This window comes from Orcinus orca, chromosome 3 (assembly GCF_937001465.1).
Source record: "Orcinus orca chromosome 3, mOrcOrc1.1, whole genome shotgun sequence".
Lineage (NCBI taxonomy): Eukaryota > Metazoa > Chordata > Mammalia > Artiodactyla > Delphinidae > Orcinus > Orcinus orca.
In genome coordinates this window covers 13,860,965-13,922,355 of record NC_064561.1, presented here as the reverse complement: position 1 = coordinate 13,922,355, position 61,391 = coordinate 13,860,965, and the positions used below count along the sequence as shown (strand labels likewise).

General features: G+C 44.1%; 2 protein-coding genes across 2 annotated transcripts in view; one reads left to right on the top strand and one right to left on the bottom strand.

Annotated features, from left to right (window-relative positions):
- Nucleotides 1–17,391: 17,391 nt before the first annotated feature.
- Nucleotides 17,392–37,161, bottom strand: SLC1A6 (solute carrier family 1 member 6). Its single transcript, XM_004277635.4, has 10 exons — nucleotides 37,025–37,161; nucleotides 32,206–32,417; nucleotides 31,270–31,407; nucleotides 29,548–29,752; nucleotides 28,751–28,793; nucleotides 27,986–28,329; nucleotides 24,339–24,572; nucleotides 22,819–23,013; nucleotides 18,820–18,954; nucleotides 17,392–17,960 (listed from the first exon to the last, which is right to left on the bottom strand). Exons 2-10 carry the CDS (start codon nucleotides 32,408–32,410, stop codon nucleotides 17,765–17,767), a joined length of 1,695 nt encoding a protein of 564 aa, XP_004277683.2. The 5' UTR covers nucleotides 32,411–32,417; nucleotides 37,025–37,161; the 3' UTR covers nucleotides 17,392–17,764.
- Nucleotides 37,162–56,717: 19,556 nt separating this feature from the next.
- The window catches only part of CCDC105 (coiled-coil domain containing 105), an 8,620-nt gene continuing 3,946 nt past the window's right edge, over nucleotides 56,718–61,391 (top strand). Inside the window, exons 1-2 of the mRNA XM_004277633.2 lie at nucleotides 56,718–57,400; nucleotides 58,610–58,714. Coding sequence (XP_004277681.2) covers nucleotides 56,831–57,400; nucleotides 58,610–58,714 — 675 coding nt within the window. The 5' untranslated portion in view covers nucleotides 56,718–56,830. The remainder of the gene's footprint in view (nucleotides 57,401–58,609; nucleotides 58,715–61,391) is intronic.

The following is a 61,391-nucleotide window of genomic DNA, read 5'->3' as shown; positions in this document are numbered from 1 at the left end:
ACAGCAGAAACTAACACACCGTTGTAAGGCAATTAGACTCCAATAAAAATGTTTAAGAAAAAAAAAGACAGTATGGTACTGACACAAAAACAGAAATACAGACCAATGGAACAGGATAGAAAACCCAGAGATAAACCCACACACATATGGTCACCTTAGTTTTTATAAAGGAGGCAAGAATATACAATGGAGAAAAGACAGCCTCTTCAGTAAGTGGTGCTGGGAAAACTGGACAGCTACATGTAAAAGAATAAAATTAGAACACTCCCTCACACCATACACAAAAATAAATTCAAAATGGATTAAAGACCTAAATGTAAAGCCAGACACTATAAAACTCTTAGAGGAAAACATAGGCAGAACACTCCATGACATAAATCACAGCGAGATTCTTTTTGACCCACCTCCCAGAGAAATGGAAATAAAAACAGAAATAAACAAATGGTACCTAATGAAACTTAAAAGCTTTTGCACAGCAAAGGAAACCATAAACAAGACGAAAAGACAACCCTCAGAGTGGGAGAAAATATTTTCAAATGAAGCAACTCACAGAGGATTAATCTCCACAATATACAAGCAGCTCATGCAGCTCAATATCAAAAAAACAAACAACCCAATCCAAAAATGGGCAGAAGACCTAAATAGACAGTTCTCCAAAGAAGACATACAGGTTGCCAACAAACACATGAAAGACTGCTCAACATCACTAATCATTAGAGAAATGCAAATCAAAACTACAATGAGGTATCACCTCACACCAGTCAGAATGACCGTCATCAAAAAATCTACAAACAATAGATGTTGGAGAGGTGTGAATGTAAATTGATACAGCCACTATGGAGAACAGTATGGAGGTTCCTTAAAAAACTAAAAATAGAACTACCATATGACCCAGCAATCCCACCACTGGGCATATACCCTGAGAAAATCATAATTCAAAAAGTCATGTACCACAATGTTCATTGCAGCTCTATTTACAATAGCCAGGACATGGAAGCAACCTAAGTGTCGATTGATAGATGAATGGATAAAGAAGATGTGTCACATATATTCAATGGAATATTACTCAGCCACAAAAAGAAATGAAATTGAGTTATTTGTAGTGAGGTGGATGGACCTAGAGTCTGTCATACAGAGTGAAGCAAGTCAGAAAGAGAAAAACAAACACTATACGCTAACACATATATATGGAATCTAAAAAAAAAAGGTTCTGAAAAACCTAGGTGCGGGACAGGAATAAAGACGCAGACATAGATAATGGACTTGAGGGCGCGGGGAAGGGGAAGGGGAAGCTGGGACGAAGTGAGAGAGTGGCATGGACATATATACACTCCCAAATGTAAAATAGATAGCTAGTGGGAAGCAGCCGCATATCACAGGGAGATCAGCCCGGTGCTTTGTGACCACCTAGAGGGGTGGGATAGGGAGTGTGGGAGGGAGACACAAGAGGGAGGAGATATGGGGATATATGTATATGTATGGCTGATTCACTTTGTTATAAAGCAGAAACTAACACACCACTGTAAAGCAACTATACTCCAATAAAGATGTTAAAAAAATCATCAGGTTAATACAAATCAAAACCACAATAAGATCTTACCCCACAGAAATGTTATTATTAAAAAGACAAAAAATGACAAGTGTTGGTAAGGATGTGGAGAAAAGGAACCATCGTACACTGTTGTGGGAATGTAAATTGGTGCAGCCAGTATGGAAAACAGTATGGAGGTGCCTCAAAAAATTAAAAATAGAACTACCATATTATCCAGCATTTATACTCCTGGGTATTTATCTAAGGAAAATGAAAACACTAGTTTGAAAAGTTATGTGCACCCTTATATTCATTGCAGCATTATTTACAATCGCCAAGATATGGAAGCACCCAAATCCCCAAGGTCCATCGGTGGATGAATGGATAATGAGAATTTCACACACACACACACACACACAATGGAATATTACTCAGCCATAAAAAGAATAAAATCTGCCATTTGTGTCAACATGGACCTAGAGGATAGTATGCTAAGTGAAATATGTCAGAGAAAGACACACAATATATGATTTAACTTATATGTAGAGTCTAAGAAACAAAACAAATGAACAAACATAACAAAACAGAAACAGAGTTATAGATACAGAGAACAAACAGGTGATTGCCAGAGAGGAAGGGAGTCAGGGGTGAGGGAGATTAAGAGGCACAAACTTCTAATGTAAATGAATCATGGATATGAAATGTACAGAGTGGGGAATATAGTCAATAACTATGTAATACCTTTGTATGGTGACATACTGTAACTAGATTTATCATGGTGATCATTTTGAAATGTATAGCAACACTGAATCACTATGTTGGGTAACAAGAACTAACATAGTGATGTAGGCCAATTATAGTTTAAAAAACAAACAAAAAAACCAAACAAACAAATTCATAGAAAAAGAGATCTTCATTGTGGTTACCAGAGATGGGGGTGTGGTGGGAAGGAGAACTGGATGAAAATAGTCCAAATGTAGAGTTCTCATCATAAGGAAATATATATATTCTATTTCTTTAATCTTGTATCTATATGAGATGATGGTTGTTCATTAAATTTATTGTGATAATTATTTCATAATATCTGTAAGTCAAATCAGTATGCTGTCCACCTTAAACTTATACAGTGCTGTATGTCAATTATATCTCAATAGAACTGGAAGGAAAAACCAACTATTTACCAAATTGAAAAAAGAAATGTGATACACACACACACACACACACACACACACACAAACACAAACACAGGAATACTATTCAGCCATAAAACGAAAGTCCTGCCACTTGCAACAACATGGAGGAGTAATTCTCTTTAACTAGGACATGAGGAAAGAGGGAAATATCTTTAAAATGTTGAAAACAGTGGAATGCACATTATAAGAAAAGGTTCATGGATGATTTGATTGTATTCTCGACATACAAATGTTATTAAGGGTGTAGGGAGATCAGTGGTTTTCCTTGCCATCTGGCTGCTGGGAGAGATAACCTCAAGTTAAAGCAGGTAGTAATGGACTACCTGGGTACCGGACATAGGAAATGACTTAGCTATTGGAGTGCAGTGACCTGGAAATAACCATAACATGCGCCTGTGGAATCTTCAAAGATTGACCACAGTTTGCTCTGCCCAGGAAAACTCCTCTCCCTTCTGTAGGATCATTTCTCCCTTGAGCACTTGTCAGAAGGAGTCATGGGCTCTCCATTACAGGTAAGGGCAGAGCAGGCTGCTGTCTAAGGGGTAGAGAATGTACAGAATTAAGTGTAAAAATGTCAGAGCTACCGTCTGATGTGACTTGTGGGCATGAAACCACGTTCCCAAGGAAACTGAATAGACAGTGGCCTTGGTACTGATAGATGAAAAATAAAGAACTAACAAAACCACTATTTTGACATCAACACCAACATCATTTTGTAGAAGTCGCCCAATATTACCTAGCAATTGCATTCAATAAACCCTTATTGAGTAACTACCACATACCAGGAGCTCTTGTGGGAGTTTGGGACCTTTCTCATGGGGCTCACCATTTGACTTTCTAGCCATACAGTTTGCAACCAGTCTCCCTTGAATTTCCAAAAGGAACTTACATTGCTCAAGGTTAAACATTCCATGGACACTCCCTTGATACATTTTCATGATCCTGGGGAGTATTTCATCATATTTGGTTAAAACAATGTCCAGGCTTAAATTATTGTTGGGATTCTAAGCATCCTGAAAAAGATGTCAAGATATTTCCCACTTTATGTGTCTATAAAATCCCTCAAATATGACGTTAAGTGCAAGCAGAAGGACCTTCTGGTGTAACTGTATAACTCTGAGAGCATTGGCACTCCATAAATCTTCAGTGAGGGAAACCCAATTTTTGGAGGCTTTCCTGAAGAATTCCCTTTTGTTCCCAAGTGTCTGTTACCTAATCTCTGATGACAGCTTCATCCAGTCCTTGCTGAATCGCTTTTATCAAGTTGAGTTGTGTTCAGACAGCGTGTCATCAATACATATTTAAAAATATTGTAAAACTCAAGGCTGTGTTTGCAGTAAGAACTTTGAGACACTTTTAGGAAGACCTAGGGAAACTTTTGCCTCTGGTGTTATTACCAAGAATATTTATGAATCTTTAAAGTCTTTAAACTCATGGACACTGTAGCTTATGTAGCTAATATTGTTTTCTTCCACATTGGAGTCTTGGAATTCAAGAGTTGGATTCAGATCCCATGTCTGCAATAATATTTGGGGACATGTCTTCACTCCTGGGTTTACATCATCCTTTAATCCTGATTCCTAATAGACCAGTTTCCCTTACTGTGAAATAATAATAATAATATCTGCCCCATGTTCCTGGCACAGAGCTCCTAGAACCCTTGTAATTTCATAAGTGATAAGAACATTAGAAACACCTTTTGTTCTAATGTTTGCTCTTTGAACTTGGTTCCTGACATCAAGCACCTAAATCTCTTGGAATTTCCTGGGTATTAGGAATGTCTTTGGTTTAACGAGGTGATTCTTGGTGGGCTCTAGATGGGGCTGGTCAACAAAAAGCCTAGCCAAGAATAGAAGCTTGAAACTTTCAACTCCAACTCCCATTCTTTGGGGGAGGGGTTGGAAATTGAGTTCATGATTGATCATGCCTAGTTCAAGCTTCCATAAAAATCCCAGAACGATGGGGTTCAGAGAGATTCTGAGTTGGTGAACATGTAGAGGTTCTAGGAGAGCAGTGAGCTCTGGAGAACATGCAAGGTCCATGCCCCTTCTCCATACCATGCCCTATGTATCAGTTCCATCTAGATGTTCATCTATATCCTTTATCATAATCTTTTATAATAAACCAGTAAACATAAATAAATGTTCCTCTGAATTCTGTGAGCCATTCTAGCAAATTATCAAACCCTAGGAGAGGGTCATAGAAACCCCAATTTATAGCCTGTGGGTCAGAAGTGTAGGTGACCACTTGAGACTTGTAATTGGCATCTGAAGTGGCAATCTGACGTACTGTAGGACTGAGCCCTTAACCTGTGGGATCTGATGTTGTCTCCAGGTATAGAGTGTCAGAATGATTTAAACAGTAGGACACCCAGCTGATGTCACAGAAAATTTTTTGGTGCAGGGGAAAACCCCACACATCTGTTTTGAGAATTGCTGACTGTGATAGTAGAGTGAAAGTAAAGGAGAAACTTATAGTAAAAGAAGTGAGTTGTTTTTACTCACTTAGTAAAAATTTTATTTTATTTTATGTGCTATTGAAACCATCTAACTTCTTCAAAAGACATTGAGGATATAAAGAAAGTGGAATGGTTTATTCATTCTCTAACCGAAGGTGGGACTAGATATACTGATTCCTTAATTTTTTTTTTTTTTTTTTACTTTTCCAATTCTTAATCTGGAAAGCTACTGCTTAATTGCAAGGTTTATCATCAGAGGAATATTTGAACACAAATAATACATTAAAAAAATCTTTTACATGAGTCTATGTTGGCTGTCTCCAGCTTGAGTGTTTTAAATTCTGAAGAGTTTCTGCCCTGTTGTAGGGGTCACTGTGCTGTTCTATCATTGTTGTCCTAGGCCACAAGGAGGGCACTCAGTTACTGACCCAATAGCAGTGGGAACCTCATTGGAGCAGGTGGCATTTAAAGGCGTGCCCAGGGAGTGGGGAGAGTCAAGTGCACAGAAAACAGATCCAGTTAATGCTGAAGTAAATAGTTTGGTAAGGAGAGGATGTAAGAAACTCACCTTCAGATTAAAGAATGGGGAGGAAACAGCAGTTTCAATTATGCTATTTGAAAAAAATCGTGTCTATCCTCTTTTCTATCTTTTTACTTTAAAAAATATATAATTCATTTACATTTACACAAAAGGGTATACTGGGAAGTACAATTGACCCTTGAACAACTGGGGAGTCAGCGGTGCTGGCCCTCTGCACAGTGGAAATACACATATAACACGGTAGACCCTCTTTATAGGTGGTTCCTCTGTATCTGGGGTTCCAGGACTTGTGGATAAAACAAACAAGGCATCATGTAGTTTTGTAGTATTTACTACTGGAAAAAACCCGTGTATAAGTAGACGACAGCAATTCAAACCTATGTTGTTCAAGGGTCAACTGTATATCCTTTCCTTGTCTGTCTCCCTGGTCTTTCCCTCTGAGAGCAGTTAATGTTGGTAGCTTCTTGGGTATATTTCCAGATACACACACACACACACACACACACACACACACACACACACACACACACACACATATATATACAAAACAATACTTCCAGCCAAACTTTTTATATTTTTAATGTTATCTCCTTTTTAAAAATATTTTTTTTAATTTATTTTTTGGCTGTGTTTGGTCTTTGTTGCTGTGTGCGGACTTTCTCTAGCTGTGGCGAGCAGGGGCTACTCTTTGCTGTGGTGCACGGGCTTCTCATTGCAGTGGCTTCTCTTGTTACAGAGCACCAGCTCTAGGTGCGTGGGCTTCAGTAGTTGTGGCTCGCGTGCTCAGTAGTTGTGGCTTGTGGGCTCAGTTGCTCTTTGCAAACTTTTTTCTTTTTTTTTCTTTTAAATAACATATATGGTAGCAAATTCTACCATTCGGCAAGTTGTTTGGTCACTTAAGATATATTGAAAATATTACATATAAGTTAAAAATATTCTCTTTTTTTTATGGCTGTTTATACTCCAAGTATGGGTGTGCCATAATTTATTTAGCCAATCATTTGGGATGATGAGCATCTAAGTTGTGTCCTGGCTTTGCTATCACAAACAATGTTGCAATAAATCGCTTTGTATATGCATCATTTGTGCACTTGTGAGCATGTCTATCTGTAGGCTGAATTTCTAGAGGTGAAATTACTAATTAAAAGATTTGTCATTCATAATTTTGATGGATATCACAAATTGCTCTCAATAGAGTTTGTTGCAAACTTTATGATCAAACTTTATTTTACAAAACAGTGAAGATGGTGCTGCAGAGAGGATTAAATTTTTATTTATTTTATCATGGGTAAGATTGAGACCTTTTCTTAGTTTTAGAGTTAGTTATATTTCCTTTACTGGCAGCTCACTCTTGGCAACTCAGGTTATGTATAGCTTGTAATTCTCATTTATAGAAGCCTTTTTTTTTTGACATCTTTGTTAGAGTATAATTGCTTTACAAGGGTGTGTCAGTTTCTGCTTTATAACAAAGTGAATCAGTTATACATATACATATGTCTCCATATCTCCTCCCTCTTGCATCTCCCTCCCACCCTCCCTATCCCACCCCTCTAGGTGGTCACAAAGCACCGAGCTGATCTCCCTGTGCTATGCAGCTGCTTCCCACTAGCTATCTATTTTACGTTTGGTAGTGTATATATGTCCATGCCACTCTCTCACTTTGTGAGAGGAACTAGAGAAAGAAGAACAAACAAAAGACAAAGTTAGGAGAAGGAAAGAAAACAATAGGAAAGACCAATGAAACTAAATGCTGGTTCTTGGAAAAGGTAACCAAAATTGATAAACCTTTAGCCAGACTCATCAAGAGAAAAAGGGAGAGGGCCCACTTCAATAAAATCAGACATGAAAAACGAGCCATCCCAAAATCAGTCTAATTTTCAGCAGAACGTTAAGTACTTCTGAACCCCATTCCTGAAATAGAGGAAGGAGTTATAACAGTATTACCTCACAGAAGGAACTTCTCTAAAAATTAAATCAGATCATCCCTATAATGTGTTAAGGTAGGTTATGGTGCTTTAAAATATCTAAATATATCTCATAACTTCAAATATTTTATAATGAGGGGCAAAATGACAGATATAAATATGAAATTCCTAATGGTTTTAGTAAAAGTGTCAGGAAGCCAAAGAGTGCACTGCCCGATGTTTTATATTAGAGGAACAAAGTTGTCCCTCTCAAAAAGTGGGAAATAATAATTTTCTAAGGGTTTTATGGGCTGTGTAGCCATCACAAGTCAATGCTTTAATGATCCAAGGGACCTAGTTAAGACAGTTGCCTTAGTCTCATATGTTGGAGAGAACTTAAATTCAGGGTTAGGATAAGGTTAGGATTAGACCTCTGGAAAGCAAGAGAGTTAATAGAGAAGGATTAATAAACACTGAAATCTCCTGGCTTATAATTGGTGTCCTGGGAACAGAGAATCAGAAGAAAAAGTCCTTTTTGTCCAACCAGGGTCTTGTTATGTAGTAACAAGAGTGGATGTACCTAATGAACAGACATAAAGAGCTGTAAACATCTCCTCTGCTGCAGTCCCTGAGCTTGTATAACCTTGACATGGACAAGACCCAGTTGTTGCTTTTGGAGTCCTAAGTCTGACTAAAGGACCAATGCTTGACCCCTTTCTGATGTCGTCTGGGGACAGAGCTTCAGTCTCCATTATCAACCATCCAGGAATGGATTCAGACTTCCACACGGAGACCTTCCTCTCAGAGTTCCCATGCAGGAGATTCCAAGAGCCCAAAAGACGCTGCAGGAAAAGGTCAGAGAGAATATTTACCAGAGGTCACCTGAGAACCATTTCAGCCTAGCCCAGAGCCCAGAGACCACTATGGTTGTTCGCTTGCTTGATTAAGTATCAATGTATTTTTATGATACTAAAAAGAGAAGTGAACACTGAAGTCAGGAAGGCAATGTTCAGTGATACCAATTAAATGACAAGAATGGAAGCCCAATTAGAAGAGGGATGAAAGGCATAAACTGCTTCCAGTAAAAGTGAAACAGTGTCCTATATCTTATTAATTAACTGGAGTATAAAAATGGGACGTTAGCGATGGAGGATTATAAAACAGAGTGAGAGCATTTCTTTTTAACTTTTATGACAGGGTATATCTGACCATGTTTCCATATTGATGAGAAAGGTACACACCAAGGAATTATTGTGAATGCATCCTTGAAACAGCAGTTGCAAAGGCATACCCTTCACATTATCTTCTGTGAAAAAAATTGAAAAAAAAATTAAGACATGAAGAATGGCGTACTAATGACCTTACTTTGCAATTGTTTCATTACCTCTGAGGCTGAATATGTATGTGGATTTCTTAGCCATTTACTTTCTCTATCTCCTAATATCTGTGTGAATCCTCTTTTGTATAGTAGAATCTGTGAACTTTTATTCCTCTTTTTAAGTGCAATCTCTCAAACAGAGAATTCGAGTTTTTCAAAAATTGGCTGTTTAATTTTAGATTTTTTTAATGTAAGTATAGACGTATTTTGGGGAATTGTGAGTGTATGTAAATTTTGTATAATCACATCTACCAATATCGAACTGTGTTCTCTTCATTGCTTTTCTTTCTTTTTTTTTTTAACGTCTTTATTGGAGTATAATTGCTTTACAATGGTGTGTTAATTTCTGCTTTATAACAAAGTGAATCAGTTATACATATACATATATCCCCATATCTCTTCCCTCTTGCATCTCCCTCCCTCCCACCCTCCTTATCCCACCCCTGTAGGTGGTCACAAAGCACCGAGCTGATCTCCCTGTGCTATGTGGCTGCTTCCCACTAGCTATCTATTTTACATTTGGTAGTGTATATATGTCCATGCCACTGTCTCACTTTGTCACAGCTTACCCTTCCCCCTCCCCGTATCCTCAAGTCCATTCTCTAGTAGGTCTGCGTCTTTATTCCCATCTTGCCCCTAGGTTCTTCATGACCAATTTTTTTGTTTGATTTTTAGATTCTATATATATGTGTTAGCATATGGTCTTTGTTTTTCTCTTTCTGACTTACTTCACTCTGTATGACAGACTCTAGGTCCATCCACCTCACTACAAATAACTCAATTTCCTTTCTTTTTATGGCTGAGTAATATTCCATTGAATATATGTGACACATCTTCTTTATCCATTCACCTGTTGATGGACACTTACGTTGCTTCCATGTCCGGGCTATTGTAAAAAGAGCTGCGATGAACATTGTGGTACATGACTCTTTTTGACTTATGGTTTTCTCAGGGTATATGCCCAGTAGTGGGATTGCTGGGTCATATGGTAGTTCTATTTTTAGTTTTTTAAGGAACCTCCATACTGTTCTCCATACTGGCTGTATCAATTTACATTACCACCAACAGTGCAAGAGGGTTCCCTTTTCTCCACACCCTCTCCAGCATTTACTGTTTGTAGATTTTTTTGATGGTGGCCAATCTGACAGGTGTGAGATGATATCTCATTGTAGTTTTGATTTGCATTTCTCTAATGATTAATGATGGTGAGCATTCTTTCATGTGTTTGTTGGCAATCTGTATATCTTCTTTGGAGAAATGTCTATTTAGGTCTTCTGTCCATTTTTGGATTGGGTTGTTTGTTTTTTTAATATTGAGCCGCATGAGCTGCTTGTAAATTTTGGAGATTAATCCTTTGTCAGTTGCTTCATTTGCAAATATTTTCTCCCATTCTGAGGGTTGTCTTTTCGTCTTATTTATGGTTTCTTTGCTGTGCAAAAGCTTTTAAGTTTCATTAAGTCCCATTTGTTTATTTTCATTTTTATTTCCATTTCTCTAGGAGGTGGGTCAAAAAGGATCTTGCTGTGATTTATGCCATAGAGTGTTCTGCCTCTGTTTTCCTCTAAGAGTTTGATAGTGTCTGGCCTTACATTTAGGTCTTTAATCCATTATGAGTCTATTTTTGTGTATGGTGTTAGGGAGTGTTCTAATTTCATTCCTTTACATGTAGCGGTCCAGTTTTCCCAGCACCACTTATTGAAGAGGCTGTCTTTTCTCCACTGTATATACTTGCCTCCTTTATCAAACATAAGGTGACTATATGTGCGTGGGTTTACCTCTGGGATTTCTATCCTATTCCATTGATCTATATTTCTGTTTTTGTGCCAGTACCATACTGTCTTGATTATTGTAGCTTTGTAGTATAGTCTGAAGTCAGGGAGTCTGATACCTCCAGCTCCATTTTTCTTTCTCAAGATTGCTTTGGCTATTCGGGATCTTTTGTGTTTCCATACAAATTGTGAAATTTTTTGTTCTAGGTCTGTGAAAAATGCCAGTGGTAGTTTGATAGGGATTGCATTGAATCTGTAGATTGCTTTGGGTAGTAGAGTCATTTTCACAATGTTGATTCTTCCAACCCAAGAACATGGTATATCTCTCCATCTGTTTGTATCATCTTTAATTTCTTTCATCAGTGTCATAATTTTCTGCATACAGGTCTTTTGCCTCCTTAGGTAGGTTTATTCCTAGGTATTTTATTCTTTTTGTTGCAGTGGTAAATGGGAGTGTTTCCTTAATTTCTCTTTCAGATTTTTCATTGTTAGTGTATAGGAATGCAAGAGATTTCTGTGCATTAATTTTGTATCCTGCTACTTTACCAAAATTCATTGATTAGCTCTAGTAGTTTTCTGGTAGCATCTTTAGGATTCTCTACGTATAGTATCATGTCATCGGCAAATAGTGACAGCTTTACTTCTTCTTTTCTGATTTGTATTCCTTTTATTTCTTTTTCTTCTCTGATTGCTGTGGCTAAAACTTCCAAAACTATGCTGAATAATAGTGGTGAGAGTGGGCAACCTTCTCTTGTTCCTGATCTTAGTGGGAATGGTTTCAGTTTTTCACCATTGAGGACGATGTTGGTTGTGGGTTTGTCATATATGGCCTTTATTATGTTGAGGTAAGTTCCCTCTATGCCTACTTTCTGGAGGGTTTTTATCATAAATCGGTGTTGAATTTTGTTGAAAGCTCTTTCTGAATCTATTGAGATGATCATATGGTTTTTCTCCTTCAGTTTGTTAATATGGTGTATCACATTGATTGATTTGCGTATATTGAAGAATCCTTGCATTCCTGGAATAAACCCCACTTGATCATGGTGTAAGGATCTTGCTCAAGGTCATACATGTGATGAAGGGAGGCTCAAACCCAGGGCTGTTTAAATCAGATCACTCTCAGGAAACTCTACTCAATACTCTGTAATGGGAAAAGAATCTAAAAAGAGTGGATATCTGTATATAACAGATTCACTTTGCTGTACAACAGAAACTAACACAACATTGTAAATCAACTGTACTCCAATAAAAATTAATTTTAAAAAAAGAGAAAAAAAATCAGACCACTCTCTTAAGCACAGTATTATGTTGTCTCTAGTCAAAGCTTATTTAATAATAGCTCAATTTCCAAGGAAACAGGAACCCTCTAATATAAAAACTCTTATTTCTGGAAGTCAGCTCCCCCACCAGGAAATATTCTGTCTCTGAGGCTGTAGGCTCGGAAATAACTCAAACCCTAGAATAAGATTTATTAAGATTCCCCTAGTATTTTAATCTGACTTCCTCTCATTGTGATCAGGGTGAGCACAGTATCATATATATATATTTACTTGTATCTATTCCTTTTAAATTTTTATTTACATACTTTGATCTTTTATCATCTTAAGGTTTTCTATTCTTATTGGTTTTTTTTTAGTTGAAGTATAGTTGACTTACAATATTATATTAGTTTCAGGTGTACAGCATAGTGATTCAGTATTTTTGCAGATTATACTCCATTATAGATTATTATAAGATAATGGATATAATTCCCTGTGCTATACAGTATATCTTCATTGTTTATCTATTTTATACATAGTGCTTTGTATCTGTTAATCCCATACCCCTAATTTGTCCCTCCCCCCTTCCCTCTCCTCCTTGGTAACCACAGTTTCTCTTCTGTATCTGTGAGTCTTTTTCTATTTTGTGTACACATTCTTTTTTTTTTGGATTCCACATATAAGTGATATCATACAGAATATGTCTTTCTCTGACTTATTTCACTAAGCATAATACTCTGTAGGTCCATCCGTCTTGCTGTAAATAGCAGAATTGCACTCTTTTTATGGCTAAGTAATATTCCATTGTGTGTGTGTATACACACACACCAGTTTATATATATAAACTCCAGCGGCACCAGTTTACATTCCCACCAAGAGTGTACTAGAGTTCCCTTTTCTCTACATCCCTGCCAACATTTGTTATTTGTGGTCTCTCCATGATAGCCATTCTGACAGGTGTGAGGTGATTTCTCATTGTGGTTTTGATTTCCCTTATCTCCAAGACAAGAAGCTCCTTTCCTCAGTCATTTATAAATCGGGGTTTGAGCTTTGTCACTTCAAGGTCTCACCTGCTCTAAGCGGAATGTGACTCCTCAAGAGGTCATCGAGGTACAGCAGCTTTGGAGTCTCAGCCAGAAATACTCATCCTTAGAAGGAACCCTCAGTTTCAGTTTAGTCATAGATATGAGGTCAAATAAAGAAACTTGCCCTACACTCTAAGACAGGGATCAGAGCTTTGTTCTTCCCTCTCCTAATGCTACTAAAATAGCTCCATTACCCCAAAGACAATATTCCTTAAAACTGTGCTGTCCAATACAATATGGTAGCTACTGGCCACATATGGCTGTCTAAGTCTAAAATAATGAAAAATAAATTAAAACTTTAGAAATTTAGTGCCTCAGTCATACTAGCTACATATCAAGTGCTCAATAAGCTATGCACGGCTAGTCCACCACAGTGGACAATATAGATAGAGAACATGTCACAGAGTTCTATCAGAGAGTATGACTGTAGAAGGATGCTGCCTTTTCTTTATAACACTCTACAGGGATGCCCCGTCAAGGGGATCAGGTATGTTGCTAACAAATTTCTCCTATTCCTGTTTTAAAATGTAATTGGCTACATATGGTAGAAACCAGACTACATGGCCTAACCAAAGAAGCTTTCTTCCTCCTGAAACATGAATTCTAGAGCTAAGCAGTTCTAGGCTGGCCCTCAAGTACTCAGGATCCTTCTACTTTTCTGCTCTACCACCTTTAGCATGGGGTTTTCACCCTCATGATCACAAAATAGCTTCTGCCCTTCCAGCCATTGCAACTGCATTCCAGGAAGGTAGGATGGAGAAGCATAATATACAAGATATCCCATCATCATTTTCCATTTTAGTGCATTCTGTCTGGCTTCAAAATTTCACATCTGCATCTTTTGCCTGAAGAACTTCTCTAGTCTTCCCTATCCATGTGCAAAGAGAATTAATGCCCCAGGAATCACTCCTTAACCAAAGACTGACAGGAGCTGGTGTATAACTCACTTGCTTATTGGGTGAGATAAGTCTGAAGCACATATATTACACTGGCTCCAGTCGTTCCCCAGCAGGAATCCCAGTTGACCATGTTGGTAACTGGCTTGATAATCATATCCTTTACGGCTGTTTTCCCTTGCCTGACTCACAACTCCACTGCCTGGGACCATAAAATCTTTGTCTTAAATAGACTGAGCTACATTTCTTGAGCCATACCGTGGTTTGATTGGCAGCGCCACAAAAGATATGCCTACCGAGAGCCTGTGAATGTGACCTTATTTTGAAAAAGTGTCTTCACCAATTTCAGTTAGTTAAGGATCTTGAGATGACATAATTATGGATTACTTAGGTGTGCCCTAAATCCAATGACAATTGTCCTTATAAGATACAGAAGAGGAGAAGACACAAAGAAGAGAAAGCCCTATGATGTAAAGGCAGAAATTGGAGTGATGTGGCCACAAGCCAAGGAACTCCTGGAGCCACCAGAAGCTGGAAGAGGCAAAGAAGTATCCTCCCCTAAAGCCTTTACAGGGCGTGCACCCCTACTGATACCTTGACTTTGGATTTTTGGCCTCCTGAACGGTAAGAAAATTAATTTCTGTTCTTATAAGCCACCCACATTGTGGTAATGTGTAACAGCAGCCACAGGAAACTAATACAGACGATAAGGAAGATTCTTGGAATATTTGGAGGGTTACAGGAAGCAGCTGCCATTTGTGGAAATACACACACACACACACACACACACACACACACACACACACACACACTACTGAAGATCTATTGATTTGCCTCACTGACATGAAGCAACAGATGGAGCTGCAACTGTTCTACATTCTGCTAGATCCTCTTTGAATCTCTCTGCCTCTTGGGCCAAGTGCGTGTGTTTATCTCCATAACAAAGGGCTCTGGGTTCTGCAGAAAACCCTCATCACTGAGGTCAGAAGCAACACAGTTGGTCACAGGCTTTATTCCATCCTCATGAGTTTCCATCTCTTGCTTGCAGCTTCCAGCCTGCCTTTGATCACACCCCACGTTACATCCATCTTCTCTTTTCAGGATAAACCCAGAAAGCAGGTCACATATTTTACAACAGAAAACTTCTGTGGTCAGAGATAAATTTATCTTGTTCTGGCTGGCATGAAGGATTGAAAGAATGAAAAGATTATCTAATCCAATCCACAATTCCCCTCAAAAAATGATCTATATTTCTCTTGTCCCAGGGGATAAAATCAAATCCAAGCCACAATCCCCCCCAACAAAAAAGTGATCTATGTTTCCCTTGCTCCTTTATTCTTTAAAACCCAGACTTATAAAGAAAATAGAGCTGGAGCAGGTTCCAAGGATTGGAGGAGATAAGTCATGCATCCCTTGATGGTATGTCACACCTTGTGTGACAGCCTGAGTTGTGTCCCCCCAAAATTCATATGTTGAAGTCCTAACTCCCCATACCTTGGAATGTGACTGTATTTGGAGAGAGGGTCTTTAAAGAGGTAGTTAAGTTAAAATGAGTTCATTCAGGTGGGCCCTTCTCCAATTTGACTGGTGTCCTGATAAGAAGAGGAGATTAGGACACAGACACACACATGGAGAAGACCATGTGAAGACACAGTGAGAAGACGGCCATCTATAAGCCAAGGAGAGGGGCCTCAGAAGAAACTAACCCGCCTGGCACCTTGATCTCAGACTTCCAACCTCCAAAACAAAAATAAATTTCTGTTGTTTGAGCCACCCAGTCTGTGGTACTTTGTCATGTTAGCCCTAGAAAACTAATATACCCTGCTTCCAGAGGAGCCCTCTGGGGACACAGAACACTGACCATGGGGTGGGTGGGGCTAGAAGCTGAAATTCTGGTTTGAGACTGGGATCTCAAAAAAAGTTACCCATGGTCAAATGTAGAGTAGGATGTTTTATAAGTGCAGGAGCCTTTTGCCTTTTCATGGACTATTTCCAAACTTTGACCATAATTGTCTCCATGGTGACTGAAAATACATTAAAGATTCCTGGAGCTCTTCTCCCAAGTTCTCTCAATTGCTTATGCTCAAGGGTTCTCTTAGGATCCTAAGGAATGGAGGATGGAGCATCTCAAAACATACCCATGCTTTAATTTCCCTCCCCTCTTTGGGAGAGGTAGGTGCTCAAACGAAGCTTAATTTGATTTAGAAAAAATTAATGTCATGTTTCTTGGACAAAAGGATCATGGAGTTGAGTTATATCTATAGCAGCTAGAATCATGTTACCTTCTGTTTACTTGTGTTTTCCCCACACCTTTAGTAAGGTCTCATGTAACGTCCCACTTGGTTCATTAGGCTGTAAGAAAATAACGTTAAAAGTCCAACGTCCACCCTTGTGGAGTAAGGAGACACAGAGCCCCCTGAGACCAGCATGGGGATGTCCAGGCCAATTAGTTCCAGAAGTAAAGAGTCAGGGCTACAAGTCCCAATTACTCATCCCCATGGGAGCTGCTTCCCCTATTCCCAATCATGGGGTGTATGAAGTAAAGGGTTAACTCAGAGGTTAAAGGGTGCTCAAAGCCTGCACATCCCAAATAAAGGACTGGCCCTAGACTGCCTCCTGAAAGATGACCTCTAAGCCCCTGGAATATCCTGCCTGATAAAAGTGTCTTTGTTTACCTGAGGCCTTAATCCATGCCAGGTAGTCTGTGTTGACAGTGTAGCTGATGATGAATGCCTGTTTTTGTTTACCTGGGACCCTAGCAATGCTGTATTAGTTTGACCTCTGGGGGGACTAAAGAGTGAGTTGTGGGGCTTCCCTGGTGGCGCAGTGGTTGAGAGTCTGCCTGCCGATGCAGGGGACACGGGTTCGTGCCCTGGTCTGGGAAGATCCCACATGCCACGGAGTGGCTGGGCCCGTGAGCCATGGCCGCTGAGCCTGTGCGTCTGGAGCCTGTGCTCCACAACAGGAGAGGCCACAACAGTAAGAGGCCTGGGTACCGCAAAAAAAAAAAAAAAAAAAAGAGTGAGTTGTGAAGGTCAGCAGGAACTCCATGCCTACATGAAAGACCCTGATAAAATCTCTGGACACCAAGGCTCAGGTGGGCTTCCATGGTTGGCAGTATTTCATATGTGTTGTCACACATAATTGCTGGGAGAAATAAGTGCTGTCCATGCAATTCCACTGGGACACAACAACTGGAAGCTCGCACCTGGTCTCTCCTGGCCCCTGCCCCCTGCACCTTTTGCCTTTGCTGATTTTAACCTCTGTCCTTTCACTGCAATAAACCATAAATGTGAGCATCAGAGCTTTTTCGAGTTCTGTGAGTCCTTCCGGCAAATCATCAAACCCGAAGGTGGTCATAGGGACTCCCGACACAGAGGCCATGGATATTGTTTTATTAGGAGAAATAGTAGTTTTCCTTTACCTTCTCGAGTTCCACCAGTCCTTGAGAAAACGAGGAACATGAGCTGATCGCTCACCTTGTGGAACCTGAAGCTCCCCTTAGCCCCAATCCCAGGGAAAACATCTCCTCCCCTGCCTTGCCCATCACCCTCCCACAAATTCTCAGCATATGCCCAGAGAGAAACAGAGCCCTTAGACATCTTTCATCCCTGCTCTTTTATCTCAGTTTCCCCCAGACGCGCTGGAAAGAACATGTGTGTTCAGTGCACAGTCACTCATACAGCGGTCTTCCCCAGGAACCCCCTCCCCAGCCCCCTTCCCTCCTCTAGGCGGCAGAGCTGGGGGCTCTCACATGGCACTCTCGTTGCCTCCCCGTCCCCTGGACGCCCCCTTCTCTTGTGCCATGAGAGACTTGTAGGGCTTCCCCAGGCTGGGGAGGGTGAGTTCAGCTTCCTGCAGCTCCAGCTCCCGCTGAGACAAATGCTCAATGACTGCTGCTCCAATAGAGTCCCCCAGCACATTGGTCACGGTGCGAAGTCGATCACTGGAGGGGGTGGGGTCGGGGGGGAGGGAGAGACAAGCCACCATTAATCGAGGTTTGAAGAGCTCCACAGAGAAGAGGGTGCAGCAGCCAGGAGCTCCTTGTGCCTAGAAGTTGGGGTTCACATTCCAGTCTAACACAGGGTGGACTGAGCTCTGATATGCTCACATTTGTTATTAGCAAGGCAAGTCTTTTTTTTAATAAAACGTAAACGTCTGATATAGAAAATTAGGGGTTACGAGCTGAACAGCATACAGGATGAGGAAGGTAACCATTGTGAGTAAACAAGGCCAGACTGAAGACCAACTAAATGAGACTCAGATCCAGGGGACAGCTCCCAAGTGGGGACAAAAGTCCAGATTTTTATATGTAAACCTCCTAGTTTTAAAAGTTGAGGGAATTCCCTGGCGGTCCAGTGGTTAGGACTCGGCGCTTTTACTGCCAAAGGTGCAGGTTCAATCCCTGGTCAGGGAACTATGATCCCTCGAGCCACACAGTGTGGCCAAAAACAAATAAATAATTAATTAAAAAATTAAAGTTGAGGAATTTGTTTTTAAATTTGCAAGTCAGCTCTGCCCCCAGGGATCACCTTTTTGGTGACTTCTACATAAAGCAGGTACAGCAGGGCTTTTCTGGATAATGGGTAAAGACCCCATTGCTTACCTCCTCCCTGCCTTACTTCCCAAGGTTAACTCTATAGAATTTGGGATCCACATGGCTTGGGATATTCCCCCAGGCCACCTTTTCATTCTAAAATTCTAGAACTCTGCCCTTTCTGGAATAAGAGCCCATGTGTTGGGAGTGGTGCAGGGAGACTGGTGGGTTCGAGGACAGATAGTACCAGAGTCTGAAGAGCACTTACAGGAACCAGTCCACAGCTATGATGAGCGTGATATCTTCAGTGGGCAGGCCGACCGAGGTGAGCACAATGACCATGGTGACCAGACCTGCCTGGGGGATGCCAGCAGCCCCAATGCTGGCTGCTGTAGCCGTGATACTGCACGTGGAGAGTGAACACAGCGAGGCAGGAGGAGGGAAGGGAGAGATGAGGCAGTGTCAGAAGAGACACGAAAGAAGGGAAGGGGTCAGTTTCCCAGGGCATCTTAAATCAAATTCCCCAAAATAAAGAGCAAATCCAAAGCAACTTTCATTGAATGCCAATGCAGTTATGTTCTCTCGTCCTTTGTTGGGATCTGGTTAGACGTCCACCCAATGACAGAGGTTTTAAACAATTCATATTGCAGATGCAAGAGTAAGGATTTAACCAGTTGCTTCTGGGGACTGGAACAGGGCAGAAGAATCAACCTGGGCAGCAGCCGTAAAGCAGAAGCTTGAGTTCCCCATGTGCACATATGCTAGAAGTAGGTAGGTCAGTATAGACAGGTCCAGCTGCCAGAAACAGAACTCCGGAAGGTGGGCCAAATTTAGAGTCAAAAGAAGAAATTGTCTATGGTGCTGAGTGAATTTTAAAAATTAGACATTTACACATATAAGGTTTTGGAAAACTAAAAGGTAAAACACATAGAAAATGAAAGAGACAGTGATCCACCATCAAGTAGAGGGTCAGACTGGATCGCAAGCAGGCTAGATTTTAGCTCCTGCATCAATTTGGATGTCTAGCGTGGTGTGCTAAGAAGAATTATAAAACCACGGGGCTTGCCAGGAAAGGTGTTAGGGCCCTGAGGTTGACGCCCCCCCGGCCCGGTGGCTTCTGAAGTCCTTTCCCAAATTCTATAGTCGTGAACATAGAGCTACTCAAGATGCTTAACACAGACAATATCTCTTACAGAACAGTGATTGAGCAAACATTTGGGCTCACGAACAGGGAATGGACTTTGGGGTCCAGCAGATTTTATTCGTCAGCTGTACACCCTGGGACATAAACTCAGAGCCTATATTCCCTCATCTATAGAATGGCAGACATATACCTACCTTGAGGGGTTATTATGATCAGTAAAATAGAACAGTGCTTTGGGAATAGGGCCCCAAGAAGGGTCATTATTACTATTATCCTAAGTGAGAGAGAATATCTCTTCTGAGTGCTGGCCCTGGCATAAACAGTGATCTGTGCATGCCCTTGGGAGGCAGGCATCATGCTCTCAATGGAATGGTAAGATCCAGCTAATTCCACCTGGATCCAATAATCCAACTCAAACTTTGTTTAGATTCAGTCCAAACTAGGAATCCCTAACCATCCAATCACAATCTTCCACTAAATTCTGAAGCAATTACCTGATGGGTCTCAAGCTGGCCATTGCCACCAAGCTCTTTGCATAGATTAGAAGCTAGAAGTGATGCTCAGTTCCCTGATCCATTTAAGAACACCCCTCAAAAGTCCTTACCCTTTTTGATGACTTCTCTACTCCCCAGAATGTGAAAGTTCCCGTGAAAAGTGCTCACTGCAATGTTTGGGAACCTAAGCTAGACAAACAAACAAACCAAAACGTGTTCCTTTGAAATTATCTTCATGTCATCTTCACTGCATCCTTGGTTTCCCCTAGAAAAGGATTCTCATACCACAGCCTTCTGTTGTAAAGGCAAGGAAGATTGTTTGAAGAAAGACTCAGAGGCCTCAGAGGTATAAGATTCAAAGATCTCTGGGTTGTGTGGTAACAAGGTAGCTGGGACTTCCTCTACCCATAGTAGAAGGGACTTCACATGGGCTCAACATCTCACAGGACCTCAAGATGCTATGAGCCATAGCGCCCAGATTTAAGCTGTATCCCTGAATGTCCCTAAGCCATTGGGACCCAAGTTCAGCCTGTTTTCCTTGTCTGCAGAGTGGTCTCTCAGAACCCCTATAAAAAGAGAGAGCACTCCATCCTGCTGCTGACCCCAGTTACCAGTGTTTCCATCCAAGCCAGCTTTGTACTGTACTGCATGACATTGTGGTACCTGCCTTTATTCACAATCCCTATGTAGCCAAGAGGGGCAGAGAGCTGTTAGGGAGGGTAGGATGCTCCAATAAAGAGCATGGGCACTGGAGTCCAGTTTCCCTGAGATCATTAGCATTCTAGGTCTAAGGTCTTTATTTTTATAATATGTGAGAGACATCAGAATGCCTTCATATGCTATAGAGAAAGGTCAAGTAGAGGCAGTGGAGTTGAAAATGCAAGTAAGCAATGGAATCGCTGACAGAGCGAGAAGATAGGAGGGATGAGATTTGGGGAACTGTAGAGGAATGAGTTTTGAATAGAGCGATAGATCCATGTTTAAACTGAGATCAGGGGAGAGAAAGCATGGATGGATGCATACCACAATAAATCCGAGTTGTGGGGGCAGAAAGTTGGGTCCATTCACATCCAGTAACCTCAGTGACACCCCTGAGGTATAAGGCAATATGATCTTTTACGCAGAAGAAAATTGGAGAATGGAGCTGGAAGATAAATAGAGTGAAGATTTGGAGTGAGGGATGGATAATGGTGCCACCATGTACCTGGGTAGTTATCTACCCTGGATGCACAGCAGTATCACCTGGGCAGTTTTCACAAACATACCAATGCCTATACCCTACCCCCACCATAGCAAAGTCAGAGCCTCAGGGAGTAGGCGGTCTTGGGCAATGCTAACGTGTAGCCAAGACTTTGAATCACTGATATAAAGGGATTTCTGAGTGGAAATACACTTAGCTGATAAGGTAATGCGTCGTCTTGTAGTGGTCACTGCAGTAATCACCGCAGTGGGTAGATTTTTCTCTAGCTGGGTTCAGACACCTTGACATAGGAACGGATAAAGTGGTTGATTGAATCCCCAATGTTGAGGATTTGGAAAGACTAAGGGGTAAGGATGTCAAAGACGCTCTCAAGAAAATGAAAGAATGAAGAGCCATACTCTCTGGTCTGGAAGCTCAAGTGTGGTCCCTAGACCAGCAGCATCAGCATCACCTCTGAACTTGTTAGAAATGCAGAACCTCAAGCCCCAACCCGGACCCACTGAATCAGAATCTGCTTTTGAACAAGACTCCCAAGTGATTAGTATGCACAGAAAAGTTTGAGAGGCACTGAACTAAAACACATAAAGGGAAAGTGAAACCATAACGGAGGGAATGAGAGGAGTTGAAGAAGCAAAACTTTTCATGGAATTAAAGAAAATATGTAGGGGAAGTAAAGTAAGAGGGTGGAGAGATTGGAGACTGTGGCCATGATGCACATACTCGAGATGTCAGAGCAGGCTAAGCAGAGGCAAAGTCCAGGACATGGCCCCATGGGTAGGTGGCTGGAATTCCAAAGGTCAGCGAACTTTGAAAAGAAGATGATGGAAGAGTCACCTGTTTGGATGTTGAAATTATTTAGGGAGAGGCTAAGAAAATGGAAAGGAAAAGAAAGCTATACAGCATCAGCTGAGTTAGATAACCCTTCTCTGGATTCCCAAAACTCTTACGTTACCCATAATAAGCAGATAATCTTTTTTTTTTAATTTGGCAAGGGCAGTAATGGAACTATGCATAGGACATCATGAGATGTCATTCAAAGAGCCCACGCCTGTAAAATATTTAACGCTGTGTATGACACATAGCAAGTGTTTTATAAATGTTGGCCATCATCATCGTCTCCACTATCACCATCACCACCCTTATCACCCCCATCACTATCACCTCCGTAATCTACATCATCATCACCAACACCGTCATCATCATCATCATCATCCTCATCAGTGCGTCTTTTTCCTTCATTAGACTGGATCTTCCCTGAGTTCAGGAACCATGCCTTATTTTTTCCTGCGTCCCTCAACACATCCCCCTTCTAACACCCAAAGGCTCCCTTTACTTCTTGCTGTGACTCCCTCCCCTCCAACACCCCCAGCCAAGCGAATGACTTCTTAGGTCTCAGCTGTTGGCAGGTCCCACCCAAGGCCAACTCACCTGATAGTTGTGATCTGACCCAGGTTGAGTTCGTAGTTGTTGACTTGAGCGATGAAGATGGCGGCCAGGGCCTCATAGAGGGCAGTGCCATCCATGTTGACGGTGGCCCCCACAGGCAGCACAAACCTGGTGATGCGGCGGTCCACACCCAGGCCCTCCTCCAGACAGCGGAAGGTGATGGGCAGTGTCGCAGAGCTGGGAGAGAGAACCCCAACGGCTGAGAATAAGTGGTGGCAATGGGCCAAGGGAGGGCTCCCCCTGAGAACACTGGAAGGCAAAGTGGGAGCTAGAGCAAGGGGAAGATGGCAGGTGTCTAACATTTCAGAGGCTGATGACTGTGCGTGGGTGAGGGGAACTCCTCATGACACAGAGAGCACACAGCAATGAGGTCCCCCAGGCTGAAGGTCTCTTGACCCACCTAAAGCCAATAGCTGAGGGCTACTTACTAGGCACTAGTTCATGTCACCAGTTCACTCTAACTATCCACTCCCAGAAAGGAGGCAAAGGGCCTTCTGAGCTCCCACACCTCAGGGCTAAGAGAGGGGTATTACAGAAGACTCCTATTCCCCACTTCCCATGTTTATTCAGGGAGTGACCTCAGCTACACTAACCTTCTAGGTCTCTCTCTCCCCACTTGGGCTCAGCTGGTCCATAAAACATGTGCTCTGCCTGGTCAGCTCTATATCATGCAGTGAGAATCCTGGACCCACAAAGGGGATCTTTGGGTGTCCATGCCTGTGGCAACCCGGTGAGTTTAATTCTGGGGTACTATAGCACCAATCCTCCTTGGCCACAGATCAAAAGGCACATTCTCCAATAGGTGTTACAAGCAATAAAAATGATACTTTTCTTCCATCTGGTTGGCTCTAGTGATACATCTCAGATTGTTTTGAATTTGATCGATGGTGGAGAGGGGAGCTCTTTATGAAAACCCTGAAACCATAAAAAGGAAGGAAGCCAAGGGAGCTCCCAGAGGCCATCTCAAGGGGAGATGAGACCCTATGAGGTAGAAAATGACTGAGATCATGAGGCATGTTGGACCCTTTGTCCTAACCTCAAAATTTGCAGCTGGTTGTCCCTCCATATTAAATAGAGAAACACATAGCCCTGGTGGCTAGGATTCCATGCTCCCGATGCAGGGGGCCTGGGTTCGATCCCTAGCCGGGGAACTGAATCCCACATGCCGCAACTAAAAAGATCCCGCATGCTACAACGACGATCCCACACGCGGCAACGAAGATCCTACCTGCTGCAACTAAGATCCAGTGCAGCCAAATAAATAAATATTTTAAAAATAAAGAAATAAATAGAGAAACAGAAAAGGAGGGAAAGGGGTTAGGAGAGCCAGCCCAGGACAAAGATCAGTGCCCAGGTGTTGAGCACCTGGAGACCTTCAAGAGCACCTGACATTACTATACAACCCAGATGAGGTTCTGTAGTGGCAGAGAGGGCAGGACCTGCCTGTGAAAGGCAAAGAGTGAACCTAGGAAGGGTACCAGTGGTGAGGAGCAAGGCCATACCTGGAAGACGTGCCCATGGCAGTGATGAGGGCCTGCAGTATTCCCCCAATGAAGGGGAAAGGATTCCGATGGGTGATGAGGAAGTAGATGAGAGGCAGGATGCCACCGGCATGAAGGAACAAACCCACGATGACGGTCAGGGTGTACATGCCCAGCTGACCCCCAAGGACGGCCATGTCTTCCATCTCTAGGATCTTGCCAGCAATCAGGAACAGGATGCCCACAGGTGCATACCTGGGCCAAGCCAGACACCTGTCAGGCCTCCCTCATGACCTCCCCTACAAGCCTGGAGCTAGCATCCCCCAGGCTTTGCCAACATAGACCCTGGAGCCAGGCAACACACACCATACAGCACCCTACTCCACTCCAACCTTCCCCACACAATAACAAATGGGGCTGGGTCCCACACATAAATCCCACCTTTTCTTCCTGATTACTCACAGCTCGCCCAAAGAGAGCAGAAGAGATCCTACAACTCCAACATATACATTCTTATTAGGTCTCTCCTTCACCCACCCCCCAATTCAAGTCCCCCCAAATAATCACAGTCCTCAGGGCTTTTTCCCTAGACATTGCCCAGACACTCCCTATCTCTGGCCTTCTAACTTCCCTTATTCACTTCCCCCAACTCTTTGCTCTACATTTGTAACCTGTATGCCCCTATTCTCTTTCCTATAAGTACATATTCTCACTCATTCACCAGCCCTAAGTTATTTCACCTGGATTTCCCACAGACATCTTAAACAACCTGTCTTAAATATTATACAATATTGCTTATATGTGGAATGTAAAAAACAATTGTACAAATGAACCTATTTACAAAACAGAAATTGAGTCACAGCTGTAGAAAACAAACTTATGGATACCAAGGGGGAAAGGTGGGGGAGGGATAAACTGGGAGATTGAGATTGACATATACACACTACTATATATAAAATAGATAACTAAGAAGAACCTACTGTATAGCACAGGGAACTCTATTCAATCTTCTATAATGACTTATATGGAATAAAATCTGAAAAGGAGTGGATATATGTATGTATATATAACTGACTCACTTTGCTGTAGAGCAGAAGCTAACACAACATTGTAAATCAACTACACTCCAATAAAAAATTAATTATAAACAGCCTGTCTTATTAAATTACCTGTTCGTTCACTCAACAAATATCCATTGAGCACCTACTATGTTCCAGTCACATGGTCCCTGCCCTCATGGTGCTTACATCCTAATGGGGGAACTATGCAATACACAGAGAAGTATGTCATTAAAAACTTCAGGTAGGGCTTCCCTGGTGGCGCAGTGGTTGAGAGTCCGCCTGCCAAGGCAGGGGACACGGGTTTGTGCCCCGGTCCGGGAGGATCCCACATGCCGCATAGCGGCTGGGCCCGTGAGCCATGGCCGCTAAGCCTGCGCGTCTGGAGCCTGTGCTCCGCAACAGGAGAGGCCAAAACACTGAGAGGCCCGCGTACCGCAAAAAAAAAAAAAAAAACTTCAGGTGGTGATAACTACAAAAGAGAATCAGTGAGTGGGGCTGTAAGAATGAGTGGTCAGGGAGGGCTTCTCTGAAGAGGTGACATTTATGCTGATACCTGAATGATGAAAAGGATTTCCCAAATGCATATTTGAGGGGAAAGCATTGCAGGCACAGTTCAAAGACCGTGAGATGGATGTGAGCTAGAAGTACTGGAGGAGCAGAAAGAAGACCAGTATAGCTGGAGCAGTGAGTGAAAAGAAGAGTAGAGAAGACAGATGAAGCAAGTTCATAGGGGGCTCACCTGTTTTCCACTCAAAACAGCCCATTGCTTAGTTTTGTGAGTTTCTGCCAGTGATGCCATAATTCACCCATCACCAGACTTCCTTTGTTATTTGTCTCTTTAGAAATTGAAGTCTACACTTGGTCATTGTCATGGGGGATGTACTGGAGGAGGTGAGGACCGCTTGGGGAGGCGGTGCAATAGCTTAGGTCAGAAATGATGAGACGCAAGCTGAGGTTGTGGGAATGAGGAGACAGGGGACTCCTCCAGCCACATCCGTATTCCCCAAGCTGGGCTCGAGGTTAGCCCTGGTGGGTGGTTGCTGACTTGTCTCCAACTCCAGACCTACCTCTGTGAACAACCTGTTAACTCCTTTCTCAAATCCCTCACCTCCATCCTTACTTTCTCACACTCTGCAAAATTCCTCAACTCTGGATCAACTGTACATGACTTCTTTCCTCCTATACTCGGCTACCTGGCACATATGGATATTTTCCCAAACGTGCCAAGGACATCACTACAGACTCATGGTGCCCAATTCAGTTGAGCTTTCAATATTCCTTTTCAATCTTCTTGCTCGTCCTTGATAAGCTTTCCCTCCCAATCCCCTCAGCTGCTTTTCCAAGCTCTCAACTTAGCCTCTAGCCCCCCACCCAACTTTCAAATTATTTGGGATGAGGTACAAAGTTTTCCCCAATTTGGGAAGACAGCCTCGTTAACATCTTCCACCACCACTCCCTAGGTAGGCTCCCACCTTCTTGAACTCCTTACCATTCTCCAAACAACTCAGGTTCTTTCGAGCTTTGCATGTTCTATTCCCTCTGCTTGAAGTGCCTCTCCTTTCTTCCTGTCCTGTTGGATTCCCACTCACCTTTCAAGACCCAACTAAGAGGTGGATGTCTCCATGACTTCCTCCTCACCTTCCCAGACAGAGTTCACTTCATATCCCTCATTGGCTGCTTACTTATCTATACTTTTTTAATGTCTCTTGACTCTAGAACCTTCCATCTTGTATTACATTTATCTAATATGTGCCTGTCTCCTCCAAGACTTTGAAAGCTCTTTGAGGACAAGGACTGAATTCAATGTATCTCTGTATTCCAGAGTTCAAAATAAAGTCAGCCTGGGAAAATGTCTGCTGAAAGAATGAAGGGATTTAAAGAATGAATGAATGAATGCGTCAATTAAGGAATAATCAGTGAGCGGATAAATGAGTGAGAAAATGAGCAAATGAGACATGAATGATGGGTGAGTGAATGAATGAGTGGGTTAAGCAAATGGATGAATGAATGCAAGGAATATTTGATTGAGTGAATGAGAGAATAACAAATGTAGAGATGAACAAGTGAGTCAACGAATGAGTCCAAATGAATAGATGACTTGGTGAGTAAATCAATCAATCAATCAAAGAATTAACTAATGCGTGGATGAGTTTGTGAAGGAATTTATGAGTGAATGAATGAGTGACTTAACCAATGCAAAGAAAAATGAATAAATGAATGGGAAAATGAATGAACCAATTCATGGAAGAATGAAGATAAATAAATAAATGAATGGATAATTTGGCCAATCCATAGAAGAATGAGAAGATAGATAAATGATGGAGTGAATGAACAATGCACAGAAGCTTGAGTACAAATGAATAAATGAGTGAATAAATAGATGAACAAGGGAGTGCAAGAGTGAATAAATCATTGCACAAAGGTATGAATGAATGAGTAAGTGAATGAGTGAGGGTGTGAATTAACCAATGCATATATTAATGACTTTGGCCAAGTGGTCCCAACAACCACTTCAGGAGCTGCCCCACAGCCTGACTTCCCAGCCCTGACAACACCCTTCTGTGTGCCACCACCACCACCCCGCCCTTGTCACAGCCCAGCACTCACCAGATAATGATGCCCACCAGCCTCATAATAGCCTCATTGAGGCTGTCGAAGAAATCCCGCAGGACTCGGCCCTTGTGTTTCATGCCACCGATGACCAGCCCAAAGGCCACTGAGAAGACCACAAGGCCCAGGGCGTTGATGCCATTGGCTGAGCCAGGCACAGGCACAGTCTCCTCAAAGCTCAGCACCTCCTGCAAGGTGCCTATGGCCCGTGTGACATTTTCCAAGAGGCTGCTTCCGTTCTCCATTGAGGATAAAGGAGGCATGGAGGTGCCCAGCTCAGATCCATTATCTGTCCTCACAATGGTCCTGGTTACCAACCTCGTGCTGTACTGCGTCTTAAACTGAAATAAGGAGATATTGGGCCATAGACCAATGCATAGTAAATTGAGTGCATAAACAGGTTAATGAGGGAGTGAACAACCAATGAATGGAAGAATGAGTATAGATTCTGCATTTTTCACAAGCTCCCTGGGCAATGCTCAGACAGGTTTTGGGGTCTGTCTCCTCAACTGTCTATGATCAGAAGCCTTGTTTCCTCCTCCATTACCATCCCCAGGCAGCCTTTGACCTAAGTCCTTCTCTCTAACCTTGCCTTGATCACCACACCAATAGAAAGCACATTCTTTCAGACTCTTCCAAAAGCCCCTGGGCAATGCTCTGTCAGGTCCTTCTTCCCATCCCTCACTCCTGGACCATTCACTCAGCAGCGAGCTCCCCCACCCCTCCAAACCTCCTTGATCAGACTATGTACTTCCCCCTGACCTGTTTGAAGCAGGCCTCCACAAGGTTGGGCGGAAACATATTTCTGCAGAAAAACATCAGATGAATGAACGTGGTTAGACCTTAGAAGAGAATCTAGACTGATAACAGTAATAATAATTGCAATGGCAACGATAATAATAGAAGCCAACATCTGAAAACCGATCTAAGTGCCTTACCTATGGGATCTGATTTAAACACCACAATAATCCTAAAAGTGAGTGTTATTGATGTCCCCGTTTTACATACAAAGAAACCAAAGCACAAAGAACTTATGTAAGTTACCCAAAGCCACACAACTCCTAAGGGGTACAGATGGACCTCAAATTCAGGCCTGTCTGAGCCCTTTGGTACGACCCTATGCCACCTCAGGGACTTCAATTCACACACAGTGATGTCTCCAAAAAAAAAAACACGGAAAGCTCCCCCCAAGTCAGTGACTAGGGTAGAACTATGACCAGCCTTGATTCTGGCAGGCAAAATCTTGCTACTTTAAGAGAATCATTCACCTTCTGATGGATCTTGGGAACACCAGGCAAATACCATTTGTCCTGAGCCCATCTCAAGATGCTGCAACTATAGCCTCCCTAGCCTACGGGTCAAAAGATCATACCCTAGGAGTAAGCTGCTCTCAGAGGATTTATGCAAGGCTCCAGGACAGAAAATAGGTACCAAAAAAACTAGGCCCAACTTGGGTGTTGCATTTCCAGGCTGGATTAGCCCGTCCCCTTTGTCTCCCCTTGAGTATAGGTTGTTACATGTAGGGCTGGAATTCCCATCAAAATTAGAAAGGACGTCACCTGACCAGGTCCATGAAGGCATCAGCCGTGGGAACGGTCTCGATCCGGCCCTCTCGGTGCAGCCCCTCCTTGGAGCCCTTCCCAGGATGGATGATGGTGACCATGAGGATGCCGATGAAGACCGCGATGACAGTGGTCACCATGTAGTATACAGCTGCCCGCATCCCCATCCGCCCTGTTGCCTTGTTATCCAAGGACGCCATACCTGGAGGACAGGTGGTGCAGCCCGAGCAGCCCCATCCGCACCCCACCACCCACTCTCCCATCCATTTGCTCCACACTCCCCACACTGCTACAACCATTCCACCAAGCATCCCTCCCCCTTTGCCCCACCCCACATCGCCATCCTCCAACTCCCATTCTATGTTCCAAATACACCTTCCACTCCATCCTTTATCCCAAGCACCACTTCACTAACCTTCCCTCTATTCCAAGCCAGCATTTTCAACCCCCACTCCGTCCTCTATTCACCCCTATTTTGCACCATAAGCTCATCTGCATTGCTCTCTTCATCCTCCTATCCACCCCAAAATCACACCTCCCTCCAACCCAGCTCACTATACACTATCTGTAGTAGATACTTTTGGTCCCCTATCAAGACACCCTTTATCATGCTGATACACCCATCCTTCCACGGCTGAGCCTGTTGGCTGCTAACAGCTCATGCTGCCCCCTTCTCTTGAGGGCTGCCCTCAGCAGAACAGGAGCTTACTCACCCACAAAGTCCCCATGGGAGACCTACAGCCAATGACTGATTGGTACAGGGATTCAAAAGGCCAGCTCCTTTGATTTAGACGGTGGCAGAGTTGTGGAGAATAATTCTGTAGTGTTGCACATTCTCCAGAGCTCCCCGTGGGATCAGGCTGAGAGGCCAACCTTCTTCTGAACCCACATTTCTACTTAGCTTCTTTCCCCATCCCATCCTGCTCACCTCACTTCCTCATAGGTTTCTCTTGAGAGCTACCCCTCAATAAATCACTTGTGCAAATAGCCCCTTCTCAGTCTCTGCTTCTAAGGAAACCCAACCCAAGAAATCATTCTCCCTTCCCTTTATCTTCGTACCCATCCCCAAATCTGGAGATTGGCAATCAACCACCCATGGGCCAAATCTGGCCCGCTGCCTGTTTTTGTAAATAAAGTTTTATTGGAACACTGCCATGCCCATTTGTTTACAAACTAATCTGCTTGCTGCTTTTGCACTACAACAGAATTGAAGGGTTGCAACAGAGACCACATGGTCCTTGAAGCTGAAAATGTTTTCTACCTGTCCCTTTACAGAAAAAGTTTGCCAACCCCTGCATAGGCCATCCATACTTCCACCCCCCCCTCCACCCACCATCCTGTCTCCTGTATCTCAAACATCTTCATCCACGTCCCACCCCATTACCTTCCATGCCACATCCCAGCTACCTTCCCTGGTTGCCCCACAACAGCCTTTCTTTCATCTCTGGATGATACTAAGCCCCTCTCAGGCTGGTATTTTACCTCCAAGGAAAAGTACAGGAAAGCTACTGAGATAAGTATTGCAGGTCATCTGGGTTCTGGAACCCAGGTCTGATTGGGATCAGGGCTTTGGCCAAAGACTCAGAGCTACGTGCATGCTCCATGTTTGAGGTCCTGAGTTGGGGAGGTGGTCCCATGCTTGGAACAGCCGTGGCTCCAGGTTTGAGCTTGGACTCTGGGATGGGTCTTGGAGGCCAACACTGGCCTGGGCTCTCTCACCTGTGACCAGACTGGAGACAATGAGTGGCAGCACCAGCATCTGCAGCATCCTCATGAGAAGCTCTCCAGGGAAAGAGAAGTACTTGACCTGGCGATAGCTGAGCTGGTACGGGCGCAGGGCAAAGGCCAGGCTGACCCCTAGGGCCAAAATGAGGGGTCTGTAGGGTTGAATTTGGTCACTGAATCCCAAGCAGGGGCCATCCATCCATCCCAAGAAGGGCGTGTGTGTGGGTAGAGGTGAAAGAAAGAGAGAAACATTCTATGAGTGTGCGTGTTTGTGTATACATTGCGGAATGTATGAATTTATGTGTTATTATGTTGATATGTGTGTAAATGCGCACATTCATGTGTACATATGCACACATATGTGATAGTGTGTACTCACTTGTGCACATGTATCTGTACCTGTATATGAGGGTCCATGTATATGAGATGCACATGTTTTTCCTATGTGTGTATACAGGTATGACTTGTGTGTATATGTTACTGTTTTCAAGCATGGGGGTACACATGTATTCAAGCTCTTAAGTGTGCCATTGTGTGTGCAGAGGAATGCATGTGTGTGTGAACGTGTTTATAAGTTCTAGTATATGTGTGCAAGTGTGTGTTTACTTTTTTGCACCTGTATGTTTTGTGCATGCATAAAAACGTGTTCATGTTTGTGTGTGTTCGTATGCAGAAAATGTGCGTTTGTATGGTGCACACTTATGCCCGTATATACACATGCATATAGATGAGACGTTGTGTGTACCCACAGATGTGTTTGCAAGAATGTATACCTATTTGTGTGAGCGCGTCCTGGGGAGGGGGAATGGTGGACGTGTGCACCTGTGCAGGTGAGAAGAAGTAAGTGGCGGGAAGAAATATGCCGTGCGGGGAACTTCCCTCAAGTCCTCGCCCTCCAGGGGCAGAGCCCGCCCCTCCCAGACGACTCACCAATGACCACGGCGCTGACGGTCAGTAAGATGAAGGCGTTCCGGCGCAGGAAGCGCAGCACGTGCTCGCGCGTCATGGTCTGCAGGCGCAAGCGCGTTCTCAGCGCTCTCTGCTGCAGGCTGTCCAGCAGCCGCTGCAGCAAGCCCACCCGGCCCAGCCGCTGGCCACTCTCCCGCAGAAACAAGCTGTTGCCATGGCTGCTCATCGTCTACCTGCGGGGTACAAAGGGGCCCGGGCCTGGTGAGGGGCCGGACAGAAGGTGGATGTGGGAAGAGGGGAAAGGTGGAAGAAACTGGTGATGAACTCAGAGAGAGTCCAAAGAGCAGGGGAGGGGCGGCGTCGGTCTGTTGGGATGTGCCTGCGCTGGGCCACCTGAGAACACTGCCAGGGGTTCAAGGGTCATGTCCTGGCAGAAAAAGATCAGGGTCTCCAGAATCACTCCCAGGCATGGCTGGGAAGAGACAGAGGAGTAGGTCACAATATAATGGACGTTTTTGCCATTCTCTAACTCCAGACCCCTCCTTATCTCACGAGATCATCACAAGTAATTGAGAGCTGACTCAGCTCACAAACCAGACTAACAAATCTTCGCTGAGCATCAGCTTCACTCAGAGCCTTAAACAAGGCTCTCTGTGGTTAGCCCCCCAAGTTAATACGGTTTGGCGTCTAGCCTGGAGATGCCACCAAATGGGCTTTCCACAACAACAGAATCAGCAGGTGTCTGGCAAACAGTTCGTGCCCAATAAATGCAGCTGCTCTGTGTGAATGCCCAAGTGAGCAACAGGGAGAGGGAGAGTCCCATGGGATGGAAATGGGGATCATTCTTGATCCCAGCACCTCCTCAGGATCCTTTTTTTTTTTTTTTTTTTTTGCGGCACGCGGGCCTCTCACTGCTGTGGCCTCTCCCGTTGTGGAGCACAGGCTCCGGATGCGCAGGCTCAGCAGCCATGGCTCACGGGCCCAGCCACTCTGCGGCATGTGGGATCCTCCCGGACCGGGACACGAACCCGCGTCCCCTGCATCGGCAGGCGGACTCTCAACCACTGCGCCACCAGGGAAGCCCCTCAGGATCCATTTTTGAAGAAAAATGTGATGTTCAGAGTCACTCTGGGGTGCCAGGCCCTGTTTCCCAAACTTCAGACTCTTTACCTTCAGCCATATCCGTGTCATCTTATTTACCTAAATAATTGTAATCCAAACTGGAAACTTTAGATCATTACTTGAAATGCTTATTATATCTTAATACACGTTAAATAAAATGCATATAAGAAATAAAACTTGCCTATCCTTTTACCAACTAAACACCTTCCATGTATAGGGCAGCTTGGAAATTGTGAGGAACATTTGCCTTCATGAGTCTGAGGAAAATTTGCCTTCATGGCCCTTTCCTCCATTAAAATATATATTAAAATTATATTTGGTATAATTTGGTATGCCAAATTGGTATAAAAAGGAATATATTATTTTGGAACTAGATCAAGGGGATTGTTGTACAATGTTGCAAATGAACTGAATGCCACTGAATGCCACTTGAAAATGGTTGGTTTTCTGTTGTGTAAATTTCACCCCAACTTTTTAGATGAGAACAGTAATATTATATATTAAAACGTTTTCTTTGACTTGAAAGTTAAATTCTTTATTCTGATTTTAAAAGAAGCGAAAACGTTTGCATGGGTGTCCCTAAAAGTATCGTGGGCCCTGGGCACCTCCTATTGCAGAAAGATAAGCAGGCTTACCTATACTGATCTCACAGCAAAAAGTGGCAGCACCCCTCTTGTAGGCATACTGGCAATTCTGTTATCCCTATAGATTCATCCCCAGGCAAAAGGCTGACCACTACAGTTGGCATTGCCCGGGCTCCCTTGCCCTTTCAGTCTGGCCGGTAGAAAACAGCAGGAGAATGGAAGGTGGGAGGAGATGTAGGTGGAGCATTCTCTCAGCTCCCCCTGCCAGGCCCCTGTTTGGCATTGACTGTATTCCTCTACCTAAGGCCACAGCTCCCACTGAACAATCCTCTGCAGCTCTTGGTCACGTGGACAACTTCTTTGGAAAAATGACTATTTAGTTCCTCTGCCCATTTTTCAATCAGATTGTTGATGATTTTTGTTATTGAGTTGTATGAGATCTTTATATATTTTGGATATTAACCCCTTATCCAATATATGGTCTGCAAAATTGTTCTCCCATTCTGTAGGTTGCCTTTTCATTTTGTTGTTTCTTTTGCTGTGCAGAAGCTTTTAAGTTTGATGTAGTCACACTTGATTTTTGCTTCTGTTGTTTGTGCTTTTGGTGTCATATCAAAAAAAAAAAAAGAAAAATCAGTGCTGTGACCAAAGTTGAGCAGCTTCTACCTTACATTTTCCTCTAGCAGTTTTACAATGTCAGGCCTTATGTTTATGACTTGCATCCACTTCAAGTTAATTTTTGTGAGTGGTGTAAGATAGGGGTCTGATTTTCAATATTCTTCGTCTGTGTATCCAGCTGAGATCCAAACTAGTCACAAAAAACTCCAGAGCTAGTTTTGTCTATTTCCTATCTCTCCCTTACAAAACATGGTACAGAGCAGAGATGTACAAGCCATAGTCCAAGGACCAGTTCTGGCCCGCTGCTTGTTTTTGTAAGTAAAGTTTTATAGGCACATAGCCATACTCATTCTTTATGTACCGTCTACAGCTACTTTTGTGCTACAAGTGCTGAGCTGAGCTGTCGGAACAGAGATTTTATGGGTCTCCATACAATCTCTCTGGCCCTTTACTGAAAAATTTTGGAGATCCCTGGCCTAGAGGAAGAGCGTACATGAGCTCTTTGTTTCAAATCCCACTCCACCTTTCAGGAACTGGTCCCTTTCTGTGTGGCTTTGATGGCCCAATTCACGCGACACTTAGAACAGCACCTAGTGAGCATGAAGTAGATGACAACCAAGGTTAAGAAAAAGCAGAAATCCAACAGACACATGACTGAGGACTGAGAAAAATGCTGACAAGGGAGAGGGTCTTCCCATCAACATTGCTCAGTCCTGACTGCATTACTTGCTAAGCAATGCTTAACTTGAACTTGTTTTCCCAGGACCTTGGCCTCCACTTGGCCCCTTCTCAGTCTCTCTTGGACCCCAGGGGGCCTTCTCCCCTCACCCTGGGTTCTCTCTTTTCTAGTCTCTCCTGGTCCTAGGCCTTCTCTTGGCCCTGTTTCTTAGGCTTCCTACTCAGGAAACGGCCCTTCTAGTGTTCCAGGACCTTCAGGGATTCAAGGACGGGTCCCCCACCCGGTTCTCACAACCTCCAGACTCTTAGATGTGATGAGAGGGGCATCTCTCAGAGCCAGGGGCAAAAAGGAAGGAACTCCTACATTCTAAAGCAGAAGCAACCTACAGTGGGCAAACAAGGATGCTTTCCATACGTTTTATCTCAATACTCTGCTAGCCTGAGGAGTGAGTGAAGGGAGGGAAAGACAAGGAGGAAACCACATACATCACACACCACATACACACACTTGAACACACAACCTCACACACCTGTTGTGTACAACGGACATATACACAACTGCACAGACACACAGTTTCGCACACACAGAACTGTTCAACATACAACCCACACACTTTCAGAAAGGCAACTCCAAGTATTATGCTAGTGAAATAAGTCAGACAGAGAAAGACAGACACTGTATGACGTCACTTATACGTAGGCTCTAGAAAATACAACAAACTAGTGAATATAACAAGACAGAAACAAACTCACAGGTATAGAGGACAAACTAGTGGCTGCCAGTGGGGAGAGGGAAGGGGGGAGGGGCAACTTAGGGGTAGGGGGTTAAGAGGTACAAACTGTTATGTATAAAATAAGCTATATTGCTGTAATATATAAGCTATAAGAATATATTGTACAACACAGGGGATACAGCCAATATTTTATAATAACCATAAATGGAGTACAACCTTTAAAAACTGTGAATCACTATGTTGCACACCTGTAACTTATATAATATTGTACATCAACTATACTTCAATTTAAAAAAAAAAAGAAATGCAACTCCATTCATGCAGCATCAGTCATACAATTCCTACACACACAAACACACACACACCTGACACATTCATGAATGCCGTCAGACACAAAACCCCACACCCCTCCTCAGACACACAACCCCATACATACACACCTTCACGTCCTTGCACAACACCCCTTGTAAATGAAACTCCATATGGCATTTGCAGAAATGCCATTCCTACACACACGCACAACTTGGGACACAAAACTTCAGACACCCAAATTCCTTCCTACATTTAAACATTCAGGCCCACCCACCTCTTTGGGAAGGCAACCCTACTCATAAATTCAGTCTCTCACACACACACAAACACACACACCATCACCACCCCACACACAACTTCGGACCCAGCCCCCCGCCCCCCGCAGCGATGGCCAAAGTCTGTCACAACCAGGTCCCTCCGGAGTTGGAGGAATTAGCCCCAGATAGGGAAGGGAACCAAGCCCTGGAAAGGGACCAGGCATCAGGCGGAGATGGAAACCTGACCACCAGTAGAGGCCAGGGATAGAGGGACAGGATGAGAAGGGAGACGGGCAGGGAGAATCTGGGGTAACTAAGGCGATAGGAAACTGATCAGGGCTACGGGGAGATGAGCGGAGGCTACGACTCTAAGAGTCAGGGAGCAGCTGAGACAAAGAGCAGCCGAGAGATGGGAACGTGGGCGCAGGGGGCGCCCCACCCGCCCGACCCCAGGGTAGGCCAAGCCGGCCTCGGATCCCGCCTGCCCCGAACCTCAGAGCCCCCGCCCTCGAGGAGCCGTGGTGTTCCCACTCACCAGGGCCAGGAGCTGCGGGGGCGGCCCGCCCGCGTGTCCGCCTACGCGCTGCGCCGGGAGGCAGAAGCCGGAGCCCAGAGAAGCGCCCGGCCAGGGCAGGGGGGAACCGCCAGAGACCGCGCAGCGCCGGCTCCAGGACCAAAAGGCCGAGGTACCCGCGCTGAGCCGCGACGCGCTGTGCAGCGAGTGGGATCGGCGCCAGCCCTGCGTTCACGTGGGTGTGGGGGCCCCGGGTCGCTGGAGGTGGGAGGCGGGGGCGGGATCCCCTCCGGGATGCCCCCAGCCTCCCCCGCGCCCAGCCCTGGCTCAGCAGCAGCTTGGGAGAAAGGGCGCTGCCTGTTTGGGGAGGGAGGGGATCCTGGGGTAGGCGGGGTGGTTGGCCTCTCTCTCGTCTAGCCCCCGCCCCCCAGCTCAGAGCCGCGCCTCCGAGCCCCAGCCTCCCGCCGCCTCCTGAGCCCTCCCGAGGCCAGAACATCCCTGGAGAGCGCGGGGACCAGGCCCTGGCACCACTGGGCCCAAGCCCGCATCCTCAGCGGAGGTCTGGAGATGGCGCGGGCGTAAGCGTCCGAGTGAGCGCAGCCTCTGCGTGGGCTCGGCTGCCCCTCTTCTCCCTCGGGGCGCACATTCCATCCTTGGCCACTTGGCCGCTGTGTGAGCTTGAGCCAACCCCTCTCCCTCTCTGTGCCTGGTCTCCTCGTTTAAACAACGGAGATGACTCAGCCGACCCCACAGAAAATTAAAGCTGAGAAAATTGAAGTGCGTGAGCATGGAAATCCTCCCTGCAGCGTGAAGCACTGTGCAAGTGGGAGGCAAATCACTGCTGTTAATATTGTAATTAATATTATTCTTTGCACTCTTTAGGATACACCGGGCAATGTTGATTTTGCTTTTCTTCCCAAATGGCACTGACTTGGCTGTTTCCAATATCTCCTACCTCTCCTGAAAAGTAATTGCTATGTTTAAGAGCTGAGCACAGAGCACGGCATGTGATAAAAACCCAATACATGTTTGCTACTATTATTGTTATTGAGCAGTTGTTGACGGCAACTTCCTAGTCTAGGCAGGCTCTTTTACTCATATTTAATCTACCCACCCCTATGCAGTAGATATCATTACCCTCATTTGCAGATGATGACACAGGCTCTCAGAGAGGTTCAGTAACTTGACCAAGGTCACACAGCCGGGGAGCAGTCACCCCAATTCCAATTCTTTGTGCGTACAGCCCCCACTCTCCTTCTTGACACAATACCTTCTAGATAAGCAGTTCTCAAACTTAGCTGTACCTTAGAATCACCAGGGGAGCCTTTAAAAATTCTGATACTCAGGTGGCATCCCAGACCAATCTCGTCAGCTTCCCTGGGCGAGGGGCTCAGGCATATTTTAATGCTCCTCAAATGATTTCAATGTCTGGCTGAAGTCGAACCCCTGCCCTAGATGTCAGGTTCTCCTGGGCCACACCTGCAACTCCTCCCTGAAACCTTCACACTCCCTCTCTTTCAGTCACCAGCTGTGCACAGATGATTCTGCATCCTTTTCTGAGCCTTGAGCTGCCCCTGAGGTCCTGGTTCATACAGTTATTCACTCCACACATATTTATCGTTCATCCACCCACTATGCTTCAAGCTGTGCTGGAGGCTGGAAGACAGAGCACCCCTTGCTCTTTCACACAAAATAAGAAGAAGAAACATCAGTGGTTCTCAAACTATTGGGTCTTGAAACCACTTTACACTCTTAAAATTAAGGAGGATCCCCCAAAACTCACAACCCCAGTCTAATCATGATTTTTTTTTAAGTCACGCAAATTCCAATAAGGGGCATCCTGCAATATGTCTAACCAGTACTCCTCAAAACTGTCAAGTCATAAAAACAAGGAAAGTCTAAAACAAGTAAAGAAGAGCCTAAGGAGACATGATGTCTAGGGTAATATGGGGTCCTGCATGTGTTCCTGGAACAGAAAAAGGATATTAGGAGAAAACTGAGGGAATCTGAATAGGGTTTAATACTAATATATCTTTACTTTAATAAAAATTTATTAGAATTTAATACTATTAAAGACTTTAATACTAATGTATCAATATTGGCTCATTAATTGTAACAAGTGTGTCTACTAATGGAAGATATTAATAATAGGAGAATAATAATAGGGGAAATTTTGGGGGGAGGTGAAGGGATATGGGGACTCTGCACTATCTTTTCAATCTTTCTGTAAATCTAAAACTATTCTAAGAAACTGTGTCTGTTGGTTAAAAAAAATCACGGAGGGGAAAAAAATGATGATGGAGGACTCGAAAGAGTTTTTGTCTGTATAAGTTATACCTATTAATCTTTATTGGAAATAAATCTGAGAAAGTATTTCAATATTTGTTTATTCATTTTAGCATAATAATAAATTCATTACATGTTAACATAAATAGATTTTTATGAAAATAGCTATATTTTCCAAAACAAGAAAAAAATTATTAGAAGAGTGGCAATGTTTTACACTTTTACAAATTGTTTAATGACTAGCTTAATAAAAAGAAAGCAAGATTCTCATACAGTTGATCCTCCTTATGTGAGGATTCCATATTTGCAAATTCACCTACTTGCTAAAATTTATCTGTGACCCCAAAATAGATACCCATGGCACTTTTGGGGCCATTAGCAGACATGCTCAGCATGGTAAAAAATTTGAACTGGTTGATATGCTAAGGTCAAGTTTCCAGCTAAGGTCAAACAAGGCAACCCTCTACCTTCTTGTTTCAGGTGTCATTCTGTAAAAAATGTTCTTTCCACGGTCTGTTTAATGCTGCATTTTCCCCATTTTTGTGCTTTTTGTTGATTCTGCTGTTTGAAGTGACCCCAGACACAGTGCTGAAGTGCTGTCTGATGTTCTTTAGCACAGGAAGACTGTGCTGTGCCTCATGGAAAAAATCCATGTGTTAGATAAGCTTCATTCAGGCATGAGTTACAGTGCTGTTGGCTGTGAATTCAACATCAATGACTCAACAATATATATTAAATAAGGAGTCTCTAAACAAAACACCCAGACAGGAGGTTGGAAAAGACAGGAATATTTTAATCAGCTTTTTCAGTTATCGTGGCTATTCTCTGAGACTACACCAAAACTTGACACGTTTTAAAGATAGTTGCACAGTGGAATCTGAAACTGTCAGTGAACCTTTAGTATTCTATTAACATTAAAATCTATTGAGTGCATCTTTTTAAACATCATTCACTAGTCATCTGAAAAAGATTAGTTCCTGAATTACACAGATCATCCAAATATTAACACATTTCATTATTCAATATCAAAAAGTAATATTTGTTAATATGACCACTGATCTCATCAGAAAAGTCTTTAAGTGTTGGCAAGCCGTCAAGATTACAGTAGTAAATATACGTTTTTCAAAATTCTAATTTTCACTTAAAAGTCCAAATTTTATCATTGACAACAAATACCATCAGCTGTTTTCCTTGAAGTGACAGACCCATTTCTTTCATTTTTGTGAAAATGTCTGTCAAATACCCATGTTGGAATAACTGAGGTTTGTCTAAAAATGGTATTCCATGAAAAAAGTGGCTTGTTCAGCTTGCAGTTCAAATAATCACACAAGTGTTTTTTTCCTGGGAACAGCTACCACGGTACTTCAACATGAAACAAAAATGCTTTATGCATACTTTTCATTTCATCGTACTGGTTATTAAAAAGACATGAACTGGTACAGCCACTTTGGAAGACGTTTTCACAATTTCTTACAAAACTAAACATACTTTTCCTGTATGGTCCAGTAATCTCACTCCATGCTATTTGCCCAAAGGAGTAGAAAACTTATGTCCACGCAAAACCTACACATGGATGTTTATAGCAGTTTTATTCATAATTACCAAAACCTGAAAGCAACCAAGACGTCCTTGAGTAGGTGAATAGATAAATAAACTGTGGAACATCCAGGCAACGGAATAGTGTTCAAAGTTACAAAGAAATGAGCTTTCAAGCTATGAAAAGACATGGAGGAATCTTAAATGCATATTACTAAGTAAAAGAAGCCGATCTGAAAAGGCTACATACTATAGGATTCCAATTATATGACACTGGGGAAAAGGCAAAACTACAGAGTCGGTAAAAAGATCAGTGGTTGGCAAGGATTAGGGGAAAGGAAGGGATGAATAGATGGAACACAGAGGAGTTCTAGGGCAGTGAAACTACTCTGTATGATAGTATAGATGGATACAGGCCATTATACATTTTTCCAAACCCTTAGAACATACAACACTAAGAGCGAACTCTAATGTAAACAGTGGACTTTGGGTGATAATGAGCTGTCAATGTAGGCTCATCAGTTGTAACAAACGTACTACTTTGGTGGGGACTTTGAGAGCTAGGAAGGCTGTGCACGAGTAGGGGCAGGATGTGTATGGGAAATCTCTGTACCTTCTGCTTAATTTTGCTATGAACTTAAACTGCTCTAAAAAATTGTCTCTAAAAGAAAAGAATACTCCAATTAAAATCGGAGCAAAATAAAGACATGCACTCAAGAGTTGTGATTTAATCAAATGAAATTTTTATATAAATTTATTTATTTTTGGCTGCATTGGGTCTTCGTCGCTGTGCACAAGCTTTCTCTAGTTGCAGCGAGCGGGGGGACTACTCTTCGTTGCGGTGCATGGGCTTCTCATTGCGATGGCTTCTCTTGTTGCGGAGCACAGGCTCTAGGCATGTGGGCTTCAGTAGTTGTGGCACATGGGCTCAGTAGCTGTGGCTCACAAGTTCTAGAGCGCAGGCTCAGTAGTTGTGGCGCACGGGCTTAGTTGCTCTGCGGCATGTGGGATCTTCCCGGACCAGGGCTCAAACCTGTGTCCCCTGCATTGGCAGGTGGATTCTTAACCACTGCGCCACCAAGGATTGCTTCATCAAGGTCACGATAAAGCAAAACTGGCTTTCGTTGGGTTTTTTAACCATTAGTGTGCAACGACAATATAACAATTCCTAGCACAGGTTGGTGTTGCTGCCTGGATGCATGCTAAGATGTTACCATTAAGATCCATGCTAAAATGTTACAATTGTTACCATTGCTTTTGTACCATCAGTGCATAGATTAGCACAGTGAAGAAAACAAATAATAACCTAGTAAATTAGGGTATCCTAATATCCTAAAAATTAGTATGAAAATAGTTTTGACCACAACGACCCCCTGAAAGAATCTCAGGGATACCACACCTTAGGGTTCTGCAAGACTACACTTTGCAAACTGTTGTCAGATGGTGATAAGCCCTATGGAAAAAAATCATCAGGAAAAGAATGTATGAAGGGTAGGGAAGGAGTAACATTCTTTATTGGGTAAAGGTCTGGGTGTGAAGGTGATATCTGAGCAAAGGCACAAGGGAGATAAGGGAGAGAGCCATGAGGATATCTGGAGGAAGAGCAATCCAGGCAGAGGGAACAGCAAATGCAAAGGCTATGAGCAGGACGTGCCTGGGGAGTTTGACACACAGAAAGGATGGTAGCATGTGCATCTCTCCCCAACATATTCCAACAGGCTATTCAAAATCTACCTGTCCCCAGCTAGGAAGCCTTTGGGAAGCAAATCAGGGAGCTTAGTCTGGGCCCAGGCAGAGCCTTTCCTTTTTGGATCCACATGACCTGAGCTATTCTGCATGTACAAAGAACCCACTCTATGCCAGCACTGCCCGTGTACTCTCCCTACGTAGTATTAAGGGTACTGCACCTGGAATCAGGCTACCATCCATTCCCCCAATAATTAGCTCCGTAGGCTTACAACAGGTTGCTTTACTTCTCCAAGCTTCAGTTTTCCTATCTGTAAAATGGGAATGCTCACAGCCTTTGCATCTGTAGAGTTGTAGTGAGGGTTACATGAACCAGAAGATGAATAAGATCTGGAGATCTAAGGCACAGCATAGTGATTATCATCAACAATTCTGTATTATAAACTTCAGAGTTGCTAAGAGAGTAGATCCTAAATGTTCTCACTACAAAAAAAGAAATGATAATTAGGTGATGTGAGACAGGGGTGAGCCCATGCTATGGTGACACTCATATCGCAATATATAAATGTATCAAATCAACATGTTGTACACCTTAATCTTACGAAATGTTGTATGTCAATTATATCTCAGTTTTTAAAATTAAGCGTACATGAAGGGATCAATAAAAATTAGCTGCTATTAGAGACTGAAGGAAACATGGAGGCAGGAGGGATGAGACTGGACAGTAGGACACAAAGAGGAGCAGAGGGAAAAGGAAGGGACACAGAGTGATGGCAGGAGAAGCTAGAAGTGGGCTGATGGGGTTGATGTGCAACAATGAAAAGCAGGTGGTTAGGAGAGAGTAAAGGATGTGTGAGAATGAGTTTGGATGATGAGGGGTGGGAGCATCAGGAAGGGGCGGCACGCAGGACTCAAGGTGGGCGTGGAGGAGTGGGTCCTCGGAGGTCGAGCCAAGGAAAGATGAGTTTAGAAAAGAGGATCTGCGTCCAGAAAGATAAAATAGAAAGAAAAGGACACAATGAAAAAAGAAGGTCCTGGGCTTCCCTGGTGACGCAGTGGTTGAGAGTCCGCCTGCCGATGCAGGGGACACGGGTTCGTGCCCCGGTCCGCGAAGATCCCACATGCCGCGGAGCGGCTGGGCCCGTGAGCCATGGCTGCTGAGCCTGCGCGTCCGGAGCCTGTGCTCCGCAACGGGAGAGGCCACAACAGTGAGAGGCCCGCGTACCGGAAAAAAAAAAAAAAGAAGGCCCTCTCCTTGGGTACTCAAAATGCCATCATGCCCCGTGGTCCTCTGCTAGTATGCAAGAAAAACATCATTTTAATAAAGAGCATGGTATCAGCATCATAGCACAGACAGGAGAGCATTTGTTATTAAAATAAAAAAGATTGGAATCCAAAAACAAAATTAGCTGCTATAATTCTTCAGGGCTCGGATGAGGTTGAGGCAAGTGAAGCACTCACCATGGATACAAAATGTATGAGGCAGCACTGATGCATGTTATAACGTAGATAAACCTCGAAACCATTATGCACAATGATAAAATCCAGACACAAAAGTTCACATATTGTATGGTTCTATTTATATGAATTGTCCAGAACAGGCAAATCCAGTGGTTTCCCGGGGCTAGGGGTGGGTCTCCTTTAGAGATGATGAAAATGTTCAGTACTAGATAGAGATGATGGTTGAACAATATTGTGACTGTACCAAGTGCCACTGAATTGTACTTATTTTTTCGTTTTAATATTTTTATTGAAGTATAGTTGATTTACAATGTTAATTTCTGCTGTACAGCAAAGTAATTCAGTTGTATCTATAATATACATATTATAGATATAATATTTATATATATATTTTTTATATTCTTTTCCATTATGGTTTATCATGGCATATTGAATATACTGGGTTGGCCCAAAAGTTCTTTCGGGTTTTTGTAACATCTTACTGTGATATACAGTAGGACCTTGTTGTTTATCCATTCTATATATAAAAGCTTACATCTCCCACTCCATCCCTCCCCCAACGCCTTCCCCCTTGGCAACCACCAGTCTGTTCTCTACGTCCGTGATTCTGTTTCTGTTCCATAGATAGGTTCATTTGTGTCATATTTCAGATTCCACATATAAGTGATTTCATATGGCATTTATCTTTCTTTCTAACTTATTTCATTTAATATGATAATTTCTAGTTACATCCTGGTGCTACAAATGGCATTATTTCATTCTTTTTTATGGCTGAGTAGTTGAATTGTCCTATTTGAAATGGTTAATTTCATGTTGTTTGAATTTCACCTCAATTTAAGGAAAAGTAAAGGAGTGCCCCCAAAACTCGATATTTAATATACATAATATTTCAATGCAATATTTTAAAAAATCAAAATTAATACAAAAAATCCACAATGAACAAAATATCAACATTTCAAATAAAGACAGGATCAGAATTCCTGGTTTCTCCTTGTGCTTCAGACTTCCATTTGGCTCAGCTCAATAATCTTACTGATTTCTGTCTTTAACATTTTGATATTTTGCTTACCACGGATTTTTGCATTAATTTTGTGTGACTTTTTAATTATTCACATTGGAATATTATTTATCTTTTTTCTAGGAGACTATCTTTATTATCTCTGAATGGGGAAAAGATAACAGAACTATATCCCCAAAGAATAATTTATAAAGAAAAAAATCTGACTTATTTCATTATTTCAAAATTACAGTTACACACAGACTCACTGTGTATCTCACTGCCCTATTCTTTTCTTTTCTTTTTTTTTAACCATTTTACTGAGGTAAAATGACCTGTAAAAATCTGAACGTATTTAATGTATACAACCTGATGAGTTTGGGAACAAGTATACACCCATGAAACCATCACCACCCTCAAGGCCATAAACATATCTATCACTTCTCAAAGTTAATATTCCAATAATAATATTCTAATATTATTTATCTTAATTACAGAGTTTCTTTCGGCTCTCCTAAACATTTTGCAGCCCAGGTGAGTTCTTCATTCTCCTCACCCTCAGCCTGGCCCTGTGTCTCTCTCTCATTCTTTCAATAAGGGAAAGGCTACTGGCTCCCTTTTATAGGTGTAAAGGGGGCTCAAAGAAGTTAAGTTACAGCCCACATTGTTAATGAATGGTGTGGCCAGAGTGTGAGCCCACCCCAGGTCCACTCTGACCAGAGGCTCCAGCTCTGGCCCTAGCATTAGGAGGGCAGGCCAGCCCTCATAGAGCATCCCCAGATTGTCCCAGATGATTGCTCCAGCTGTGGGGTGGGGCCTGAGCCACGGCTGAGCCAACAGGAGACTGAGATGGAGGAATCGAGGCTAATTCCTCTGTGGGAAGCACTCCCTATTAATTAATTAGGGCAGAGCTAGCCTGCGGCATCCCCGCAGCCTCCAGAGTCATTAAGGGAGAAAGGGGTCTCATTATCCGCTGGCAGCTTCCCCCTCATCCCCTGGGCTCCAGAGGGAGCAAGGGAGGGGGAAGAGGAAGGCTAGGCCCCCGTACTCCGACCCCACCCTCATTACCAGAGTGGCCTGATAAGCAAAGTGTGTGAAACTACAAGCACAATTTCAGGGGGGAGGGGAGAAGGAAGTCAGAGATGAAGGTGTAAGTTACCTACCTCCAAAATTCAGCCTGCAGTTATGTTTATATGAGATATTCAGAATAGGTAAATCTATAGAGACAAAAAGCAGATTCGTTGCTACCAGGAGCTAGAGGGAGGAGGGTATGGGGAGTGACTGCTTTATTGGTACAACATTTCCTTTTGGGGTGATTAAACATTTCTGGAGCTAGGTAGTGGTGATAGCTACACAACATCTTGAATGTACTTAACATCACTAACTTATGACTTTAGGGACTTCCCTGGCGGTCCAGTGGTTAAGACTCCATACTTCCAAGGCAGGGGGTGTGGGTTCGATCCCTGGTTGGGGAATTACGATCCTGCATGCTGCGTGGCAAAGCCAAAAAATAAAAAAAATAAAAAGAATAAAACTAGCTTATGACTTTAAAATAGTTACAATGGCTATGGTGGTAATCATTTTGCAACATATAAATACATCAAATCAACACATTGTAGGGTTTCCCTGGTGGCGCTGTGGCTGAGAGTCCGCCTGCCGATGCAGGCGACACAGGTTCGTGCCCCGGTCCGGGAAGATCCCACGTGCCGCGGAGCGGCTGGGCCCGTGAGCCATAGCCGCTGAGCCTGCGCGTCCGGAGCCTGTGCTCAGCAACGGGAGAGGCCACAACAGTGAGAGGCCCGTGTACCGCAAAAAAAACACCACATCGTAGACCTCAAACTTGCACAATCTTATGTGTCAATTATATCTCAATAAAGCTGGAAAAAATGGCTACAGTAGTAAACCTCAACTGTGTTTTACAATTTAAAAATCTCTCCTTCTAGTTCATGATTATTTATTCAACCTTAATGAACACCTGTTTTGTGCCCAGCATTGTACTGGGTGGGGAAGCCCAGCACTGCACTCAGAGCTCTATCTCAATGAGAAATGGCCCTGGAGAACTTCCATAACGCCGCCTAAGACACTCTCCGTCCTCCCTTCTTTCTGTGTCCTAGGACCTTGACCCTCACGGATCTTACCAACAGGCTCCCTTCGCTCTCTGGATTTTGGCAAGGGAGACCCTTTCAGGAGGGCAGAGGGATGGAGGAGAGTGAGGCCAGGGTATTTTTTCCCTCAGGTTCCTCCCTACACACTCACTGCAGATGTCTGTGCCCCTAGACTGTAGACCGGAGTCCCCAACCCCCGGGCCACTTACTGGGTCCGCGGCCTGTTAGCAACCGGGCCGCCCAGCAGGAGGTGAGTGGCGGGCTAGGGAGCAAAGCTTCACCTGCCGCTGCCCATCACTCACATTATCGCCTGTACCACCACCCGCCACCACCATCCCCCCCTCCCCCCCCCCCCACCCCGTCCATGGAAAATTGGTCTTCCACGAAACCGGTCCCTGGCGCCAAAAAGGTTGGGGACCCCTACTGTAGACCACAGGTCCTGGCAGGTGGCTCTCTCCAAATTCTAGAAGTAACTGCTCCCTCCTCTCTCTCTGCTTTTGCTTCCCACCTCTCCAGAATGTTCTTCCAGGGATGGACAACTGTTAACCAGGTGCCCCTAGCTCTGTTACTGTGCCATCCAATGTGTTTTCCTTGCTGTCCGACCACACCTTCACCAAACTCTCCTCAACTTATCCAAACTCTCCTCAACTTACCCAGTTTGAGGGTATATCTGCTTCCTGCTGAGACTTCCTGTCTAGAGAGGTATTTAGAAGAGGCAATAAAAAAATAACCAGGCAATGAGTAGACTGTAGTAGTAGAAGTGTCTTCCGTGGCACATCCAGGAGCTGGGGAGCCCTAACGCATTGCTGACAGGGAAGAGAGAGAAATAAACAGAGGGCAAATTTTTTAAAGACTTTTTTATGATCGAGGTAAAGCATATTCATTGTAGAAAATTTGGGAAATGCAAAAAGTGTAGAAGGAAACAAAAAAGTCACTGAAATCCTATTCATAATCATCATTAAAATGTCGATGGGAGAAAAAAGCAACAGAAAAAACAATGTTGGTGGGTTACTTTCCAAGTGGGGATATGTTTGCCGGTTCAAAATTAGAACCATGCCTATATGTTACAATGTGGATGAGCCTTGAGGACATTATGCTAGGTGAAATAAGCCAGAGACAAAAGGACGACTACTTTATGATTCCACTTATGTGAAGTCCCTAGAGCAGTCAGATTCATAAAGACAGAGAGTAGCATGGTGGGTGCCAGGGGCTCCGGGGAGGGGGAATAGGGAGTTAGTGCTTAATGGGGACAGAGTTCCAGTTTGGGAAGATGAACAAGTTCTGCAGATGGAGGTTATGATAGTTGCATGACAATGTGAATGTACTTATGCCGCTGAACTGTTCACTAAAAATGGTGAAGACGGTAACTCTTATGCTGTGTATGTTTTACCATAATAAAAAAAATAAGAATCATGTCATTTTGGCAGTTTGTTGTTCTGCCTGTCATTATTATGATTCGTCACTGCAACTTAAGCAATTACCTCTATCTGACATGACCTTGGTGGTTTATTTTAGCTTTTCATTTTCTGCCTCCCCCACTGGATGGGAAGGTCCGTGAGAGAAGGGGCTTTGTCTTGTCACTCTCTTCTCCTGGTTCTTAGCCCAGTGCCTGACACAGAGCAGGTGCTCAGTAAATATTTGTCAAATAACTCAATCAATCAATCAATCCATTAGGAAAGACAGATTTTTCAGGTGGACCCTCACATCCTCCCTCCATCTACCTCCAACCTGCTCTGAACCCAAGGAGGCAGATCTTTGTGGACCATATCAGTGAGCTCCATGCCTCAGGGGATCTGGTGAGTTTGGTTTAAATGAGGCCCCAGCAGGAGATGAGAGGAAGGTTTAAGATGAAGGTGGGAAACCTAGAAATTAGAAGATGAGCTCAGACAGCCAGGAGAAGAAATGACTGATTCTCTCTGGTTCTGCATTTTGAGCATTGAAGGGGTGCTTCCAGTGTGCACAGGTGATAGGAAGTGTTATGTAGAGACAGGCCAGAAGTAGTCAGGGGACCCCAGACTTAAAGAGACAGACACCATTGTACTAGTTTCCTAGGGCTACCATAACAAATTACCACAAACTGGGTGGCTTAAAGGAATAGGAATTTATTCTCTCACAGTCCTGGAGCCCAGAATTCTGAAACCAAACTGGTTTGACCCTGGGTTGGCAGGGTCATGCTCCCTCCAAAGGCTCTAGGGGAGGATCCTTCTTTGCCTCTTCCAGCTTCTAGTGGTTGCCAGCAATCCTTGGCATTCCTCGACTTGTAGGCATCACTCAAGTCCATGCCTCTTTGCTCACATGGCCATCTTCCATGTCTGTGTTTCTGTCTCTTCACATAGTCTTCTTACAAGGACACTAGTCATTAGATTAAAAGCTCACCCTACCCCAGTATAAACTCATGTTAACTAATTACATCTTCAAAGACCCTATTTCCAAATAAGGTCATATTCATAGGTACAAGGAGTCTGAACTTCAACATATCTTTTGGGGAAGACACACTTCAATCCATGGAAGTGGGCAAGGCCCTTCATCTGTCCTGCCTCCCACCTAATTTGGGCTCCCTCATAAGAAGGACGCTTGGAGGTTGAGCAACCAGAACAGGAATGTCCATGGCAGAAGCAGCAGAAAGTCTTTGGTTGGTCCACACATGAATTAAGTCCAAGCATGGTAGGGCCATCATCATTCAGTCATTCAACAAGTAAGTATTAAGGACCTGCCTTGTGCCAGAAACTAGGCTAGGCACCAGGGATTCAGTGATGACTAGGACAGGTGAGGTCCCTGTCAAGGAGCTGATATTTAGAGATGGAATTGAGAGAATCACAAACTGATGTAGGAGAGATGCAGTACAACATGGCAGTGTGATACTTCAGATGGTCAAGGAAAGGCCCTTTAGGAGGTAATACCTGGACAGAGACCCAAAAGATGAGAGGGAGTAAACCATATAAAAATGCAGGTGAAAAACATTCCAGAGAGGGAAGAATATTCCAGAGAGGGGGAGAGCAAGTACAAAGACCATGAGATTAAATAAGTCTGAGGAGTCTGAGCACCAGCATGGCTTCATGATCCAAGGACAACGTGATGGGATAGGGGGAAGAAAAGGTAGACCAGATGGTAAAGAACTAGAATTCTGTAGATCATGGTAAGGAATTTGGATGCTATTCTAAACTTGAGGCTCATCTCACTAAACCTACCCATTGGTCTTAAAGCCACAGTCATCCTAACCAAATAAGTGATACCCAAATCCACTAATGTGGATGAGATTTTCCAGGGAGAAGGCGATGGATGAGAAGTGAATGGAGAATGGAAATCTAATGTATTAGCTAGCTGTTGCTGCATAACAAATTATCCCAAAACTTAGCAGCATAAAACTTAAAACAACACATTTATTACATGGGTGTCTGTGGGTCAGGAATCTGGGCAGAGCTTAGCTGGGTCTTCTGGCTCAGGGTCTCTCAGCAGGCTGCAGACAAGATGTCAGCCAGGGCATCTATCTAGTCTCAAGGCTAGACGGGGGTAGGATATGCTTCCAAGCTTACTCATGGGGTCGTTGGCAAAATTCAGTTCTTCACGAATATTGGACTGAGAGTCTTAGGTCCTCAGTGGCTGATAACCAGAAGTTCCCTCAGTTCCTTGCTATGTGGCCTCTCCTTTTCTGAAAGAGTGAGCAAGACAGAAGCCATGATTCTTTATAACCTAATCTCAGAAAGGGCATCCTATCACTTTCACTATATTCTATTGGTTAGAAGTGAGTCACTAGGTTCAGCCCACACTCAAAAAGAGGGAATTACACAAGACATGAAGATCAGTGGTGGGGACCACTAGGATCCATCTTCAAGACTGCTTAACTCACCTAAAGAACACTCAGTATTTGAGGGTGGATGGCAGACAACCAGCCAGTGAAGGACCAAGACTAAAGGCAAAAGGGAAGAGTGTGAAAGAGTATAGGGGAGGATATTCAAGTTACAGGTGGTTGATAATTTCAAATACTGCCTAGAGGTCAAGTTGAATGGGATGGAAAAGAAACTAGGAATTGGTCAGTTGCAGGAGGACATTGATAACCTTTGCCTAGACCATTTCAGAGGACTGATGGGGGCTAGAGACATACGGACCAGTCTTTATCCCTCACTGACCAGCACGGTCACCACCTCTGCAGGCGGTGACCAGGAAAAACCAGGAAGAACCTCCTCTCCCAGCCTGGGGCTTCCCACAGTCTCCTGACACCTCCCTCAGGAAAGCGACCTCATTTCTCAAAGACAAAACTGATTCTAGGTCATATCCCCCTGGAACAAGAGACCAATTGATGTGATTATCTCCAAGAGAAAGGGGGCACCTGCTAAAAGTAGAACCTGGTGCCCCAGAAGGGAAGACATCGGGGAACCTAAAAAAGGGTTTCTGATAATTACCTGCCAAGATTTCAGAGTGAAGGGCATCTCCATGTAACATTAAAAGAAAAAGGAAAGAAAAGCCAGAAGTTTTAGAAGGTCCTCCTTCATACATTCTGCATTTTCACTCTATTCAATGCAAGGGCAGAATTCTGCTCCCCACTTTGCAGGGCTCATTATATAGAACAGGTGGTCCCACCAAAGATGGCTACAAAAAGGAATTTCTGCAAAGCGTTCTTCGTTATAAAAATCAGAGAGCTAGGGCTTCCCTGGTGGTGCAGTGGTTGAGAGTCCGCCTGCCGATGCAGGGGACATGGGTTCGTGCCCCGGTCCGGGAGGATCCCACATGCCGCGGAGCGGCTGGGCCCGTGAGCCATGGCCGCTGAGCCTGCGCGTCCGGAGGCTGTGCTCCGCAGCTGGAGAGGCCACAGCAGTGAGAGGCCCGCGTACCGCAAAAAAAAAAAAAAAAAATTAAAAAAAAATTAAAAAAAAATAAAAAATCAGAGAGCTAATTTTACGAATATTATTCCCCACTGGCCTGAGTTAGAAATATTTGAGCTTTAGTATGTTGGGAGGAGGGAGATGTATATACCTGTAACTATATATATGGAGGGGGGTAGATAAGGAAATGGCTAGAGTGAAACCAAAACATGTTCAGAACAGTTATCTCTGGATGGTAAAATTACAGATGATTCTTATTCTCCTCATCATATTTTCTGTGTTTTATACAATGTGCATACATTACTTTCATATCATGAAAATAGATTTATCTGTTAGCTTGAGAAGGTATTTGGGCTTGGAGAGTAGTGAAACATTTTCCCAGCCCTCAACTCATGTATATAAGTGTTTCTGTAGCATTTTTTAAACTTCATTATTTCTGTTCAGCCACACACAGTTCAATCTCTTGGAGACTGAGAGCCAACCCCATCCCTGCTCTTGTTCCTTCCAGGCACCTGCTGTCTTATTGAGTTCATGTTGCTATAACAGTATAACAGACTGGTGGCTTATAAACAACAGACATTTATTTCTCACAGTTATGGAAGATGGGAAGTTCAAGGTCAAGGTACTGGCAGATTTTGTGTCTGGTGAGAGCTTCCTGGTTAATAGACAGCTTCTTCTCACATGGTGGAAGGGGTGAGGAAGCTCTCTGGGGTCTCTTTTAAAAAGGCACTAATCCCATTCATGAGGGCACCACCTTCATGATCTAATCCTCTCCCCAAAGCCCCACCTCCAAATACCATCACATTGGGTATTAGGATTTAACACATGAGTTTTGGAAGGACACAAACTTTCACTCTCTAGCACCTGTCAAACCAGGCTCTGACCAGCAGACTTTGAAAGCAGTGCAGAAGATAGTTCACCTATTCCTAAATATGGGCATGTGTGTCAGGATAGGAAAAAAAAAGTGTCCAAAATGGGCCACCAAAGCCAGGAACTGGAGGTGAGTTTTAGAAGTTGATATAGTCAAACTTGTGTTGGAAGGTGAAAATGAGAAGTTGGCAGACTGAGCAATGGGCAGTAGTATGCACCAATTTCAATGCTCAAACGATGTAATACACACTAGGAGTATATTGGCAAGAAAGAGGAGAACCAATTAAAAGCCAGAATGGGACAGACCACACCCTCACCCATTGCCCTAATGAATTTCACCAAAGACCCAATTTGGAGCCAAAATCCTCCATATGTAGGTCTGACACAGGTGTCCCTCGGGTAGCTCAGCACAAACACTGCCCAATAGATGTGCTCCATACACCAGGCAGCAAACCAATCCAGTGAAATCCTCCAGTTAGGAAAATGGAAGCATTAAATGAACAGAGCAAAGGTGGATGGTTGAGTCCAGAATATTGTCCCAAATGAGCTATCTCCCTGGTTCTTTGTGAAACCCTCTCTGCATGGCCTGGTATTAAAATAGCTCATTCATCTATTTATTCAATTAATAAAAATGAAATGTAAGCACTTTTATAATGATTACTCTGTGTCCGTTACCATGCTAAGCACGTCATTCATATTAACTCATTTAATCCATGCCTCAATCCTATTATCCTAGTTGACAGATGAGGAAACGGAAGCACAGAGAAGTCAGGTGGCTTGCCCAAGGTCACACAGATGGTAGGTGTCAGAATCATAATTTGAACCCAAGTCATCTGACTCCAGAATCTTGACCATGGTACTATCCTGACTCTAGTGAAGATCTGTTGAGTCAGATACCACTGGGCCCAGGGGCTAATGTGTGTACTAAACCTGCATTCCTGAGAATCCTTGAAACAAGCCTCCATCACCAAAGGTTACCTACCCCCATTTCTTCCTGGTGGGTGTCCAGCATGGCTGACCTGGGAGCCTTCAGTTTTCCATCTTATTCCTCCCCATTACTAAATGATCCTTTGATTTTGCAAAGCTAGGGTCATTCGTTCCTTTCTCTTCCTTGCGTTTCTCACTCAATAAGAAAACACTTATTCATTCCTTCACTCATGTATTCATTAAATAAATGTTTATTGAGTACTTACTATGAGCCACCATCTGTGCTGGGTGCTGGGTTTCAGTGATATATAAAATAGGCAAGGTCACTGCCTTCATGAATCTCACAGTCTGATGGGGAAGGTAGACAAAGGAGACAAGTAAAACATACATAAAATGTCCATCAATGAATCAATGAGTAAACAAAGTTGCAATATATAAATATAAATTATAAATTATAAAATTATAAAATTATAAAATATAAATATAATGGAATACAGCTTGGACAAACCTCAGAAACATCACACTAAGTGAAAGAGGCCCCAGACACAAAATGTCACACAGTGTATGATTAGTTTAAATGTAATATACGAAACCGGCAAATCCATAGAGACAGAAAGTAGATAGTGGTTGCCAGGGGCTGAGGGGAGAGGGGAATGGGAACAAGATTTTATTTGGGGATGATAAAAATGTTTTAGAACCTGGTAGAAGCGGTGGTTGCACAACATCGTGAATGTACTAAATGCCTCTCAATTGTGCACTTTAAAATGGTTAATTTTTTTTTTTTTTTTGCGGTGCACGGGCCTCTCACTGTTGTGGCCTCTCCCGCTGCACGCAGGCTCAGCGGCCATGGCTCACGGGCCCAGCCGCTCCGCGGCATGTGGGATCTTCCCGGACCGGGGCACGAACCCGTGTCCCCTGTATCGGCAGGGGGACTCTCAACCACTGCGCCACCAGGGAAGCCCAAAATGGTTAATTTTATTTATGAAAATTTCATCTCAAAAAAAGAAGCAAGTAAAATTATCACAGCATGTGATTGAGGCCATCCATTCCTTCATCCCATGTGTACTGAGGACCTGTTATGTGCCCTGAGCTGTGCTGGGCACCTGAGACGAAGGTTCCTGCTCTCGAGACTCTTGGATTCTTCCAGGGTAGGTGGGGGAGACAAAAAAATTTTTCAGTAAGCAAATAAATGGATAAGACATTTTCAGATAGTAGTGAGTGTTATGAAGACACCATGTAAAGAGACTGTAAGACTAAGGGAGCTGCTTTTGAGTAGTCAAGGAAGACCTGGCTTAGAGGTGAGACCTTCCTGAAGGACACCAAGAAGCCAGCCAGGCAAAAATCTTGAGAGAAAGAGATTCAGTCAAAAGGGTACCTGCAAGTACAAAGGCCCTGAGGTAGGAACTAGCATGACATGTTAGAGGAACACAAAAATGGCCAGAGAGACTGGAGCACAGTGTGGAGTGGACCTGGAGGTGGAAGATAGAAGATGAGTTAGTTCGGGGAAGTGACACTTTTGAGTGAAGATCTCAGATTTTATTCTAAGTACTATGAGATTCACTGAAGGGTTTTTAAGCGAGAAAGTGATGTGCTCTAGTTTAAAACATAGTGCTGACTGTAGTGTGGAGAATGAATTTGGGGAGGCAAGGGAGGAGGGGGTAGACAGGGAGACCAGGTGAGTGAGAAATGATGGTGTGAATGAGAATGAGAATGCCGCTGGTAGCAATGGAGGAAAAAAAAGATCATATCGGAGATAAGTTTTGAAGGTAGGACAGGCAAAACTTGCTGATGGATTGGATGTGGACACAAAAAAATTAAGGAAGCTTCCTAAGATTTTAACACGAGCAACTGGGGTGGATGGTGGGCTAACTATCAAGTCAAAGAACACTAGCAGAGGAAAAAGATCAGGGAGATTAATCAAAAGTGTGGTTTTGGACCTGTCGAGTTTGAGATGCCTATGAATGGCCCAGATAAAGATGCCACTGCTAGAAGGAAACAAACGAGGTGATGTGATGGAGAATTATGGGGGAGAGATTGAGGGCAACTGTCTCTTTTTCTTCCCCAGACTCTGAGAGGCTTCCTATGTTGGAGGAATTATACATCATGTAACTCTTGGTGGGTGGAAAACAAAGTCCTCCTTCCGCCATAGAAACAGGAAGTTCAGACATGAGTCAAGCTTCCCTTGTAGCTCAGGCATGATCATGTGACACAGGCTCAGGCAATTAGATGCAGCCACCTTGGACCCTGGGAACTAAGGAGGCAAAAAAGCAGGTACTATAGAGAACTGACTCAGTTGCTAGTCGCAGTAACAGTGCCGCTCCCAGGGACAGCCAACCAGCAGCTGAGATTTCTGCAGTGGTTGCCATGGTGTCCTCAAGAGCCACCACGTGTCTTTGTATTTTTTGGCTGTGATTCTGATCGGGAAACCATCTTTTCCTTTGCTGTGGCTTGCACTAAAAATCCTGAGTGATGGGAGAGAGTAGAGCTTAGATATTGCACTAAGGAAAGACTCCTTTCAGATGGTAATATTTGAGGCTTCCCTGGTGGCGCAGTGGTTGAGAGTCCGCCTGCTGATGCCGGGGACACGGGTTCGTGCCCCGGTCTGGGAAAATCCCACGTGCCACGGAGCAGCTGCGCCCGTGAGCCGTGGCCGCTGAGCCTGCGCGTCCGGAGCCTGTGCTCCGCAAAAGATGGTAATATTTAAGCTGGGTTCTGAAGACTGGAAAAGAGCCAGCCATGGGAAGGAGGTGAAAAGGAGTATACTACACAGAAGGAACAGGAAATCTAAAGCTTTGAAGTGGGAAAGACCTTAGCATGTCCTCAGAGCTGGAAGAAGGCCCGTGTTCCTGGAGGGTAAGAAGCAACAGTGAGGGGCTGGCTAGATGAGGTCGGTTTTCTCAAAGAGCCAGGATTCCAAGCCACCTCTGCCTGGCTCCAAAGCAGAGTCCATCCAACCCTTCCCTGTAGCCTTTCCCCTCCCCCACTTTTGGAACTCTGCCTGCGCTGTTGCCACGGTCGTCATAGTGATGGGTCCTCTGCTTCACTCACTCTTCAGGCCAGGAAGGAGTTGCGTGTCGTTGGGGGTCCCTGCCTCTCCTGGAGAGGACCTCGGGCCAGGCGAGGAGCCCAAACAGGGACCATGCCCGTGTTGATACCCCCGGTTGAGCACAGCCAGGACACGCGTGTTGGGCCTCCAGCATGGCGCGAGGCGACCAAGGCCTTGACACAGAAGGCGCACCAGCTGACCGACCGCTGTGGGCGAGAGGCGGTGACCATGTGGCAACCCAAGGACAGCGTGCGGGACCCACACATGGCGCGCCACCTCGGCCGGGCCGCCTACATCCTGCCCTGGCGCTTCCGCGTGGAGATGCTCAAAGGTGGCAGCACCATGGAGAAGCCACCGCCGGGTGAGGGCGTTACGTTGTGGAAGGGCAAGATGAAGCCGCCTGCCTGGCATGCGCGCCTGCCGCTGCCCATGCACCGCGACGCGCGGGCCCTGCAGACGGCCGAGGTGGTGCACGCGCACGCTCGTGGGGCGCGCCTCACTGCCGCCCGCCTCAGCCGCGCCCAGCACCAGATCAATGGGCAGCTGCGGTTGCTGCAGCGCCAGCGGGAGGCTACCGACCACAGGCTCAGCGAAGTGCGCAAGGCCCTGCTTATTAACCAGCAGAGCGTCAAGCTGCGGGGCTACCGGCCCAAGTCTGAGAAGGTGGGACCACCATTCCCCCCAGCTCAGTCGCAAAGACTGAGGCCTCCGCTCCCAGATGCTCTCAGCCTGGGCAAAACCCACCCTATAGAGAGAACTCTCCAACCCGGCCCAGCTCCATTGAGTGAGACCACAAGAAAATACCCCCAAGATGGGGTGCCTTTGTTCCCAGCGCCAGAGGCGGAGATCCACCCAAAGAGATGAGATTCTCAGGCCCCTTGCCCCAGAGGGGGAATCTATCCCAGTCTCCCAGCCAGGGAGAGGTGGGACCCTTGAGTCAGACTAGATGAAATCCTTCCCAAAGAGTAAAATCTACAACCCCCAGCCCAGACATGAAATCACTCACCCAGTCCCTAGGCGCAGAGGGTGAGACCCTCCCACAGGCATGAGACCCTCAGTGCCCCAATCCCACTGAAAACACACACAAAGCCCCCAGCTGAGCAGAGTGGGTGATGTCCTGGTCCCAACCCAGACGAAACTCTCCTCAAAATGCTTATTTTTAAAACCCTAACCAAAGTCCCCCACCAGCCTCAGCGAGTGAGAACCCCTCCCGGGGCCTCACCCAGGCGGAAAGGAGCAGATTTTGCGTAAAGATTGAGACCCTTGGACTCCCAGCCCCTGCACCTGAGACTTAAGCCCCTAGCCAGGGGGAAAGGGTGAGACCCCTAGTCCCAGCCCTGGTGAAATCCTCCCCCTAAAGTGAAACCCCAGACCACCACCCCAAAAGGGGAGACTATTCCAGCCTCCCTGGGGAGAGATGAGACCCCACCCACAGGGTGGGATTCCTAGTCCCAGCCCCCAGATCCAGATAGTAAGACCTCAAGAAGGCAAACCTATGATGAGACTCCTCCACTTCTAGCCGGGGAGAGAAGATAAGACCATCACCAAGGAAGGGGGACCCTCAGCCCCAGAAAGTGGTGATAACCTTTCCCCAGGTTAAGTCACTTCCATCCCAGCTCACTGGGCTCCTACCTATAAAAAGGGAGAAGCCCCCAGCCCCGCTCTCTAGAAGGTAAGACCTACCCCAAGTGAGAGCCCCCTAAAAGGTAAAGCCTTCTCAGAGAGTGAGATCCCCAAAAGGCGAGAGTGCCCCCAACTCCATTCCCCAAAGCCAGAGTTTATGAGGTTGGCAAACCCTCTACTACTCTGGAAGGAGAACTCTCCCTCCAGCCCTCTCCCAAAGGTGTGAAAGATTCTCTCCTTGTTTTCCAGATCCCTGACAAAGCTGACAGTATGCTTACCTGGGAGAAAGAGGAACTAAAGAAGATGAAGAGGAAGATGGAGGAAGATATGGAAAAATCAGAGGCCCTGCTCAAGGTTGGGAATACCTGGGGCCACTTTAAGGGAGCTGGAGGGGGACCCTTGGCCACCTAATGGGCAAACTGCTCTAACCTTGGGGACTGTAGCAACAGCAAATCCCTCAACCCACACACCCGCCCCACCCTGACCTGACATTCACTGTATTTCCACTTTATGAAAGGGAAAGACTGGAGCTCTGAGAGATGGAGTTGGGCCTCAACATAGCAATGAACATCCCCCTCTGTGCCAAGCCCTGTGCAGTCATTAAGTCTTTAAAATCCTCCTGTGAAATAGAACTATGATCTCCTCTTTAGAGATGGGGAAACTGAGGCTCAGAAAGACATGGCCTCACCCAAGGCATGGAGCTAGCCAGTGGTAGGGCTGTGGTTTCAGCTCAGGTGTCTTTTTTTTTCCCAGCTTTAGCAAGATACAATTAACAAATTTAAATTGTGTATATATTTAAATGTACAAATTGAGGATTTGATATACGTGTACACTGTGAAATAATCACCATAATCACCTCGTGTGTGTGGTGAGGACACTTAGCAAATTTCGATTATGAAAGACACTATTGCTAACTATAGTTACATTAGATCCCCAGCACTTAATCATGTTGCATAACTGAAACTTTGTACAACTGGACCAACATCTCCCCATTTCTCTCTCCCCTCGGCCCCTGCCAACCACCATTCTACTTTCTCCCTCTCTGAATGTGACTATTTTCGATTCCACATATAAGCGAGACCTTTCTGCATCTGGCTTATTTCACGTAGCATAATATCCTCCAGGCTCATCCATGATGTCACAAATGGCAAGATTTCCTTCTTTTTTAAGACTGAATAATATTTCATTATATATTATTATATACTATACTATATTGATATCTACATAATTTATTAATTATTAATATATTATTATTGCTATATATTATTAGTATAGTAATAGTATTAATATAATATAGTAATATTGTTATTACTGGTAATTACTACTATTATTATATTACTGTATTATATATTATATATTATCACATTTTCTTTATCCATTCATCTGTCAACAGACATTTAGATTGTTTCTGTGTCTTGACTGTTGTAAATCATGCTGAAATGTACATGGGAGCTGTTTCTCTTCGAGGTCCTGATTTCCTTTGGATATGTACCCAGAAGTGGGAGAACTTCCTCATGATTTAACTCAGACGTCTTGAGCTCTTTACACTGTACTATGTGCTTGTCTCTGTCAGCTCCAGCCAGGGATGGTCTCTCACTGAATCCTTCACTCTTGCAACAAGGATTTCCTCATGAGATCACTAATGGAGATGGGAGAGTACTTATGTTTCATGGAGCCTGTGTGTACTTTTGACTCTTCCATTTGACAAATATTAATCCAGTAACCTGGTGTCCCAACCACCGTGCCTGGCACTGGGGACAAAGTTGTGAACAGTACAGAACTGGCCTTGCCCTCAAGGAGTTCATATTATAGGGGCATTCAAAGAAGGGAGCGGCCAGGGTTGGGAGAGCGGAGTTGGGGGAAAGGACTTAGGAGCTGGTGCACCTACTGTCCGTGGTGCTGAACCTTAATTGCACTCAACCTACGGCACCCCCAGGCCGCTGTCATGTTCCTTTAAAGCTGGTGATCCTGAAAAATCCTTCAAGGAAGTCTGAAACAGACAAGGGAGAAGACCCTGTGGCCCCCTTAGGGAAGGGCTTGCAAGAGAAAAAGGGAAATCGGGAGTTGGGAAAAGACAGACAGATACAAACCCAGGAGAAAAATGCTCACACCAAATAGACGTGTTTCAACTTAAAATCATGAACTCAGATCTCAAACTGACACTCAGAGCTTTCCCAGAGATCTCACCATGTGTCTCTAGAAGGCTTGCTGTCCCACTGTGCAAGTTATTTCATACCTTCTCTTCCTTCAGATCTCTCCAACTCCCTGCTCTTTCTTCATTCTCAATGAATGACCCCAATGCATGGAAACCGCTGAAGAAAACTTCGTTCATTTTTCCTGTGCCAGTCCTATAATTCTATCTACCTGCCACACCTACCTTCTCCCCTTCTACTGCATCATCAATATTTTTTTCTTTATTGGATCATTCTCACCAGTGAACAAATGGGGGGTTATCCTTTAATGGATACAGATCTATCTGGGATGGTGAAAAGTTCTGAAAATGGACAGTGGGGATGGTTGCATATTGTGAATATACTTAACGCCACTGAACTGTACACTTAAAATGGTTTCCTTGGCAAATTTCTATGTCTATTTTACCACAATAAAAAAAACCTCTTTTGATCCCATGCACCCTTTCAGATAATCCCCATTTCTCTGATTCACTCACTATCCAATCTTATCTGCACATGCTGACCCTCTCACTTCCTTTGGTCAGGAACCGGATCATTTTCCCCACTGTATCCCTGCCACCTGGCACACTGCCCAGCATACAGGAAGGGCTTAATGAATATTTGAATTCATTAATGAATGAAAGACTTTTAAAATCCATTTTTTTACCTAAATGGATGAATCTCAATGATATGATATTCAGCAAAAGAAGCTGGACATTAAAAGTACACACTGTAGGGCTTCCCTGGTGGCGTGGTGGTTGGGAGTCTGCCTGCCGATGCAGGGGGCACGGGTTCGTGCCCCGGTCCGGGAGGATCCCACATGCCGTGGAGTGGCTGGGCCCGTGAGCCATGGCCGCTGA

Bases quoted from the DNA above. Each gene is read 5' to 3' on its own strand.
- SLC1A6 (XM_004277635.4), bottom strand. From the start codon at position 32,410: ATGAGCAGCCATGGCAACAGCTTGTTTCTGCGGGAGAGTGGCCAGCGG. The intron at 28,330-28,750 runs GTCAGGGGGAAG...TCCTTATTTCAG, and splicing joins TGGAGGCCTGCTTCAAACAG to TTTAAGACGCAGTACAGCAC. The intron at 24,573-27,985 runs GTGAGTGCTGGG...GGCTTGGCCCAG, and splicing joins CTGGTGGGCATCATTATCTG to GTATGCACCTGTGGGCATCC.